At 40.7% G+C, this 57,512-nt stretch overlaps 1 protein-coding gene across 4 annotated transcripts; it reads left to right on the forward strand.

Annotated features, from left to right (window-relative positions):
* The first annotated feature begins 4,944 nt into the window (after positions 1 to 4,944).
* Positions 4,945 to 57,215, forward strand: GRAMD1C (GRAM domain containing 1C). Of its 4 annotated transcripts, none has more exons than XM_053971427.1 (18): positions 4,945 to 5,348; positions 6,680 to 6,808; positions 23,212 to 23,296; positions 26,061 to 26,164; positions 27,910 to 28,005; positions 29,143 to 29,223; positions 35,539 to 35,657; positions 36,891 to 37,011; positions 40,822 to 40,981; positions 47,397 to 47,543; positions 48,319 to 48,437; positions 49,506 to 49,648; positions 51,229 to 51,332; positions 52,023 to 52,202; positions 53,691 to 53,748; positions 54,246 to 54,356; positions 55,183 to 55,288; positions 57,006 to 57,215. In XM_053971427.1, the coding sequence occupies exons 1-18, from the start codon at positions 5,274 to 5,276 to the stop codon at positions 57,081 to 57,083; spliced, it is 2,016 nt and encodes a 671-aa protein (XP_053827402.1). In that variant the 5' UTR covers positions 4,945 to 5,273; the 3' UTR covers positions 57,084 to 57,215. The 4 variants fall into 4 exon arrangements, with proteins under 4 accessions (XP_053827402.1, XP_053827403.1, XP_053827404.1 ...); XM_053971428.1 differs by having other exon boundaries at positions 47,400 to 47,543; XM_053971430.1 differs by lacking the exon at positions 4,945 to 5,348 and adding an exon at positions 6,059 to 6,173.
* Positions 57,216 to 57,512: the final 297 nt, after the last annotated feature.

Genomic DNA, 57,512 nt, shown 5'->3' on the forward strand with positions numbered 1-57,512 from the left:
TAGCTTTGAATCTGGTCCCTTAAAATTAGTAGTTCTTATTAAAGGCACTGGGTGAGATATTATCCTTCTGTTCATATGTAATCTTACCAATGAGCCCACTGGAGCTTCCTGGGGAAATCTGAAGTCCAGATCTTCCCTGTCCAGTTAGATATGTGTATTAAAACAGCAGTCATTAAAGTTGAAGTATCTTGACAAGATACTTTGAGGAAATATAAAGTATAATTGAAACAACTAACAAAGCTTGACATATTAAAGTTTTTGTGCATAAAATACTCTGAAGTGATCTGTTTGGTTATTTATTAGAGTGAATTTGAGCAGTTTCATAATGAGTACTCTTTTAAAATCTCAGTTTATTAATAATTTTCTCCACTGGATAACTGCTGCTTTAGCTAGTGTGTGCTACTGCTACCTTGTTTTCAAGGAATGGCCACAAAATTTCTTCTTTGCTACAAGTATTCCAGTCTTGCCATATGAACCCCTGTAACACAACTGTAATTTTACTTCTTTTAGTGATGCAAAAGGTATACTTTTTACACAGACACTTAGGGGCATAGAGAATGTAACTGAGTAGGAACAATGTGCTTTGATGTTGCCTCTGTTCATCGTGAGTTTTATATGCATCTCCTATAATGAAATAACTGGCCTCGTCATCTGTTTTATTTCCACATCTTTTATTTAATACAAACCATGTAACTTAATTAGGAAAATTAAAACAGGAGAGGAGTAGGCTGTCTTGTTTCGTCCCAGCTCTCTTTGGGGGTTTCACTGAGAAGGTCACAGCATTGCCTCTATTTTTCTCACTTTCTTTTCTTTCTTTTTCAAGGCTGCAAAACTGGAACATATTAGTTCAGTGGTATTCAATTACACAATGCCCTTATCATTTTGGCATCTGGGAGCATACCACGGCAAACGCTTTGCTGACTCTGCTTCAAAGCTCTTTTAAAGTCAACTGCTTCATTAGCAGAGTGACGTGTAGCTCCCTTGTCATGCGGGTTGTGGGGCTCAAGCCCATGGAGAGGAACGCAAGGCTTTGTGCTGAAAGCACTAGAGCTAGATAGAGTACTGAGAAATAAAGCATGGATGATCTTGTCTAGACCCGGACAAATGATTAGATGATCTAATAGGTCATTGTCATATGAAGTCCTTAGTTCACATCCAGTTTTCAGCCACGAGGGGAGAAAGCTCTCAGGGACTCCCTGCAATGTGGCAATGTGCTCTGCATTTGGCAGTACTTATAGGGCACCTACTAAAGCCCTCAGCCTCCCCTTTATGTAATCTGCAGGTTGATACTTCCCCATATAGGGTCATATCAGACCTGTAAGTGAGAAATATGCAAGGCAGGCTAGAGGAGCTGGGGTGACAAAAGGAAAGAATAAAATACGGCTGCACTCTCTTCCTGTCCTGGAGCCTCACTTAAGTCTTTGGTGCCTGCAGTAAATCCGAGCAGCCCTGCAAGCTTCTTCTGCCAGCTGCCAAGAGCATGGGGGAACCAAAACAGTGTGTGGAGGTCAGTGCAGAATTCTACCTTTCCAGTTTAGCTTCCTCTCCTACACTCACACTCACACTCAGTAGCTGGAGGAGGGGTTGAGGGCAAGTAGGGCTCAATTTCCAACCCACAAAAAAATCCTCTGCTGATTAAATTACTGTCTTTCAGATGGTTTTGTTCACTTTAAATCTCAGCTTCACACTCACACCATGCTGGTGCCATGAAGGTGCTTTAGAAGCTGCATCCAGCTCCCAGACATCTATGATTAAGTGATCAATGACTGCACATTGCTGCTTTTAATTTATATGACTTTTGCCCTGGGCTGAGGTTGGCTCTCACAAATGGATATGAATAACTACCTTGTGACAATAACTGGTGGCTAATGCATCAGAGAAACAAAATAGAAATGAAGCTTCTAGGAATGATAAGACACATCTGGGGAAAGACAGGCAAATACACTCTGTCTGAACATTTATATTAGATAAACAGGAATGTATCTAAAGAGAAAAGTATGTTTTAATGCAATGCACAACACTAAACACAATTTCCCTGCACCCTGAGGAAGCCCTCAGGTGAAAGTTGCATATAAAATAAAAATAAAAAAAAAAAAAAAATAAAAAAAAAAAAAAAAAAAAAAGAGCTTCTCCAGCCAAGCTTCCAAGAACAACCTATATTTCTTCTAATAAAGGAAGGTGGTTTAGTACTCACCCACCACCAAGAAGAAGATGAATGAAGACACTGCAGATCTATAGAGCTTCCCAATGTGCTGGCTCATGGTTGATGAAGTACATGGCCTCACCATCTCTCCCTCTGGTAGTATGGGTAAAAAATATGTGTGTATTATAGCAACAGGACCTCACATTCTGCCTAGTGAATGTCACACTTACTAAAGTTACCACAGCTTTGAGCTCACAGTACTCTGCCTGCTCCCTGGATGACAGCCACCATGCTGCAAGTGACAACAATTACTTCCCCAGCGGCTGTTCTGATCTCTCCCTGAGAATATGTCGAAAATGCTCTGAGAGCAGAGGGAAGATAATTCGTTGTTTTTCACTTTTGGCTTTTATAAACCACAACTTTGGGCTGAGTATAGACTATCCAGAGTCTCCAAAGGAGACCTCTCTTCTGCTGAACCCCTCCCAAGTGATGGTGAGAACCCAAAGAGCATTGGTTTAATTTTCTGAACAGCCAGACTCTAATGCACCACATTATCACCCTAATGCATCACAAAAGGAAACTTCGGGAACTCAGTATCTTTGTGGCTATATGCACATGATGTTTACAGGTTAACTGTATTCCCCAAAGTGTTTTTTTTTTTTTTTCAGTGCAGAACAAATAATTTTTCATCAAAAGTTGACTATTTAAACTCTATTTATATTTAAGTAGAGCTTGTCTATGCAACTTGGGCAGAGGGGAAAACTGCTGGAGAGGGTGGCCTATCTGCAAAACCAGCAGGTGTGCTCTGAATTAGTCTGTGTTTATAGAAGGCTCACACAGACCACAATCTTGTGAGAGGAGTGACAGAAGCTCCAAGCCTCACCTGTACCACCCAGCCCTGCCAGCCGTGCTACATCTGTACCAAGCATGGGCTACTGTCACTATTTGGCTGACATCTCTTTCCTCAACTACAGGACTAGAGATTAGGGCACTTTATCTAATGATCTTGCATATCTTCAAAACTCTCCAGGTAATGGAATTGTGCTTGAGTATCCAGTAAAGACTCAATTTCATAACTCTTAGAGGACAATGCAGCTGAGAGATGCGTGAGTATTTCTGATTTTATTTGCATTTGAAAGTAAAAGAACCCATAATTGATTTGCAAAACTTGGCTGACCAAACAATGTCAAGAGGAACACCCCATTCTTGGAGTCACCAGTTGTCACTTTAGCTTTGGTGTGCAGACCCCGAAGCAGTGGAAGCAGTGAAAGCAGGATGGGCTAGAGGGAGAATGCTTAAAAGAACCTAGGAAGCAAATACTTCTCTGAATGGCTTGGGAGAGTGGGAAGGCCTGTGATTACCAGGCGGAAATCATATTAGGAAGAAAATTGGGACCAAGTGCAGAGCAACAGAGCACTTCAGAAGGAAGATGGAAGTTTGTGAGGGTCTTCTGAAGGACATATTGCCAAAGCATTAGTAAGCAAAGCCAAAATATCCATGAAAGGAAAAGTTAAAGGAATCAAAAACAACAAAGAGTTTGATGAGGGAATAACCAGTAGAGTCGAAGGTACTTGGCAGATTAAGAGGATTTTGGAATGAGTTACTGGTTTAGAGTGCTGATTGTGACTGTGTGTCAGAGGAGTCAGCGTGCGAAGATGGATCTGAACTAAAGGCAATCCAACACTGTCTTATTTAGACCCAAGTACTTGGTGTGCTTAAAAAAAAAAAAAACCTTCAAATGTGTTGTGATGGACATACCACCATTGTTCCTGCAAATGCTGTCTGTTTATGTTTATGTCATCCAGAACTAGGAATTGTCCTGTGAATCCTCCATTAAGTAGGTCATGCCTGAGCCCAAGTGCCAGGTCAGCCAGCTTTTAACTGAGGGAATACAAAGGAGGTTGGTTAGTGTTGCTGGCAGCCAGCATGAAGCTTCTCCCACTTGGATAAACCAGTTTGATTCAGTTTTTGGACAAAAAGAAAAATAAACTGGTACCCTGAGTGTTGTTGAAAAAAGCCCCCAAAATTCAAGTTTCAAGTGCAAATCAAGAAAGCAAGGAACAAAAATGAAACAAACCACACATTCTTTTTTACACTCCTGTAAATTTTGGAGACTTACAGTTGCTTGCATTAAGGCTGTCCTGTCTGGGCCAACAGCTGGGAGGGGGTGTCACCCACGGGAACTTCAGGTATTTTTTCTAATGTAAGAGTCAGTGAGCAGGTATCACAGGACCCTGAGATGTCCAAAGGGAACCTCCACACATTTCCCGGGGAAGAGGTAGAGAGAAAGGGGACAACAGGAGGAAGTAGCATTGTCACAACAGGCTGCTTTACTCATCTGTATATCCATCCATCCATCCATCCATCCATCCATCCATCCATCCATCCATCCATCCATCCATCCATCCATCCATCCATCGCTTCTCATCATCTACCAGCCAACTATCCAGCAATGTGATTTCTTTGCACCTCACTGGGCTCTTCTTTTTCCTGTGAGGTGAGCTGAAGGTGCAAATCTGTGAGCCATCTGCCTTGGTTGGGTCCCCTGATTTGAGGAGCCCTCAGGGTGCTCAGAGACTGGGGCAGAAACCACTCCGCGCTGCTCAGCAGCTTCAAAAACGAGACCCAGGTTTTCCTGGGATGAAACCCCCCTCACTGACTCCCTTTATGTCACCTCATCCTCCGCTCGGCCCGCAGCCAGCCTTCCCCCTTTCCCCCTAGGAGTCCCCCCTGGAGCGGCCTCTCGGCAGCGTTTTCCGTCGAATCCCACGAATCCAGGATTTTGGAGCCGTTTCGCTGCCCGGGCGCTGTTTAACCGGCTCCGCTCACGGAGGGCGGCGGGCGCGGAGCTCTCCCTCGGGCAGGAGGCAGCGAACGCCGCCCCCCACCCCGAGCCGGGAGCTTTTTCCCACTACAGCCCTCAAACTTTCCAACGTCGCGGAGGCTTCCCAGTTAACCCTTGCGGAAGCCGCAGAGGGGCTGCCGCGGCCCGACGAGGAGGGCACCGGAGGCGCCGCAGCGCTCTCCGCCCCCCTGACGACTCCCCCTCCTCGGAAGCAGCAGCGCCGCTCGCCCCTGACAACCTCCTCCCGCCACGGGCCGGCAGCGCGGCCGGCGCCGGCCCCTTTAAATGGCGGCCGCGGCCCCGCCGTGCGCCCAGCGCAGGCAGCTGGCGGGCACCGCGCGGCCCTCGCCCCCTTCCATGGTAAGCGCCGCGCTCCCCGGTCGCCGGCCCCCGGGCCAGCGGCGGGCTGCGCAGGTAGGTCCGGGGGGCGGCAGCCCCGCTCCCTTCCCGGGCAGCCGCACGGGCGGGCCCCGGGCGGGCGGCGGCGGCGCGGCCCCGCGGGCAGCGCTGGGAAGCTCCGCCGTCCCCACCCACCTCCCCGAAAGTTTTTGGGGCGAGGCGGGGCCGGGGGCAGGGTGACCCTCGGGGCGCCCCGATGAGGGGGGCGGCGAACGCCCCGCGTGGTCCCCGCAGAGAGGGTCTCTAGGCTCCCGGGAGAGCCAGCGGGGAGGCGGGCCGGGGTTGCCCGGCAGCCGCTGAACCCCGGCGCTTTGGTGGGGAGGGCGCGGGCGAGCAGCAACTGGTGGAGGTTGCAGCGAATGCGGGTGTTTGCGTGGAAAAGCCCCCCGGGACAGCTCTGCTCTCACACCACGTGGCCTGGGTGTCCGTGCCTTTGCCTCGCCCCGCTGTCCCCTTCGCAGCCTGTCCCCAGCCCGCGCCCCGGGGCAGCGCTGGGCGAGGGTGCGCACCCCCGGCCGGCCGGGGACTGCCCGGGACCGCCTCGGTTCTGAGTTGGTTTGGAGTTGAAACCCAGCGTTGCCTCATCCCGGCGGATCCGGTAGTGCAGGCGGCGTTACTGGTTAGGGCCCTGGGCTGGTTTTGTACCGTTTGCTGTCTGGGATGGCACCAGTGACATTCCGTGTCTGTTTTCCTTCATAAAGTAAAACTGACTTCCAAAACGAAGAATACTGATAACAAGGGAGAGTGCTACAGAATTAGAAAACAGTGCTGCTTATTATCATAATAGTAAGTGATATGAGTAAAATTATTTATCTCTGAAGTGTTTGTATTTATGTGCAATTTATAGTGTAACTAAAAGTAAGTATAAACACTTGATCTATCAGTATTATTATAATAATATATGCCAGCCCTCTGGTAAAAATGCTACACCTGTATGACCTTTCTCAAGTTCTGAAAGGTCTCACAGGTTCCTGAGATGTGCTGCATGTTAGGCACTGATGTTTTGTGTTGATATTATTTCAGTTCTAAGTATCTGTGCAGCTTGGGAGGGGCTGCAGTGGAAATGAAATACGTTGATAAAAAATGTTAAATATAATTAAGTATAGTGTATTCTAGGGGGAAAAAATAAAACCAATTAAAAAGCTGTCAGTGGGAAGTGTTTCCATGCCACTCACCTTGGTGAAACTGCCATGTCAGGTTTCATTTAATATACAGCTGTTAAATGGACCAACCATCTTGTTTCACCTTTCTCCATCACTGCTGGATTACATACCTTGCTTCTTTGTTCACAGGAAGTTCATGAAGTGGATCATGGTCTTATTAACCAGCTACTTGCTGATTCAGAGGAGACTCTTAATTCATGCACAGAGAAAATGCAGGGCCCTGCTCAGTATAGCTGGAGTGCTGACTGGAGCTTTTGGGTAATGTGTTTTAGCTCTCTCCTAAATTGGTTTTAATTTATAAATATAATATGTGCCTATTTTAATTTACATATGTGTGTATATGTACAAGCTTTATATCCACAGTTCTCAAGTTACTCTGTAGTCATGAATTAGTAAAGTGTTCTCCCCCCATGTAGTGAGGCAGGTAATTTTATCATTACTGGCTTACTAAAGTGTAAGGTGAGACTGAGAAGGGGTGCAGTTGTTTATCTGATGTCTCAGATCAAGTTAGTGACAGAACTTGTGGCTTCTGTGCCCAGTCCCTGGCATGAACCCTTCCAGTGTTTCTTATGCCTGTAGACATTTTTGATGCTTTTTAAGCATAAGGGCTGAATTTTGATTTTTGGTGGTAGTTGGTGGTTCTGAAGTGCATTCCTAGTGTTCGTTTTTGTCAAGTAAACACATTTGTTTTCCACAAGAGTAAATAAGCTACCTGTGTTTTCTGTAAAAATTGACTTTGTGAATAAGAAAGGCAGAAAAGAAATAATTCACTTTTTTTCCTTTCTGGGGAAATGCCTGACTGAAAGCAGAGTGTGCAATAATAAGTACTTATTTCAGTACTTTTGGTAGATTTTTTTTTTAAATGCCTTGAGAGAAGGTGAATATGTGTGTGTAGACTTGGAGTGTATGTTTTGCTGTTAATTTTGTGCATGGATTGTTGTTTGATAGGGAAGGAAACCATGTGTGCATGGAGCCACAGGCTGGGTAACAGCTGATCTTGTGGGAGACAGAGTGCCAGAGCTGTGAGGAAGGGAATCTGACTCAGGTTCTGTATCAGGTGTCCTCTGTAAATCCATGTGCTTCAGCTCAAAGAACATCATCTGGTCCACTGTGTCCTTCGTCTGAGGTTGTCACAGTGTTCATTGTGCTTAGCAGGTGAAAGATAGAGTAACTAGTGAAGGCCAGAAGGAGTCCATGGCAGAACTGTGAGCAGAAGTGGGGGATCAGATTTTCCAATTCCTTGTTTATAAATCTAGCTTGTATGTTTTCATCACTTCTCTTCACAAGGAGATGTCCTAATGGTCAGGACATCAGCTTTTGCATCTCAGGCCATAGGATAAATCCCCTCCAAATGCATGTGTACTCTTAAAAATGCAGTAGTCATCTGGAGCCAATGGAAATGGTACAGGACTAATAAAATCCCAGCAGGTCATAGGCTTGTGTTGCTAGAGTGAGTTCTTGTGGTGTTCAGTATTTTCTTCACTATCTCTACAGGGACAAGGATGATCCAGGGCTGTCCTGCCTGTGCCCAGCTGTGTGTCTGTACTTGAGTCAATAGGAAGTCATACTGTGCAGACATTGCAACTGCCAGCTATGCTCTTGCTAGGTGGCAAATTAGATTGTGTAAACTAATGCTTGATGGTTTGTGTACAACCACTACTGCCGGTGGTATTTTGTGTGAGAAATAAACCTGTTCAGGTCTCAGTGTCAGGTTGTTGGACCTGCAGTTAACAACTCTGTGTTTCCTTGATAGGCCTGGTGATTGAAAATAAAGTTATTAGAGTATTCTATATGGAGAATATAGCTGTGCTATTGGCTTTGCACTCTTAGGTTTGAGGCACGTGCTGAAGGCTTGAAGTTTCTTTGAACAGAGCTTTGAGCCTTCACAGTGCAGGATATTGTGTGCCCTCACAGTTCCACACTCTGCTTCCTGTAGTAATGTGTGCCCGTAACTTCAGGGGAGTGGGATCCTTCAGTGCAGTGGCAGCTGCTGCGGGAGGTGTTTTTCAGAATGATTAAATGATTATCTTCTGTCTGATTTATACTCCAAGACCTTAGTATGTGTTTGATGTTGGCGTTTATCTGGTTCTGCAAACATGACCTTGCAGTTAAAGCAAAGTAATTGCACAAATACTTCCCTCTTGTAAGATAATACTGTGGCTGGAAATGTTGTAGCCTTACCATCTGTCACTGATTAGTTTTAAAAGCCTGTACCAGTCTGGTTGCAGGAAGCCATGGTGCTTATTTTCTCACCCTCAAGGCAACTGAATTGTAAAGCAGCAAGAACCAGGAAGTCACAAATTCGAGATGAAAATTAATTTATTCTGTTTAAAATGTTATGTCATTGGCATCTCTCCTTGCTCTTGACAGAAAATGTTTCAATAACTTGCATGGTTGATGATCGGTTACTAACTGTTAAAAACAAATGGTTAAAACTCCCTAAATTCTGAGTCATAGTAAATGTGTAGGTGACAGCACGGAAGGCAGCCTGTTGCAGTATGTGAAGCATGTGTCACTAACATTTGACAAAGGTGATCTTAGTGTCCTGTGGCAGGTGGGGACCTGTTATGCTTGTTCCCACTCTTGAGTCAGTAGAATGGAGGAATTGCTACAACAGCAGGACTAGCCTGTGGCAGCATCCAGGGATTAGCTTTGTTGTGACGGTTATTTGTTTGGAGAAGCTGCATGTTTCCAGCAACTTAGGTTTGCTCCAAGGATTCATCTCTTCTGAGGGTGATGTACTCTTGTTTTGTTGATGATAGAAACCAAACGTGGATGTTAGAGCCTGACTGGTTTGACTTCAATTTTTCATGGATTGAGTGGGAGTAGGCAGCTGTGCCATGCCTCTGGAAGTCAGGCCAGGTATCATGAATGCTCAGTAAGTCCTTTGAGCACATGTAATTAGCAGCAGGCTAGGGTTGGCAGCCTCTGGGACACAATCTCTCTCCTGGCTATGGTGAGTGGGGAGAAGGAAGGGTAACTGAAAAATTATCAGGGAGGGAAGAAGAGTATCCTACTATTTGGAATTTTTCTTATATTAAAAAAAATAATACTTTGGGTATCTTTATTGAATAATTTTGGGAAATAGTTAGTTTTCTCTGTTACTGTAAGCAATTCTTAAACTGATAGTATTACTGACTGCTATTTTTAAGGTTGATGGTGTGTCATGGGATATTTTTTGGTTTTTGTTTTTGGGTTTTTCTTTTCCCCCCACCTGGAGGTGGACAAAGCTGAACTTTTGTAAACTCACTAGAAGAAGAAAAATAGATTGCTTACAAACTTAATCTTGGGGCTTTCTCTCTCCCCTGGAAACTGTAATGCTTTTATCTCCAGTTGATTAAATTGTCCTAGTTTTGGCAACTGCAAATAGATAATGAAAGTCAAAGATGACTGGAAATTATGTTATATCTGGAAGCCCTATCTCAGGATTCTGAATTCACCTTTTTATCCTTTTTTATGCCCTTCATACTGAAATATGGTTGTTTAATATCCTTGGAAGAAGAAACCTGTGAAAGTTTTAAGTATTTTCCTACCATAGTGAAGAAGGTAAAGGTGAATGAGGAAGCTAATGAAAAAGATCCTTGTATCAAAAGTGAGGGTGTTGTGTCTGGGAACTCTAGTTTGTATTAATGAACAGTCAAAGAAAGTTCATGTATGTCTACAGTAAGAAGAATGCCCGTGGGAAAAACCCCCAAAAAAGTAAGTCTTTCACTTGGATTGAAAAGGTAGGTGGAATGAGTGGAACTCAAATGAGCATCTCAGACAATTGCTTGTATCTGGGAGGCTTCTTTAAGAATTTGAAAATGTGAGATGTCATGGAGGTGTTGGAAAGAAGATAATAAAAAAGGTTTAAAAAGTCAATTGATTGGAGTGTAATGCCAGTTTAAGAGTTGGTCAGTGTGAAGGAGTTTGAAAATAGAAGCAAATAATTGATACAGTGAAAATAAGCCTTTTACTTTTTGTAATATAAAAGCAACTGAGGTTGCACAAGATCGAGAAAGTATTTTGAATTTTTACATGCATGGATCTGGTTTCTACAAGAAAGAACTAGTCTGGGAGTGTGTGACAATATGTATGGTGAGAATACAGTAAGCATATATGACTCAAACCTGCACAAGGAAGGCTGCAGATATGTATCACAATTTGGAAGATAACTTATTGAAGCACAGATACAAATTGAGGCACTACTCAAGACTGGTAGGGTTAAGTGAGATATTTCTTGTATCTACAGTTATTTGAATCCTCCTTCCACCTTTCTCTGAAGACTCACACCACTCTTGGAATAGCTTACTGGGCTGGTTGAAGTGGAGATTGTTTTGGGGGGCTGATATTTAAGGCCTTGTGACAGTAACGCTTTCTTACATTGTGTACTTGGCATGTTGTTTCTTCTTATCTGTGCCTCCAAATGTTTGGGATGTGGAGGAGATATATCAATTTTCTTGACATTGGAGGAGGATTTCTATCCTCCTTTTTATTTGCTGGTATGAAGCAGTCTGCTAAGGAGGATGAGAATTGGTTAAATTAATTGCTATAGGTCTACAAAGAGAATAAAAGCTTTTAAGCACATTAATTAAGCATTTTGGTGTTTTATTGATTGGGCTCTTGTTTATTTGGTTTGGTTTTTTTAAAATGCCCTAGCTTTTAGTACAAATAGCTTTTGCTGTAGTTGTAGAACTGACATGTTTTTTGTTTACCTGCCTGGAATCTCCAGAAACAGCCACTGTTTTCAGCCCTGTGATAGCCCTGATTATACAGCAGCAGTGTTTTAACCTGGTAGGAAAACAAACTGCAGTTCTAACCAACCCATGAACATGGGTGATTAGGCTAAAGGGGTTTTCCCCCCTTCTTTTCATGCTGGGAATGTCTTTAGTGCTATTGATGCAGCTCCAGACTGAGCACTGAGGTAGATCTGGTTGACATAAAATTTCAACCAGTTCTGAACAAAGACTGACAGTGGTGCCCTGTCAAAACATGGCAGCTGCAGCAGTAGGTAGTTCTATATAACTTTAATTATTATTATACACATAAAAGTTAGTCTAGAACCTGAAGATTAAGTATAAAAGGTCAGAAAGAAAATACTTCAGATTTGTGTGATTTACTTTTTTTTTCTCGTCACTGGGAGCAAAACCATTAGAAATGCAACATGGTTCAGGAAATCTGCATGGAGTTGCAATAGTGATATCCTTTTAATAAAAAGGAAGTCCCTACATTGCAGAATGAGAGCTTTAAAAGTCAACTCTAGGAGATGGGAATAGATTGATTTTTTTTTTTTTTTTTTAAACCTTTGTTGTTTGTTTACAGCTTGTATTTCTGCAAACAGGTAGTGATGTAGCACTGTCTTTTTCAGGCCTGCTATGGGTGAGCCACTTGTATATAAGGAGAGGAAAGAAGACAGGTAGATAAAACTCTGTGAGATAAGATTGTTTTGTGGTATATTAAGTCATTAGCAGCAGCCAGGAGAAGTTTTGGGGCAATTGGTTGGTGAGTGCCACTTTCCATGGAATTTCAAGTGCAGTAGGGCTACTGGCAGGCTTAATGGGATGACCAGAGTCATTTATAGCAAAGCAGTGTATGTAATTGGCCACATTCACTCCTGCACTATTATCTATGTAGTGTTGTGGTTTAATATGCTCCTTCAGGTTTTCACTGTAGTCCTGATTGAAAGTATTTATGTATGCTTGTATGAGTTGCTGAAAACTAAATGGCACCAAGGGGAATTACTACCATGGTGATTGTTTCCTTCACGATGTTGTTTTCTGATCCTTGTTTGGGCACTGTTACTAAACTTAAATATAGATCAGAGAGACAGATTTTACTGGCAGGTTAAGGAGGGAAATGTCCAGCTGAAGGGTGCTGTTCATTTGCTTCTGTATTTGGCTACTTTGGCAGCAAATAATTTTGGTGGGGCTTCGTTGCAGGTAAGGAAGATGAGTTGAGAAGTTATGTCATGTAGTTTCTTTATTGCATAAGGCATTCTTCCTCACCCTGAAAACATCTGGATTTTCCCTGTGTCTGTTAAATGGATCAAATTAAGTCTAAAGACAGGCAATTTGAATTTTTTCATGTTACTTGGGCAGCCTGCAGTGAAAGATCAGGTGAAAAAACAGATGTTCTTAACCAATAACATTGGCTACTTGTTTCATATACGTGCTATAAAAACAAATGTGAGTCAGATGAAACTGCTGTTCAGAAAGGAATGTATTTTGTTATCCAAAAGGAAATAATCTTGATTGAGCTTTTAATTGCCATTGCATCATAATATTTAGTACACTTATGGCTGTTGAAACCTGGACAACATAGTTACAGGACTCAAAATTAGCCTGGGGAGTAGACAGATTGACTGGAGCTAAAGGGTAACTTTGTGCTGGAGGATGACAAACTCGCTTCAAGTACACTTAAGTGTTAAGATAGCACAGAGTTCATCCAAACACACTTGGTTTATTTGTATTGTTTGTTTTAGAAGTTGGTGTATCACAGGACTTTGTTATATTTTGATGTACCCTTTTCCTTAAATCTTCATGGGGTAGACAAAATTACTAAAATGGAACAAAAAGAATGCTTGAATGCTGCATTTATAGTCAAGAAAGTAGATACAGATACACAACTTTCCCGTAAAATGACAAGGAGTTTGGCAATTAAGAGCCTTGTGAACTTGGTTTGTGCTAGTGTTCTGGGGAGGCAACATGAGATGTCGTTTCTGGTTGGGGCATTATAGGACTAGTTTTACTACCAGGTTCAAAGATGTTATTGCCAGCTATGGAGGTATTGATGAGGATGCTGAATAAGTCTGAGATTGGGACATCTTGGCTCTTAAAAGCTAAAAGCGGCTTAATTTCTAATTCAGAACTGAGGAAGATGTTTGTCCATGGAAGTGTCCAAAGCTCTTGAACTTTTAACTTAATTTTCATCTTTAAAATCTGTTTGCTTCATCCTACTCAGAGGTGCTTGGTGGCAGTTATATAAATAATTATATTTGAAACTGAAATAATCAGCCTCATTGCTAATTGCAAATGTCCACACTCAGGTGTTCAATCAGCTGCAGATGGTGTTATCTTATAAACAGGAAATGCACTTAAAACAGTCTATGCTAATGCTGTTTTTGAGACCTGAGTCACACTGGTACCCAGTAAGGGTAAGGCCTTTCTGAGATCACTTTGAATCGTCTCGCTGGCTTTCTGATGGAAATAAATTGCCAGTGAATATTTTTCTGTATGGATATACTTCCCAATATTTTGCTGCTCTTTCAGAACAGGAAGATTCCCCCTGATGTATCCTGTCCTTGCTTTGGGAAAGCAGAAGAGTTGCCTTGTTTTTCTGGTGAAACCAGTTCCTGCTATTTACATATGTAGCTGATCTTGACAGCAGAACTGCAGATCCTCCAAAGCCACCACCCAGCTAGGTGCACAGAGACAGGTACTGACCCTAGCCAGCAGCCAGGGCTGCAAAATGACTGTAAATACAACCTCTTTTTGTTCTATTATCTTCTCCTTTCAGACTCTCAGATTGAAATCCGAGTGATTAAAATGCTTTGACATGCATTTTTCTGTTAGTTTCCTCAGCAGGGCTGTGCTGGGAGAGGCTCTCTCTTTGCTGCTGACTCTATGTAGTTAGTTGTGGAAATGTAGCAGACAAGTAAGGCAGGTGGAAAGGGAGAGCCAGCATAAAGAAAGTAGAATAGGTGCATGGCTCCTGTTTCCCCTCTCAGAGCAGGCAGAGATCTGTTGGGTATGCAGAACCCTGTATCCTTTGCCTCAAAGTGCCTATGAAGAGCTGAGCTCTGGGTGGCTGGTAATGTACATGTTTTGGGGAATTTGGGTGTACATGAAGCATGCCCTGATGTCCTGAGCTCTTGCTGTGGAGCTCAGCCTGAGAAGGTGTCTCAGTAAGGCCTTGACTTAAAACGGGGGACAATGGCTGAGTTTTGTGTGAGAGTAGATTTGTCTCCATGCTGAGCTGCCAGGTGCAGATGTACTCTTCAGGCTGGTTCATGGATTATAGCCTTCAATGATGCAGAGAGGAGGGGTGCTAGGCTCCAAGTGCTTCTTTCCAAGCTGGTGTTTCCCTGGTGATAGCACTTTCCTCTGCCATTGCCTTTGGGACTTCTGTGAACTTGAAGTGATTTATGCTACTGCAGTCTGCTTCCCAAAATCAGTTTTGGTGATGGTGGTTTTAGATTGGAGCTGGGCAGTTCTTAAATGTCACCCCTGCATAAGTTTTGTTTGCCCAGTTGCTGCAGCATTTGTGTGCCTGCTCTGCAAGGCTAGGGTGTTTCAGCCTGTTTTCCAAGCTGGCATGCAAGCAGAGACTGGCAGAATGCTAGCTAGCACTGCTGGAGGGTGGCCAGCACCAGCTCTGAGGAAGTGGGTGAGAGAGGGGGAAGCTGTAGAGGCTTTGGCCAGGGATTTGTATGGTTTGGAACAGGCTGCAGGCAGCTAGAGGAGGTATGTGTAGGGGGTGTGTGTCTTCTGACTTTACATTTGCTTCATGCCTCAAGTCAGTTTTAGTCTGAAATGGAGCATATGCTTTACTCCGCACTGTACGTGGCAAGCTTGAGATTTTTATCTCCAAATCAGAATTGTTATGGAAGTACATTGGCTTCACTGTTAAAATGCTTTAAAACGCTTGCAGAAAAAAAGTACTGAATACTACAAAACCATTGCTTCAGAATAAGCAGAGGATATTCTCAATCCAGGCTCTTGTTTTTCAGGAAGAAAATAGTACTAGTAATGGCAAGAGACCTCCTTATAATTGATAAGAAATTATCAGTTTGTTTCCCAAGCACCTTATTGGAAACAAGCACCTTCAGCTGAACCCTATTTCAGTGAAATGTGAAAATGAGCTAATTCTGGTGTGACCTTGAAGGAGAAATTTGTGATAGCTCCTCACATGTTCTAAACTGATATACTCTGTTACAAAATTCTTCCAGGTCTGTTCTACTGTTCTACTGTTTTGGTTTGTTGGAGGTTTTTTTTTTTTTTTTTTTTTTTTTTTTTAAGAACATTAAAAATGTAATCTCTAACTGGTTATGCAACTCAAAGTTCTCTGAAGAAATATCTTTTATATTTTCAACTCTAATTTTCTTCTTGGGAAGGATGCCAGATTTAAAAATTCTTCACAAAAACGTTACCTTTGTTATAGTTATATAACCTGATGTTAGCAGCATAGTATTTCATAGAATGTTAAATTTTCTTGTCTGTCAAAATCATAATTGTAACAACTTTGGTTGTGGATTTTCTAGGCTGTTTTTCAAGCCATGCTCCACCATGTTTTGATATTCATACTTACATAGGTGAAGCTCAGTGAGACCTGCATTCCCACTCTTGGAAGGACACTGTGACTGGTGAGGTGTAGGAAATGACCAGGCCTTCTGTGAGCAGTATTCAGTCAAGTTCATTTTCTGTCATGTTCATATCTGTCAGCAGAACTCAGCCAAGTTCATTTTCTGTCAGAAGAAAATATCAAGAACTTTCATATCAAGTTCATATTCTGTCATCAGAACTCAGCCAAGTTAATCTTCTACATGGGAAATGTTTGTGATCAGGTCTCCCTGGTCAGTAGTTGATCAGAACTGCTTTTCAGGAAAATAGGCTTTCACCATGTGCTAGGTCAATGCTGGCTTGGTGAGACTGATGTCCATCTCACTTGGTGAGAGCTGGGCTACTCCTGTGGGACACAGTGCTTTGATGTGTTGTACCCAGTCTTCAAAATAAATGGAAATAGTAATCCTTTCAGAAGCACCTCATTCAGTCACTTTCTTGACACTGCGTGTCAAATGTTTTCTAAGTGGGTGTCCAATATTTCAGCAGCTCTCCATAATGAAATAGTTCTGAGGAGTTTCTTTCTACATGGATTTTTGGAAGCTCCTGGTGTTAGTAGTAAATCATAATCTGTCAGACACTTCCAGGTACCTTCTGTGCATAAGTGAGAACTAGTTAATAGTAACACTCATTTTGGGAAAACTAGGGACTCTCTTTAGCCTTGTTTTGGGGTTTTGTAGGCTTAAAAAAACACCCCTCACTCCCCTATTCACCCCAACCTTCCCCACCCCCAACCAAACTAACCCTTGGAAGATACAGTAGTTGGAGTATTTGCCAGTGACCTGTATTTTAATATCCCTTTCTTTAAATTATACATACTATATTTCCAACAGAAGAAAGACATACTTTCACCAAAGTTCTTCTGGATGCCACTGAAGGAGAATGCTGCTGTTTTTCTGCTCAGTCACTAAGAAATGTTAGAGTTCCTTTCTCCTTCAGCCTCCACAAAGAAGAGGTGGGGCCTGGGCCACAAGAGTGGGGATATAATGGCCTTAGAGGACAGCCCTGTGCCAGCCAGTGCTTATGAGCCTCCCCTCTCCACAGGGAAGGGTGAAAGAAAAAAGCATATAATGAATGTAAGAAAAATAGCTGTAGCTCCCTAAATATTTCCCCTTCCCACTGTGACTAGAAGCTCGTTCACATTTCCTTGAGAGCATGGGAACTTCTGGAAAGCGGGCTCCAAGAAATACAATGGCTGAGTAAACCCTGGCAATAGTTGCTTGGTTTCTTTTTTTTTTTTTTAATTGGTTGACATGCCTCTCATGACCTATCAATTAAATACAACTGTGTGGATAAGCAGATGTGATCAAATATCTCCTTATTAAAAAAAAAAAAAAAAACCCAAAACCAAAAATTGCCAAACACACACAACACCCCTCCCAAAACCAACAAAAGTGAACCAAAGTGGACAGTATACTGTGCGCAGTACCCTAAGTAATGTCATGTCTTCAGGTCCTGTGAGAGGTTCTCTCCCTGTATAAGTTAAATGCTTTTGTCCTTCAAGAGAGAAAAGAACATAAGTCACTGCTAGTAAAGCTTTTGAGTAGTCAATGATTGAAAATAGATCACTGTAACAGAGTGGATCTGGACTGTTTATGTTTGTTAAGGTAAACTGAACAAGTCTGACACTTCCAACATACAGCCTAGTGCTTGCTGTCAGGAGAAGTGGGAAACTGTGCCCCGTAACTGCAGAAAGATAAGGCAGACTGGTAGTCATGTGGATGTGAGCTTTCACTGTGATTCTGTTCCTAAAAGCAATCTGTGATTCAGATTTATCTGTTTGTGATAACTCCTGTGATGCTGTATCTAGCTTTCAAGAAGGACACTGAAAATGAGACAATTCAGAAAAGCCACAAGAATAAGTGAAAAAGTGCAATCTTTTTGCTGATAGGCTTGAGAAGCTTAATCCCTACCTCAGAAGGAGATATGGAGTAACTTGCTTACAATCAAAAAATAATTCACAATGATAAAGTTAACCAAATATACTAGCAGAAGAACTATCCATAGGAAGGATGGATTTTTCCATCCAGAGTGACTTTTAATTTAAAAAGGTAAAATAGATATTTTACTCTTTTCCAAAGAGAAATTTGGTCATTGCAGCTCTAGTTTTAAAGCTGGAGAGCTGTTGCTTGTGTATTATAGATTAGGTTGGATGATTAATGAAATTTTGTGGACTGAACAAATGGCTGCAGTGGGATTGAGATTTCTATGATGGAAAGGCTTGTCAGACCTGGCACATTTTACAGGTGAGAGATCATCTCAGTGTGCCATGGGAAGTGTTCCTGTGTTAATAAGGGAGTCTGCCTGAATCTGTCTTGGAGGATGTGAAGTCTCAAGTTTGTCTGCCTTACACTGTTAAATGAGGGTTTTGTCCAGGGTTGTTGACTTGGTTCTCATCTTCCCTAGTGAGGCTTTAATCTCACTGAAAGTGGGATCTTGGTATGTTTTGTTTAGTGGTTTGTTGTTTTTTTTTTTTTGGGTAGGTTTTGGGTTGATATTTTTCCTTACTGTATCAGATAAGTTTAAAGAATATTTGCAGTATAGAGGAGTCTTGTATAAAATCTAGACTTCTCTCTGACTGGGTGTTGTTCTTCTGGAGTTTGTGTTCTTTTTCTTTCTCCTGCTGCTAAGAAGGTTTTATATGAATTTGAATGGGGAAGAAATTGTTATTCAATAGATATGCAACAGCTTTTGCCAGAATACTTAATGTTTGTTTTAATATGCTAATGTAAGGTTAAAATGTACTTTTGTCCTAATCTTACTAATACCTCCAAATTTGTTTTTAACTATATCTAGAAGCTTCATAAGAAGGTACAGGTCTTTGGGGAATATTCAGGTGATCTTTTAAGTTGGGTATGGAGTTAGTGGCCTGGATTTACTTGCTGTTAGACAGAGGAATAAAGCTATAAGTTCTATGGGCCATATTTTGATGCTTAAGTGAGGCTACTGAGCGTAAAAGAAATGGTAGCTTGGGCAGCTTGCTCATTGGCTTATTTGATTCTGGGACCCCGAGCCTGTGGTGATAACTGATACAGAGATTGAAGCTCAGTGGGAGACCTCTCTTGAAATCAGGTGATATTAGAGTTATTACCCTACTGGTGAGGTCAACTTACCTGTCATCTCAGCTGTTGTATTCATAGCTGCATGTCACAACTATAGAATGCAAATTGTCTGGTTATCTGGGTTTTGTGGTGTCTCAAAACAAAGGGAAAACACTGACAAAACAAATGCAGAATTATTGCTGTCATTAGTGATTGTTAAAAAATTTGTACACCATTCTGCTGAAGTTGATTGCTTATTTGCATGCTTAGTGATATCTGCAATCAAATAATTTCCTAATGATTAGGATTTTTGCTGTACTCCTGGGAGAAGTTGTTGCTTAATTTTCCTCTGCAGTTTGCTAAATGGCTCAAATTGTTTGCAGTGGCTACACTTTGAAGATGTAAATGTGAAGGGAAGCTGTTTTTTGAACGGGCTTCTCTCCTGTAAATAACTCAGCTTAGTTCTATTTAAGTTTACATATTTTTTTTCTGGAACAGGACTTTATATATAGTTGAACCGGTCCATTTCCAAACAAGGTATGAGAATCATTTGGTTGTGTCTCCAATATCTGGTTCTTACATAACTGTCTTCTGTAAAACTTTCTGGTTTTCATTGAAAATGGTTTTCTGTTTATGCTATTTTACAGGTTTCTGGTATATTTTGTGGTTTCAGATGAAAAATGCTAAGTTGTTGGCTGCACATAATAATTTCCTTGGTGATTAAATATAGCATAACCATAAATGCCTAAGATTATCCTCAGGCCAAGTGTTTGCCTGATGACTTGTAATTAAACTTAGAAATTTGTATGTATTAAAAGCAAGTTGCTGTTTTCATCTTGTGAGTGCCCTGCTACAACCTGTTTAATGCCTTTCCTTTTTTAATATTTGGTGCTAAATTTTGTAACTCAGAGGTGACAACCTGCTTCGAATGCTGCCATATGTTGTACATTATAGTAGTGATTAGGAGAGATGCTGTATTCATAGAAATGTCTTGTTTTCTTCACTTTAAGGAAGTTGAAATTGCCAATAGTGTTATAATTGCCCCTCTTGTTTCCCAAGTCTGTTGAGGGATCTCTTCTCTATCACCAAGACACCTTGGTGGTAAAAAGTAGGTGAAAGTGCATATTTAAGTGAGCTAATTTTCATGCAGAATAGGGAAAAGTTTCAAAAGTTTCTATGTGCTCACATTTTTCTGCTGATTAGATAAGAATTCAGAGCAGATTCTGCATAAGTGTCCTAAGAGCTCAGTAGAAATCTACAATTAATGAGGATTTCTTATAGTCCAGTGACTCATGACAACACTTCTAAATGCTAGCAAGGGTTTCTAAGACAAGCTGTAGCAGGTTTGATGCTCTAGAAAAATTTCAGTTCTAAGTAAAACTCAGTGTCCTGAGTCTGGTTCTTGGAGCTGTTGAACTGGCTGATTCAAGCCCTGATATAAATGTGTCTGTGACCCTGTGATGCTCCTATTTTCTTTGCTTCCTTTTGTCTTACAACCACAAAAATGCTGAACTTAAGTGCAGCTCTTAAGTCTTGTATACATCATGCTGGAGAAACTACATTTCTCCTTAAAAACATTGCTTCCTAAATTATGATTTCACAAATTGTGACTTTCATTTTCCTTTCATGGCAGACCAATTCTTTTATTCCCTGTATGCTGGCATTGGCAACACGAGCCCAGATTTCAGTCAGCTGAGGTAGGACTGTGTGTAAACCATAGGGACTCTGGAACTACAGGTGGAAACTTGACAGGTGTGAGTTAATTTTTCATTTTTCCCTAGTAATTGCGAAGAACTCAGTTTCTTCAAAGAAGTGCAGATATTGGATGCCTTTTTTGCGTGATCAATTAAAAGTGTGCTTTTCAGGGCTGGATGTTGCAAGCCAAGAAACCATAGCCCACCTACTTCAGCGGATTACATGCTTTCCAAGAATGTTGTTTTTATAATCACAGAAATAACTGAAATATAACTGGAGGCATTAGAGTTTAGAGGGGACATGTCTAACATGTTCTTCTTTAGCTACACCCAAACCTTTCATATCTACTTTTCTCAGAAGGGAAGGGGTGGATTTATTTTCTGTCTCCATCCCTTTCTGCCTTTTTGCATTACAATGCTCAGAATATCAGTGGACAGCAAAAATGTACTCAAACAGAAGTCAAACATACAGGCTTTCTTTTATTCATTGTAGTAGAATGTAAATTGACTTATTTTTTAAAAGCTGATCTGTGTCAGGGCAACTTTGCTCTCTCATGTGCTACATGCACTTAATCACTTGTCTTTGAGGTTGCACTTGTGTTCTTGAGGCCTAAGAGCTCAGTTCTCAAGTATAAGATGCCAGACCATTGTAGGATGTAAGTGTCTAGTGGTGTTCAGGGAACTTTTGAACTGCAAGAAGCAGGAATGTCCTCAGTGAAAAAGAGCCAAATGTGGGAATCTTGAGGAGGTGGGAGCACTGTATTTGCTCTAGTTTTTTAAAAGGTCATCAAGCTGAAGATAAATCTGGTTTTGTCCTGGGATTTTTTGGACAAGCGCAAACATAGTGAAAGGGTAGTGGCCAGCTAACATGCTGCAGGAGTGTGTCAAGAGTAAGCATGCTGCAAGGTCATACAGTCAAAAGTGGTTCTTTGCTTCCTCTCTTCCTTCTTCCCCCACCCTAAATATAAATAGCAACTAAGCTTATGGTGGAGATGGGTTTAATGGTGAATGTCAAGTTTTGGAGTAATACAGATGGTTAAGTAGAGAATAGCATCCATGTGCTTAAGATCTTTAGAAAGGTTAAACAAAAAAGTGTGAAAGAGGCTTTTGTAGTATATTTATACCTGGTTCTATGAACACTTAAAAGTTATTTCTTCCTGTAATAGCTTCAGTCCAGTTGAGTTGTGGCCTAATACAGCATTTAGTTAAGACTGCTTCTAAAATAAGTGTCCAATATCTGTTAAGAAAAACAATATGATCCTCTTACAACTGAAAATGAAAAGTAGGATTTCTATGCAGAATATTTTCTGGAGAATATGCTGAAGCTCTTCATTTGAATGGGAGTAGGCACATTTGTTTATAGGAGTAAGGAGTTAAAGTCCATTGAGATAGTCCTCTTTGCTGTGAGCTTACTGCCCAATTTGAATCTTAAGAAAATCATAGACAGTGATTTCTTTACAATGAGGTGAACTGTAGAACATTATTGATTTCTTGAGGTTGGGATTGAAGGCACTTGAGACAGCATTCCATGTTCGGACTCAGGTTTTTATTATTTCTTATCTATGTTACAGTCTCACAACCATGAGTTCGGCAGCTTTTCATTAGCAAGGCACAAAATGGCCCCAAATGTACAGTTTCAAGGTCTTTTAAGGCTGAACTAAAACTAAATTACCCAATTAAGAAATGACACCTAGATTATTTTCCCTTTTAACCCAATAACTGATCCCTCAAAGCCTGCAATGCGGACCTTTCTGTCCAATCACAAAACATCACCCAAACCCATGAAGAAGGAAGAAGGTAAAGAACAACCTGCCTCTACCCTAAAACCTCCATCTTTCTTCATATTTATTTCTATATTCTAAAATCCCATGTTTTCCACCCTGTGATATTACATACTTCTAACCAACTACACACCTGTAATCCCAGTGCTATTAATCAATTTCAAAAACCTGTTCCACAACCTCAGGTCAAATGCAGTGTTCTCTTGTGGGTCTGTGCCTTTAAGCACAGAAAGCTTAAAATTCTCAGCATCCAGGATTCCAACAGAACATGACAGAAAATCAAGAAGTGATGGTGATGCTGCTATTCATTCTTACTGGAGGGAACTATTACCTTTATTACTACAGGTTAGTTACAGCAACTGTTGAAAAATCCAGTGCATTGTAGTTTTCCTGAAGTGATAATCCAAGCAGACATTGATGTTCTCTGTTGTGTCCTTGTGTTCTATTGGCCTCCATAAGGGCTTGATTTTTTTTCTGTCACCTCTGTGTTGTGGCCTTGCTGCCTTTTCACTTAGTCTGTGCTGGAATATTTAATCCCAGAACGGCTCTCATCCCCTTAGGGCTGGAGCAGGTTGCTATCATAGCACTGTAATGCCTTGTGACTGGCATCTGGCTTGATACAGGGAATAGTTTGGCCCATGCCAAATAAATACTCTTACATAAGTAAGCATAAAGTTACAGTGATGATCACATTTAGATACCACCTATTCTTTATTGCTCTTCTGAAGTTCATTTGTTCTTCAAGATAAAATTACACATTCAGTATGAACACAGTTGATGGCTGAAAATAAATCTGTTTGCATAACCTTTTACTGTTCTTTGTTGCAGCTCTCAAGTTCCACTTACAAATATAGGAGTGAGGAATTCAAGAGACAGTTTTCTCATCTGCCAGACTCTGAGAGACTCATAGTAGGTAAGAAGTAATCACAGCAAAAGTCCTTGTCTTCTGTTTGGTGACTTCAGATTGTAGTCATGTCAAAGCATTTTGTGTTTTTTATGGCAAATTCTGACTACAGGTGATCACTCCCTGTTCTCCTGTCTTTGAACTAGCATGAGATAGCTTCAAGGAAAGCCAGGTCCATACTCCTCTACTACCTACTTTGTGGGAAAAAAAAAAAAAAGGGATATTGTTCCTGAGACCCTGCTAACTAGGTGGATCATCCTGAGCAAAAACTTTCCCCTTGCTCCCTGGAACTAATACCCTTGCCCAAGGCACCTTTATTCATGTGACTCCTGGGACTGAGTGACACATAGGTAGTTGTAATTTAAAAGATTATTTTTCAGATAAATGGGAGAGGAAAGAAGCACATGTCAGAGAATATCAAACTACGATGCATAACTTTTCTCAGCGCTGAAATATTCCTTTTCCAGCTCTGTTTCTCTCCAGTGCAGAATACAAAGAAGGCAAGCGTGTAAACCTACCTCCTTTGCATAGTGATGCACCTTATTCCTTCCTTTATCACATGCCTGTGTTGTATTTATGTAGCAAATACACTATATATTCTCATACAAAACTGGCATTGTGACTGTTTAAAGTTCATCTCTCTTTTTATGCAACTTTATAAGGAAATGAATATCGAGAGCCTTTTTAGTGTATGCTTGCAGTATGCAAGCAACAGCTCTGAAGAAGTTAAATCCCTGTGTCTTTTTCCAGCCTCAGGAGGCAGTTATCCTCTGAAATGCCTTATGCATTTTTAAAATACTTCAGTAGGGATGTAAAACAGAAGGAAATTATATTACTTCAAAGCATTGTTTTGATGTTTCTCCTTATGCTGGATTGATGCAGAAAGCCATGGAGCAAACTCTGAAGCACAGTTTCAAAGAGACTGCATAGGATTTAGAGAAAGATTTAGTAATGGGTTAATCTCAATCTGTTCCATCAGAAGCAAGGCCACTACTTTCATATAATTTTTTTTTTTTACTCCATAAAAAGGAGTGTTTCCTTGAAAGGACTTTTTGCATCCTCCAAGCAAGGAGCTCTTCCTTTGCTTGGTGTAGAGAAACTTGGTACAGGCTTTACAGTGCTCCAAGAAGCAATTGCTTGCTGCTGTTCATTAAAAGAATTGTTACTGCTTCTGTTTTTAAATCAGCTGTTAAAAATAAGCAACTATTCCACTGTAATGAGCACTGCATATAAAGATGATATAAAATACAGTTTTCTTAAAATGAAAGAAATTACTTAGACTGTCTAAATGGGAGCTTAAAGGAGTGCTATCATAATTTGCCTGAAAATGTTGTTTTCAAGCAGCATATTAAGTTATGGGTTCTGAAAATTTAAAAGGAAAAATGCTAATCTTTTCTGTTTGTTTTGATATTCTCTTTTGTGTAGGTAGGTCAGAGTGGGATTGCTCATCAGTTGCCCAATGATGACCTTTATAGGTCTGAATCCCTCTCCTAAAAAACACAGAAGTCAGATGGAAGCTTCTTAGTCATGTTTTCCTTAAGTCCTTAACTTCAAATTCCTGTTGCCTTCCTCTGTCAGCATTTTGGTATCTGACTGTTCTCAAACATGTACTTAGTTCTTTAGATTTAAGCTTCTATAGTTCTACTTGTAGTTACATGTCCAAGGGCTTGTATACATGCCTCATTCTTGTTACAAGAAAATTTATTTCCAGTTGATCATTTGAGGAGGAAAATGCTAGGGAATTCTAAAAATCATAATAAAAGCTTCTGTAAATGCAGATTTAGCTTGAAGTTAGGATGCCGGGGACTCCTGAACTTCTTGATATTTGAACAAGAACTGTATTTATTATGTTCTTGTAGTACACAAGATCAAAATTCTGGCTCAGACAATACTAGATATAAAGCTATTAGATACTTCTAAGGGTAAAATCACTAATATAAATTGAATCAATACGTACATTCTGCATATTTTCTATACATTAGGTAGCCTTCTTTAGGTTGGAGCTCCCAAAAGAGGTCTATCTTAATTATCTAGCAGCAGTACTTCTGAAAATTCTTTTTGTTTGAATCTTCAGGCTCTGAAACTGCAAAAGCTCTGAGACTTTTAAGAAATGCAACTAAATCCTCTGGTCTTGTTCTTAATTAGCAGGTATCTAATAATGGGTAATTACATTGTAGATGAAATCTGTTTCTCAATAGGGGTGTTTCAGTCAGAGACAGAATCATAAAAATTATAGTCAACTTCAGGAAATACTCCCTGTCTCAAGAACTGGATAGCTTCAATCTGCCTGTTAGTGTCTCACTCTGCAGATAGTTTTAGCTAGTGATAGGATCTGTTTAGTAGAAAATTATTATCTTGCTACAACATAAGAACTACTGTTACGTAGGAGTTGACAGTATAATTAATCTGTTGTACTATAAAATGTTTGTGTATTCTGTTGTTTAGATGCTTTGAGGTTTGGCTAATGAATACTTCTCCCATGTACTCCTGGTCTTGCCTGACACCTCTTCTCTGACAACCTAAGATTGTGCATAGAATTTGATAGATAGAATGCTGTTGTTACATGGATGAACCATCCACTCTGGCTTTGGGCTACTCCCAGAACAATGGTCTGGGTGCAAGCCAGTACAAGTCTGCCTTTGTAGACTTTTTAAAAGTGAAAGAAAAGGTTTTTTATTATATTGTAATACACCATCTCATTTTAGTTAACAGGTTTGGGTCAGCTGTGCTGCAGTCAGTGGGTGAGTAACTTGCTGTTGCTCTCTGTACACAGATTACGCCTGTGCGCTCCAGAAGGATATCCTGCTGCAAGGACGCCTGTATCTCTCTGAAAACTGGCTCTGCTTCCACAGCAACATTTTCCGATGGGAGACCACAGTAAGATCTCTTAGCTCACTTGAATCCCACCTTTTCCTTGTCCTATCCTATCAGGATATAGGATTAGAGTCTCTCAGATCTCATCCTATCAATCTCATACTAGTAACTCTGGGCTGTGAAGAAAGAGCCTGCATCCCTAAGTGGAAATTCAAATCCATTATGTAAAATAAGAGTAGCAGTGGAGGCATCTGAATGCTGAAGTAAGCTTGTTCAGTCTGTCATTCAGCATAAGAAGTTTAGGAATTATGCTAAAGCTGTTTTTTTACATTTCCTTACCATGCAAAGTTGTCCTATAAAGGAATGTAGCACATAACCTCCTACTGTAAGTCCTGGGGCATGACATGGTATGTGGTGTTGCCCTGTTAAAGAACTCTGCAGCATTGAACCTTACTTGACTTAGCCTTACATGTAAATATCAGCATCTAAAAATAGCTGAAGGGAATTGATAAGTGACTTCTGCAAGTTCCCATATTGTGGTCTGTGGCTTTTGAACAGTACAAGCAAAGGTAGGTATTTGTGGTATGTTGGCCCTTTATTTCTGTATTTCTGTCAGATTAGGTTAAGGAGTTCAAATTTATTCAAACAGTTGTTGCATATGCTGTAGAACTTGCATGAAGCAGTGAATAAGAAAAGGAAGATAACCTGGCAAACAGAGGATGGACATGTCAGAATGTTCTGTGAACTATGAGACTGCTCATAACTTAAGTCAATATCTCACATTTGAGTGCTCTGAAATACACAGGACAAACAACAAATAGCTTGTGTATTTAAGACCGTGAGGGGTGTAGAAATTTAACTGAAAACCAAGCTTACTTTCATCAGATGGATTTGATGATTGAATATTTCTTATTTTAGATGTGAAATTAATTTAAAAATAAACCCCTTGGAATTATACCCTTGAATTTATAAACTGTTCAAAGACTGATTGGGTTTTTTTTTAATCCAAAACGGCATACGTCTGGTAACCTGTTTCTGCCTGTCTAGCAGGGTGATATCTTCAGCAATACCTTTAGGCAATCTGAGCTCATCAGCTACAGTGGTAGAGCCAAGTTTGGGACCTCATTAGTAGGCTATGTTGTTGCAAAGAGAGAGGGAGTAAGTAGAGAACTTCCTGCTCACACAAGAAAAAACAAGTTAGAGCTGTATGTTCCTCCTTTCTCTAAGCTGAATGGCAACACAGCCTTATATTCAAGAGAAGAGGGGGTAGGCTGGAAGGAAATGGCTTTTTGCAGCCAGTCAGACGACCATGTTCTTTTAAACAGAAACATTTCAACTACTAATATACCAGTCAAACATGCCTAGGCAGGAAGAATTTCTTGCAGTGACTAGACTGCAAATAAAATTTTGAAAATGGACTATATTGTGAACTTCTGTGACACAGTCTGTTATCTGATCTCTCTCATCTATGTCATGCTTTATGTATAGCATTCTGATTGGGATTGACTTTCACCTCTGTGATTTGTGTTTGGTTGGGATTGTGGCTGGAAGAGTGGAAGAAAAGCAGAAAGAACCACTTCCCTAGTACTAATGTGAAAGAAGAGGACATGACTCTTAAGTCACCTCAGCTTCTACTTTGAAATGCTTGCTGTTAAAGCAGCAAGTGGAGACAGTAATTGCCTTTGTGATCTCATCTGGCATTGCATCCCAGGGTCTGGGGTTAGAGTTCTTCTTGCATGTTCTGTAACTTCTAACTTTTTAGTCATAAGTTATTTTTAATATGTCTTATTAAATGTGTTTCTGCTTAGATTTCTATTGCTTTGAAGGATATCACTTTCATGACAAAGGAGAAGACTGCTCGTCTCATTCCAAATGCCATACAAATAGCAACAAAAGGAGAGAAGGTGAAAATCTGTTTTTAAATACATTCTTGATAAATTATAGAGTCCTGAACGCAGCACTTATTGTAGTCTATATTTGCATAAGTAACTTCCCTGTCACATGTTTAAATGTCATTGGGATTAGAAGGCAGACTTAGGCTTGGTCCCTGTGCATGTTTGCTTGATAATTCAATTCCAGTTTGACTGCAGAATCCCTTAGTGGTGTTGATACAGTAACCAGAGAGTAAGAGTTTGTCTCACCTATTCAAAGGAAAGCTAATTCAAAGCATGAATTCAGTATGTGCATTCTTCATACTAGACAATATCAAAGTCACTGGATTTCAAGTACTCCTTGAAAACAAAAGGACTGGGATGTCATGGGTTTCAGGTAATAGAGGAATTTACCCCAGAACATGTGCTGGGAAATGAAGTTTTTTGAGTGTGTATTTGAAAAACTGAATGCAGAGTCTTATGTGCAATATACTTTGTGATTAGTTCTTCTATAAATGCCTTGACAAAAATAATTTTTGTCAAAGAACAGAGCTTTCCACAGTGAACCTGGAGCTGTTCTTTGTGAAGCAACTGTGATTCATCATATTTGGCTGTTCCCTCTCAATTCATCCAGTATTAACTTTCATTGACAAGGAAGATAGACCTCTTTGCTAAAAAAAAAAACGCAGCTTTCCAATGGGAAAGATTTTAATACTTGAAATGATGCACATAATTTGATCTCCTGTTTTAATTATTTTAATTTCACCTAATCTTGTGTGAAAATGTTAGTAAAAGGCTTATGTGGCAGAAGAATGGAAATAGCTGTGGCCTGTAAGAAACACGCATACGTGTTTCTGATTTGTTTAACCTCCTATGGGAAAAATTTAAGTGTGTTTAAATTGAGGAGGAGCTCTTCCTTTATGCCAAGGGTAGTCACAAAGTCAGAGCAACAAGTGTCTTCATATACTGTGTGGAAAATAATTGGGGAAAATAATCACTGAAGGTAATGCAAACTGTGGAACCTGAGGAATACCACCCCAGGTTTGTTGAGTGTGAAATGAGGCAAGCTGTTACTGATGATCTTGGGATATTCAAGATACAAGGAAGCATTCTGGGATTCCTGAGAATAGCTACATGTGAGCTTATGTTTTACCTTCATTTTTTCTGCAGTTTTTCTTCACGTCATTCAGTGCAAGAGACAGAAGCTACCTCAGTATCTTCCGTTTGTGGCAGAATGTGTTGCTGGATAAGGTAAGCTTGTCTGCAACAGCATCTGTGGTTAAGCAGCCAAATAAACGTTTTCTAACATAGACATATGTGCCTCTGGAGAATAAGAGACTAGAAGATAGCTTTTGCTTTCTGACTGAGAATTTTAATCTGATGCTCTGCTTAGGTTCCCTGTACTTTAGATCACAGACGAAATTCTCATCTTTTCCTTCTCAGACTGCCACCTACAACTCTGCTGTTGAAGAAGCATTTTATCTTTGCACATAGGTTGCATGCTTCTCTTCACTATGAGCTCAAGCATATGTTACTAAATTCATATGCATTTGCTTCACATTTTCTATGCCTAATTTGTGATCAAGAAGGCAAGAGCTTTTCTCAGTGAAAGCTCCCAAGGAAAAAGGCTGAAACTCCTCCTCAGATAAATTAGCTGAACCTTTGCCAGCCAACTCATTACAACTCTGCTGACCTTGAATAAATGCAATAAATGCATGCTGTATGATATGGAAGTGTATTTTGGCAACTTCAGCTAGTTAGCTTGATTTATATTGCAATTTGTGGATACTTAAGCTGATCTTTCTAAAAATAGACTGATACATTTGCAGAACATCACTGTAAGAAAGACAATTTTTGTAAACCAATTCTTTCCTGTTTGTGTCTCTCATTGTTTAAATATTTCAATTCAGTTGCAATTGCACACTGAAATATCCATATATAACACTGCAATGATTCCCAAAGGTTTAAAGCTGTTGTACTACTTACACATAGTAGCTACACTTTTTTCTTTTTGTTGGATGAATTTTAGGGCAGAGTAGAGGCACTTCTAATTTAAAAAAAATGCTGAAAATAAAGGGAAGTGCTATTTAACGCAAAACCAATGTTTCTTGCAAATCTCTTGTCCCTCAAATCAAATACTATTTAATTGTAACTTCATAACCATCTTGTCTTGAATCCAGCCACAATGCACTTTGTCTGTCACCTTTTGACTGGAACGTGCAACTGGAAGTAACCTTGCTTTCTTTCATTGTGCCAAGTTTGTCAGAAATGGCACTTGTTATTCAGTTGATTAGTTTGTGGTGCTGGAGGGTCAGTGTATGGACATTAAGGTATACAAACCTATCCTAGTGCTGGAACAGAAGTAACAAGCTTTGTACTGTCCAATATTAGTTTCTTGTGTGTTTCTTCTCTGTGGCACTGAAATGAGTGTCACATTAGGATCAATTTTTCACTTTAGTACAGTGGCTAAAGGGTAGATAAGAAAGCAGGAGGCATGGACTGCATGCAAGATGAGATGAATTAAGCCAGCAGGTTTTAGGAACCAGTGCATTAGAGTAGCTTGGGAACTATCTTTATTATTTCTATCAAATCTTGCTGTTAGCTTGCTTTCATCCTCACTGCAGTATGTTAAAAGATAAATCTGTTTATGAGAATTTCTGCTTGGGGTTCTCAGTTGTAAAATGGAGCACAGTCATGAGGTGTATGTAGGGCTTTTTAATGTAGTATATCTGGAACTATTATTGAAACAGGATTTCTGTTAGGTTGAGCTCCTACTTCTGAAACGTAGTAATGATGTCTGATTCTCTGCTAGAATGTGTTTGAGTCACTTGTCAGCCTTCTTTAGGATATTCTTTACTAGATAAAGCTGTAGAGGGGCACAGTGGAGTTGAAAGTAGAAACTGAAGTTGCTGGAGCTGGATCCACTGAACTACTAGAATGGCAGCTGTCTACTGAACTAATACTAAAAGAGAGCTCTTGGTGTTTTCAATAAGTTTTGCTGTTTTCTGCCCACCACTCCAATGTCAGGAACAGCATACATTTGGAAAATGTCTCATACACCTATATGTACACCCTGCCATGGTATGCAGTCCCTGAGTATGTGCAGTTTGGTGTTCCTGGCTTCAGTGATCAAAGGGATGCCATCAGAATTTGTAAGGCTTTTGACAAAAACCAAATCTCACTCTGGAACCCGTTCCAAAAGGAGCTGGTTTTAATGTTTCCCTGGAAATAGCTAAATGCTTTAAAGCCTGTGAATAGCTTGTTTGTATTCTGGAGCACATCTGCTAGACCTGGAGATGACATCCAACTCTTAAATTATGGAATAAAGTTGTCATCAGAAGTATAACTCTGACTATAGGTGTCACAGTGCTGGTTTGCACCACCTGATGGTGAATAATCCCCAATTTTCAGGATTTGGATCCAGGGGACTGGAATTATATTTGCTTCAAATCATGTCAGTGCAGAGGTAATTTTCAGTCCCTGGCCTCTTCAGCACTTCTGGGCATAGATTTTGTGCTATGAAGTCTCACCTCTGAGGAGTGACCCGTCTGCTTTACCTGATACACCTTAGGCTTTCATCAGCTGCAGAACTTGTCAGTGGGGTCAGCCTCATAACCTTTCCCAGATCTCCATCTGGTGGCCGTTCTGCCTTGTACCTCCCAAGTATTGCATGTCCTAGGTGGTTGAGCAAGTAGTCCTTTGATAAGTCTTCCTTTCTGTTAGAAGTGACTTGCACTGTGCAAGAAGACCAGTTGCATGCTATTCTGTGCCCAAACTTACTTCATCCATCAAGATGCTTTCCCCCAACTTTGCACCACTGCTCTGACAGGACTCCTAGTCCCCTTTAGCTCAGTTACAATTTTGTAGTTCATGACGTCTTCAGACCTGCTCAGAATACACTATAATGTGTTTGGTGCCCTTCAACTTTAATTCCTCTACAAATCAGTGGGTACTTTCCTCTTAACAAGAGTCTTTCTTAGGCTTTTTATTCTTTAAATGTCCATGCAAATATATTTTTCTTTGAAGGAAAATTCCACTTTTTTTTTTTTACATCCCTATTGCAAAATGTGTACAGAGTGAGTCTAGTAGGCTTTTGCCTTGCCATTGTGTTTTAAATGATCCAGCATCATGGAAAATAGGAATCATTAATGCAGGTCTGGAAGAGACATGACACCGGTCTTGATAAAACAGATAGCTGCTTCCACATCCACTGCAGCTTTCAATAATACTTCAGTTTCTAAAATCAGTCAAAAATCCTGTTTTGCAGTGGGCTTTCCAGATTGGCACAAGAAATTTATTCATAGCTGTTATTGACAATAATAGCAGTGCCATTCACAGTTTTGCTTTATTTTCCTAAACCTTATGGGTGTCAAATATCCCTCAAGTTTAAGGGAGAAGGAACAAATTAAAATGTAATTAGGCAGGTCATTCAAATCCCAAACAAACACAGCGCTCCTTATTTCTCATGGAACAAGATCTTAACTTAATCGGTCTCAATTCCCATGAGTCCTCTGCCTTAGAGTTGGATTTATTTTCCTATTGTTCTTCTTATGCTTTGCTGGGTAGAGATTTGCACCTGTCTCTTGAGATATTGTAGCAGGTAAGTCTAGAGGTGTGAGAAGGGACCAGAATTTCTGATCAGCTGGGCTTCTTGTGGCAAATATCTCCCAGGACAGCAGTTCTGCCTTCCCCAGCAGTTTCTCAGGAAAGGTTGTGAAAAGAGAGATGCTTATTTGCACCTTTGTGTACAAGAAGATGAATTTAAGAGATGAAAGAAGATTTGGTTTGATTCTGCATTTCATGTTTAGGCAATTAGAGGGAGAGTTTGCTGTTTCCCTCCCCTGTTCTGCAAACAGTCAGAGTTCTGTATCAGAGTTGCCTGGCAGGAGTGTGGTGTATGGTGAGTGCTGTATTTTTAGTCAACTTGTATGGCAGGTCTTGTTCTTATTTCTGCATTTGTCCATAGAGGCTAAAAATCATCAGCTTGGCTTCTGTTGGTGGTACTCTGTAGTATTGTTTGTGCCATGACACGGCTTTGTCTGGCATGAAGCAAAGTATTGATGATTTGTGCTCTGCTTGAAAAGACAAAAGTGTATCCCAGCTGCTTCTTGTAGCCTTTGTTTTTGACTTAGGAAAAAGCCAGTGTAGACCATCACCTTGAATGGGCAAAGTAATTCATGTTTGGATTTTGCCTTTCAAGCTTCAGAGCTTCTCTCAGCCGTCCTCTCAGAAGCAGAAGTCTGACCCAGAAAATGTATGCCTTTCTTTGTTTTCAGAACTGACTCTTTCTGATACAATAAAGCAAGTCTCGTTTGATCTTGGCTTGTGACCATTAAGAACTTATTATATCTAGCTGAGCTAGGAATAATTGAGCAGAGTGCAAGAATCCTGTTTTAGAAGCAGAAGTTGGTAACATTGCTTTTACAAAACAAAAGGAAACCGCTTTATAGATTCCTTTATAGAAGCTGAAAAGCTTCTCTGCTTTCCTTGAACTATTGAGCTGACTGTAAAAGGGCAAACTGATTTGCCCATAGACAGAACATACCAGTGAATTTAATTAGCAACATTAGATCTGTGCCATTATGACTGGGAATCAAGTGCATTCACAGTATTGGGCAACAGAAATGAAAATGGCTTTATTTGTGTCCTTTGATTCCTTAGCTGGAAGGTGTGCTAGCTAAAGATTCACCTCAGTCATATTTTGAAACCATGTAATGCCCACCCCTATTTTTGGCCATTTAATAAGAACAGCTGTAGGTAGTTGTTTGTGGTTATGAGTTTATTGCTTCAGAAGACAGAATGTGTGGGGAAAATAAGGTCAGCTGTAAGTGGATGCATGTGTTTCAGCACTGCATTGCTGTGTAGAACAAACTCCCATGCAGAGGGCGGCTGGCATTAGCTGCTATGACCCTTGCTTTATAGCTGTGTGTTTTGTGTTTTAATGTTTACTTTGCCCTCGCTAGGATTAAATACCTTGAAACTGATCTCTGCCAATTGGGTGCTTGTTGCCAGCTGTTTTCTGAAAAGCCCGAAACCGTGTTGTGCTGGAAAATACTCGAGGGAAAAACCCTTCCTCGTTTCCCGAGGAGGGTTGTTTGTCCCGGCCCTCGGGGCAGCGGCTCCGATGCGATGCAGCGCGGAGATCCCGCAGCGGGGGCGAGGAGGCAGCGGGACCACCGTGGGCCCTGGCCCGGAGGCGGCGACGGCCGAGATTGGCTCTGTCCCGCCCAGGGCCGGCGGCGGCAGACGAGGAAGGCGCTGCCCCGGCCCCGGCGATGACGGGGGGGCGGCCCCGGCCGGGCCCCGGCGCCGCCGCCCAGCAGGAAGTGGGAGCGCGGCGGCGGCGGCTCCCGGCGGGAGCGGGGCTGTCCCGGGAGCGGCGCTGCCCCACGGGACGCGCCAGGTGGGTCGCGGAGCGGGACGGGGCGCGGGGACCGCCGGCAGCCCGGGGAGCGCCGGGGCGGCTGCGGGCGCGCATTTACATCCTGAGCGCGGGTCAGCTCCTCCGTGCCTGTCTAAAATTGCGGTACTGTAACTAACACTCTTCAGGTGAAGCAAGCGGGTGGAGAGGATCATTTAAAGGCCCTTTAAATAATGCATGGGTAGTTAATGTCATCATTTCATGCAAATAGTAAGCACTACTTGTGTTACTGCCTCATTAGCACAGTCCTGTTCCCTTGATCAATATTGGTGGTGGCCGAGGCACATTTTCCAGTGTGGTGTCTTCTGTTTTAAGATCACTAGTATTTTATTTTATTTTTTTTTTTTTTTTTTTTTTTTTTTTTTTTGCCCCCCTCCCCAGCCCTTTACAGCCGAGGTGGACTTTGAAACTCATTGCTTACTTTGCAGATAGGAGTGTGCCATACTACTTTCACCTCCAAGCTTTCCTGACGGTTTTAAATGAACTTAAATATGTCTTGGTAGGTGTGGGAATTTGTGGAACAGGATAGAGATATTGTAGAGAAGGAGAAGACTTAGCTAGTCATGAGTCAAGGTAATCCTGAAGAAAAGCAACTATTTTTTCCTAAAGAGGATGCTGGTGGTACAAAGAGAGGACCTCCTGTCCCACCTTGGCAAAGTGGACAGTTGGCTGACCTAGACACCAGTGTAGTGACTGAAATGCTAGCGTGCCGCAATTTGTAAAGTACTCTGAGCATCCTCAGGAAACATGTGGGTATCTGTTAAGCAGTTTGTTCAGAATCAAAGAGATAAATACTTACCTTGTGCCATAGCAAGTGAAATTCAAGACGGAGGTACCTTGAAGGTATCTGTGAAAATATTGGTGACATGTGAAGAAGCAAGTAGTGGCTACAAGTGTTGCTTTCTTAAATGGTGACTTTTCTTATGCCTGGTGTTATTGGTTGAACAGCAATGGGAGTGTGGAGTAGGCAGGAGTACAGTTGCCCAAAATGCTGAAACCCAATCTTGGAACGTGATACCTGAATGCTTTCGGTCCTTGTCAGAATTGAGGTTAAAGGCTGTGGTGTAATTCAAACTTGTTGCTGTTTTTCCTCCAGTGCCTTATTGTTCCATACCGTGGTTCTTGACTAGCTTGCTTTGTTTCAGAGGCTGACCAAGCAGGAATTCTGGCAGCTGGTGCACCAGAGCTATGGCTCTGAGCTGGGCCTGAACAGTGAGGAGATGGAGAGCTTCCACTCGTCATCTGAGGACAATGGGCAGTCTCGGTAAGGAGTGGCTGTACAGCCTATTGGAACACCTGGGGAGAAGCAGTGTCCTCTTTCTTAGAAACTCAGTTTCTAAAGAGCTGCTGTAGCCTTACCAGAATGGTTGAGCCTGTAGTGAAAGGATGCAAAGGTCTGAACTGCATAGACTGAGTGTGCATAAAAACTTAGCTGTGTGAATTTTTTAAAATAGTAGCAATGCAGCTGAGGCCCCTTAGGAGAGAGGAAGACCTTGTTCTCCCTGGATCTGCTTGGGGACCAGCATAGGGTAGCTTAAATAGCAGCCTTTTCACATTATGATGCCTAGTCAGCACCTGTATGTCCTTGAACAGTTTGGAAGGTTTGAATAGAATGGAGCTATATTATTGTTCAGACACTTTTTTCTTCCCCTCCTCTGTGGAGACTGAAATATTGTTTTGCCTTTTTCTCCTGATATCTGAGGTCTTAGCTTATTTTTGTATTGTCCTCAGCTTGAATTAAGAAACAGGAATAATAATATGAAAAGCTGGAATAATTGTAATAATAATGATGTGTTTTTTTGAAAGAGTTGCCTTGATTTTTTTGAAAACGATTGTAAACTGATCTATGACCTGCCAGTGTCAATCTAATAACAGCACTTTACATATCTCTATGTAAATAAGCATGACTTTACAAAACTGAACAATGTTATTTGTCTCTTCAGTCCTGTGTTATCAGAGTATGTTTGTGAGAAAAATATCGAGTTCATTACAGGCTTCAAAAGATGTTCTATTAAATATTTTCTGGTTTTTTTTTTTTTTTGTTGTTTGATTGGTTTGGGTTTTGTTTTGGGTTTGCTTGTTTTTTGTTTTGTTTTGTTTTTTTGTGGTTTTTTTTTGTTGTTGTTGTTATACTTTGGGTTTTTTCTGTTAGAAAGTCACAACTTTGCAACTTTGGAATAAACGATGCAGGCAAAAATTTTCTAACACTTTCTTTATGCTTTTTCTTTCCAAATTAGTTATAAGCTGTATGTTTCCTCATTTCCCACAGCACTCTCTTGGTTTTATTAACCTTATGATCAGAAGCTGAATGTTCTGAGAGGTGCCTGAAATGAGGAAGGTGGCTTGATATTAATGAGCTGTATGTGGGAAGAATGACTCGGTAGTTTTTAATGTTATCTGAACAGCCATGTTTTCAATGCAAAAATCACGCAAGATGCTTTCTTGGGTTTCTCAGTGCTTATACCTTCAAAGATCTCTTCCTTTTTGGTTTGCACAGATCCAGCATTTGTGATGATTCTGGAGAAAGGGATGAAAAACTACCCAAAATGATTGGTTTAGTTCATGAGCCCACGCTTCAAACAGAAGGAGAGTCACTCAACAGACACGTGTTGCCAGGAGTAAGTGCTGACACAGCCTTTCTTGCTGTTTGTAGTTGATAAGCACATGGGCTTAACGTGTATTCTGTAAGCATAGGATGAATGGAGATTGTAACTTCCAAAGTCTTTGAGAAGTCAAGAATATTTCTTAATTTTGAAAGTGAGCGAAATTCTGTGTAAGAGAATATTGTTGGTATGAGCTTCAGAAGTGCTCAGTCACTAATTAGCTGCACAGCCTGGCTGAAATGCTGAGGCTTATGCCCTGGTCTGTTTTTTGTTTTTCCTTTAAAAACAAAATTTCTTGTTTTTTCTTATCCAGTTCCCATTGTGACCATATTTGTGTTTTATCCAAATGCTTTTTGAAAGTAATGCGTTTTTCACTTCCAGTGCTTTGTTGCTTATGCTATTTGTCATTTAAAAATATATCTCCTCTTATATTACTATCTCTCCTATACATAAGGCTTTTTAGGGGTAGTTACATTTTGTCATCCTTGCCTTCAATGGTCAGTTAGTCTGCTGTTGTGAATATATTAAACCTTTTTTTAATTCTTCAGAAGGAAGGGGAATGCCCCCACACTTGCTATAAAAAGGATTAATTTTACCTTGATGCCTTGGGTTAGTACAGCTGAACAACCATGAATGCCTCACTCGTGTTCACTCATGTTCTATGAATTTGTGAATGTGTTTGCCTGGTGTGAACAGCAAGTGCAATAGTGGTGATATCTGAAATTGGACACAGTTACTGGGGCTCCTGTGTGCAGCTGTAGTCCTAAGAAGTTGCAGATATTTTCTCTTGGTTATTAGATATCCCAAAGGTCTTGGAAAAGAAAATAAACCGCTAATGCATTTTTTATAAGCTTCACTAGGGCTGGGTACTTACTCCAAATTTTGCTTTGGAGAATATGGGGAATGAAGAAAGGAGACTATTTTAATAGTTTTTACTACCCTACTACCCTGTGAATCTTCTGACTTTTGTCACTTGCTAAAGCTGATCTGGAGGTTAAGTAGGATTTAAATAGTTTTGCCAAAATCCAAGTTAATGGCTAGAGACTCATATCCAGCAAAGAATATTGGTGTTTCTCAGATGTTAAAAACATAGTTGCTTGTGTGATAGGTATTCCTCATGGAAACCCTAGCAGTATAAAACAAGATTTTTGGAGAGTTGTAAGGGAGGCCTGAGAGGACTGGGGATGCTGCTGGAATTTGGTCTGTTTGGGATAACTAAAAATCTACACAGGTAGCCTTAGTTTGCACTTGTAAGTCGTATTTGCGCAAGAACAAGCCATTTAAAAATAATTGCTGTGCCTGGAAAAGAAGCCACACCCCGAGATGTCTCTTGAAGGTGCTAAATCTAATTTGGCATTTTGGTAAGGAGGAATGCCTGGGGATTTGTTCTGTAAAAATGCCAGGATTCTGCCTTGAATAAACTGCCTCTGAAAAGTCTTTTAATTATAGTGTAAAAGTGCGGTCTTGATAAATGTGTAACTAAACTGTTTACTGTTTCAGGATAACTAAAATGCACAGTGATTTTGTTTAGCTGTATGTGTCACTTGGCATTACTCAAGAATATCCACAGGCTCAGGATTGCAGCATATTTTGTAGAACCACAAAGGCAGTAGGAGGAGGCAGTAGTGCTTAGAATGTCTTTATCAGAAGTCATCACAGTGATGGCACAAAGCACACGTAACCACCTTCCCAAGACTGGAGGGCAACAGGCTTAAACTCCCCTTTACTGCTCTGATAGACAAAGTAAGGCCCAAAGCTCTCATAAGAGGAAGATCGAAATAGTGAAGGGGTTGGGTCTAGTATTTGACTTGAAAAAAATATTGTCAATGGCTGTCTGTAGTTGATTGAGGCAACTCTGTGTAGCTCATCTGCCCTCTCAGTACATGTGAATGTGGGAGCCACCTTGTTGCCTGTTTTTGCAGCCAACATCTTCCCTCCTCCCCTTGTAGGGAGGCACTACAGCCCCAGATCTTGCTGTTCACAGGCTGAAAACCAAAAAACCCTTGGCACAGAGCTTAGCACTACTGGACTAGCTCAGGAGATAAATGCACAATAGGGAATAAATTATACATCTTTAATTCCAGCTGACAGATCTTACAAATCTTTACTCTTTAGTTTGAAAAAAACGCAGACTAATCCAAATCCCCATTAAATCTGTGTTAAACTTGATCAGTTATTACAAAAGCCCCAGCTTGAATCTCTTCTTCCATGACAACATGAAAAGCTTTTTTTTTCTAGGAACTGTTGCTTTTGCCTTCTGACTTGAGCCTGGCTTTCCTGCTCTGCTCATGGCATAGTGAGCTGCTCTTATGCTGCTGGTGGAAACCCTGCTTCACTAGATCCTGATTGCTGTCAAAATGCTATGAGAGTTCCTTGGGTTTGTGCTAGATCAGTGTGTCAATTTTTGGGCTGTTCTGTCACAACTAACTCCTTTTGGACTTCCATTTGTATTGGTATTTTGATATTTAATGTTAGTTCTGTCCTAGATCCTGTTATGTGACTGAGTATAACTTATATGACAGCTTCTCTCAATAGGAGCATTTGTTAACTGATCTGTTTTTCTGATTCAGTCTTCCTTTATAATTTTTTGACCCTGAAGGAGTACTTTTGTCTGTTTATACTGCAGTCAGATTTATGCCTGTCTCTGTTTTCCAGCCACCCACCACCTAATAGCCCTTAGTCGCACAAGAAAAGTAACAGGTTTTTATTTTTTAAAAAACCCAAGAAGTACAGGAAGTACATGATGACTGTTCAAGGAGTGGATGCTTTTGCTTTCTTGAGTCAATGCTGAATACTCTTTAGGGATGATGGTTTTGCAGATGAATCAGAACAACTTCGTTGAGGAGGCCTGATCATATTTACTATGGTCCTCGCACTGCTCTTCTAGGGCCGTGCTGCTCTTGATCCCAGATGTTCCGCTGGAGGCAGTGGGGCCTTGAGGAGAGGTTTAGAATGAAAACTGATTCAAAGCTGGTAGCCAAACTTTTTGGGTGACATTTTTAGATACACTAACTTTGTCCATGCAGTTTCCCTGGAGTTTTACTTCTTTAGGCGTGCAAAGGCATACATGCTTAGCTGACAGTTCTTGTTTAAGGTTAAGAGCTGCATCATTGATTCAGTGACTGATGTTCAGAGGGACTTTCTTCCTGCTTATATATTGGAGATGGCAAATGATACTCCATTGCTTTATTTGTGGGAAAAATAATATTTTATAAGTAGGATGGCTCTAGACAGTATTTTAAAACTTCTTTTTTCAAAGGGTGCTGGCACAGTACAAAATAAGAACTTTCCAAATATGTAATTGGGGTAATCTAATCTTGCTGAAAGAGAGAGGCACCCTGCCTGTTTCATTGCACTTCCCCTCTGGGTTGTTGGACCCTTGCTAAACTGTTAGGAAAAAACTAACCTGATGAATGTAAAGTAAATCTGTGTAAGGCTAATGAATTTATAAATGCTAATGTCGAATCAGGGAAGGGACCCAAACTGTGCAGAGGGATGCAAGGGGACTGTCCCATTTAAGGGAGCTCTTGGTACCAACAGTACATACAAGTAAGTCTGTTTCCTGTTACCAGAGTTTAGTAAAATATTTAAATAAAGGGAAGAGAGGTTTGCTAGGGTAGAGGAACAAGGGGGAAGTGCTTGACTGTGCTTGACTAGGGTGCTTGTGCTAGGGTAGAGGAACAAGGGGGAAGTGCTTGACTGTGTGGTAATTGAGCAGATAGAACTTGTGGCTAACTTTGTATGGCTGTCTTCTTTTAGAGTAACTTTCTTTTTTTTTTTTTTAATGGTCTCTGCTGATATTTTTTCTGCTCTTGGTTGTTTCAGGTGGAGGAGTCCTCAAGTGAGAAGCAAATAAAGAGTCCTCTTCCATCTTCAGAAAGAAAACCTGCTAAGCTAGTTAGGAGCAGGTCTCTAGAAAAGTCCTTGGACCTTAATGAGAATGAAAATCTTCCAGAGAAGAGCAGTGCTTCAGATAGTGAAGAAGGTAAATCTCATAACAGTTGGGATCTGTAAGACAACATGACTTTGGTGTTCCATCTCACTTGTGGAGAAAGTTAGAGAACTTTCTGATCTTACAAAACTTGTTTGCTTATTTGCTTCACAGAATTGCAGCAAAAGCATTTTTTAAATCTTCGTTTCTGTGGCGGAAAAAGAAAGTTGTTGGGTGTTTAGAATGAAAACAAAGAAATTGTGGTTTTCTTTCTCCCTTTTGGTGGGTAGAGAGTTGCCAACACGTTAAACTAAAAGTTTATTGACAATGGGGTGGTGCTAATTTCAAAGATATTTCTTTCCTTTGTTTGTATTTCTTGGAAACTGAGGGGAAACATTTCAGGCTGTACTTAAGTTTCTGAAAGATTCCCCCAACCCCCCTTCTTTACACTTACACTTTCTTAAGGCTTATGGGCTTCATTGTTATTGGTGGAGTAAGCTGAGGAACTTACTGAAAGCCCAGGGTTTCAGGAGAGTATTGTGCATATTCTGAATCTGCTCTGAAGATGAAAAACCTGAATGGATATCTTGCAGCAACTTTCATTCTCTGTGTTAATGGTATCTTAAATGGATCCTAATATACCAGCCTCATATCTCACATCTCATTACCCAATACCCGATAGAAGAAACTCAGGTACGTGGATGAGAGACTTGTGCCAAGGTCTGTCAGTGCGTGTCCTATGGTCCCACAGTAGTCCCTGACAAATTCTCACTTGTCTATGGTGAGATTTTACTTAGCCTGGGGAAGTTTTCTGTGCCAAAGGGCTGTAGTTGTTCAGACTGATCACTGAACTTTGGTGGATATTCTGTAATATCTGAATCTTGGGCTCTGTAAATGCCTTTAAAGTGAAGTGTGCACAACCTGTATTGGTTCCAAGGTTGTATGGTGGGGAGAAAATAAAAGACAGAAAACCCCAACAGTAGTGCTCAGTAGCAGCTGTATATTTCTTTCATGTGCAAATCATCACTTGTTGGCAGGAATAGAACAGTTTAGTTAATTGAAGGCAGTTCTTAATCTCGCTGAGAAATTTTGTGTCTTGTAGTTTCAGAGTTGACAACTGAAGTTGTTTGCAGGTGTCATTGGGGGGGGATTGTTGAGATGTGCAGGGAAGCTTTCAGAGTTATGGATTGAATTGGCTGCCTTCAAGTTGTGATTTTTGCCTGGGGATATGCTTATATTAAATTAACTTGGCTGTTGCTCCCCCATACTGTTTCTGTGTTGGCTTGAGTTCAGATTCAACTCAATGCATGTCAGGCATTATCATTTTTGTGAATATACCTACTTAAACAGGCCGTACTCCTACACACTTAACAAGCTTCACAAATTAATTTACTCTTTCGCAGGTGTATCTGTTAGACCAGCAGAAAGTTCTTGCCTTTGGATGTTTCTGATATTTTGCAGCTTTCCTATCTTCCTATTACTATATCTTTTCTGTCTCTGGATTTTGTTTTTTATGGAGAAGGTCTTTGGTGAAACTGATTAAAAAGTAGTCCTGTTGTCTTTCCTGCTGCTAGTTGCCTAAACAATAGCAGTAAATATTCCCTGTCATGCCTGCATTAGTGCTGTTGAATAAATAGAGCATATTAAACTGGAGATATCTCTAATAAAAAGACAACTGACTTTATGCTGCCTTTCTTATTTCTCTTCCCTCCCCAAGACTAGTCTTTTTTTATTCAGAGCAGGATTTTCTAGACTCACAACATTAATCTTTTCTCTCAGAATCTTTATGCTTAGATTTTTTTCTTCTGTTTCTCTGTCTGTTTTCTGTTGCAGTTGCCCCACACTCTTACAAGGTGAATTCCTTCATGCAAATGAAACTAGCTTTCCTACATGGCAAAGGTTTACCCATGCGAATAATTTCTCTTGTGTCCTCTGGCTCACACTCAGGCTGCCCATGGAGGTGTCCTGGCAAATAAGGTGAGGGGCAAGCTCAAGACTGTTGTTCTTCACAACATTAATTCCCTTGTCCTAAGCACCTTGGGGATGGGGGGGTCTGCATCCCAGTGTGCACCACTGGCCTATTGACCTGCATCTTGGTGTTTTTGTCCAGTTTCATAAATCAGAGTATAAATCCTGAGCCATGACAAACTTTTAGCTAAGCTAATCATTAATATCTGTGGCCTTAATTCTGAATTTTGGAAAACAGATTTTAGTTCAAGCATAGAATACATGTTTCCAACACAGGGCCAAGAGATCTTTATAATTTCCTCAAGGCTCTTTAGTATATAGTTTGTTTGTTTGTTTTCAATGACCATGTTCAGCAACATGAAATACTTCAAAGAAAGAAGGGGGAAGCAGGATATAGGGAAAACAATATCTTCTGCTAGAAGGCTCTACTGTATACTGGGAGATCACACATTTCTGTTCTCCTTGTGTAACATGACAGACTTACTGTGTTGATGCTGTATGTACTAATAAACACCTTAAATGTATGCTCTGCAGGAGAGCATAGCTGCCTGCACCATGATGCTGCAAGATGGGCACAGCAGAGGCTTGACTGCTTGCAGATAGTGGTATATAGGACATACAGTGTTTAAAATACAGGACAGTTGAAATTAGGTTCAGCCCTGTGTTAGTTGTCCCCCTCTTACCCCCCAGTACAACATTTTGGATATATATTCTATGTAAGGAAAAGTAGCCCTCTTATCTTATTGGCATGTTAATCAAAATACTAAAGGATATATTTTGTTGAAAAAAAATTATTTACTTGGGTGTTTGGAGGATATATGTTTAAGTCACCTGAAGGCAAAAAGTGGTGGGGATTTCTTATCTTGTGAACTGGAAAAAGCTAGCATTGTGACAATACTTAGTAGCTCTCCAAGATAATTCTGTACTTAAAGTATAGGAGAGTTCTCTGAAAATGGTTAATACTGCTGATACAGTCTTTAAATAGATGATGTCTAGAATATGTTCACTTCTAGGAATTGGTTTTATTCACTTGATTTCAGGTGTATTTGGTTAAAAGCTTCTACCTACATATCTTCCATGCAGCCTGTAATTTTTCCCCATCTTGAGCGATATAGAAATGTTCAACAGGGCCAAGATTTGCATACATACTTTTTAAAACTCCTGATCCACACCCATCTCTGTGGAGTGGAAAAATCAGCCTTCTTACTAATTTGTTTGATAGCCTCTGCTCTTATCAGTTCAGCTTTTTTAATTTGCTTATGGTATGTGTTTGGCTTTTTGCTGTTGGTTGTTGAGGGGAATTTTAATAACAATTTTCTTACTGCCCCTTCCACCCCCCCACCTTTTTTGTCTTTTTTTTTGCACTGCAGATGTCTTTAAGCCTCTACCATCTTTGCTGCATAATGGTATTATATTCAAACATTATTTCACAGCTTGCCTTGCAGTGATGAAAATGACCTTAGGAAGTGCAAGGCAGTAGTGGGGGAGGGAATAGACCTGCTGTCACTAGGCTGAGCCAGAACACGCTGGGTAATGTGTTTACTTCTGTGTTTTTGGGTCCCTCGGGATCCTTACCTAAAGTCAGAATAATCTCATGTTCTTTTAGCAGACAGCTCCAATTCAGCTATAAATGTAGTCGGGTTGAGAAAGTTAGTGTTGATAATTGTATGCTGCTGAGGGGTTAGAACAGCACTGAAAGTGAAGGAGTTAAACTGATATCTCTGTATTTGCACAAAACATTTTGTTAATAAAGAGCATTTGAAGCCAGTCTTGGGTAAAATGCTTCATGTTGCCCTGCTGTTGTGAAAAACAAAGGCAGATACAGGTTTACCTGTGTAAAATGAAACACTAGACAAACATGCATCTTCACTTGTAGCAGAGATAAAGTGGTTAAAGCTGCTTGTTGTGTCTGAATTGCAAGTGTATAAAGTGTGTGCTTATTGCTATGCTACTGTTTGTGGTCACTGCTTCATCTAGGATTTCTACAGATAAATTTTGAGAAGCCCCGATGGAAGTGACTTGAAGCTTGTCAAGCTCTTGGTGTATCCTGCTACTTGCAGGTTTATACCTACATGCACCTTCCAGACCCATTGTCCAAAGAGTTTACAGTTTTTCTGGAGAGCAGCTGTTTGAATCCTAGCATCTAAAGTAGCTGATGGGCCCAATATGTAAACCCAGGTTTAGCCTGGATTTTCTGATTACTGCTGTATGTGCTAACAACAAAAAAACCCTTTGTTTCTTCCAAGAGCTGAGAAGGACTGTAAGCAGAAAACGTATGTCTCAATAGATACTCGTGCACTGGCACTTCATTGACTATTCCTTATTAGAGACATGACCATATAGAGCTAGTGTAGGTAAATAAATTAATGGGACGTTTTGTATAGACCTGTGGGTGCTATTTCTTCAGACTCACTAGAAAGAGGACAGACTCAGAGTAACAGAGCTTAGTAGCAAGATCTGCACCTTAAAGTAATAAAGCATGGGCTTTGTCCATATCAGAAATTGCCCGGCTTACCAAATTACCTTGTATCAGCAGAGAAATAGTAGCTATCCTCAGGCATTTCAGGTGAACGTGAAGTTGAGTTGTTTAGCTCAGACTCACTGGGGCAGAGGTAACTTGTGTTATCTTGTGTTTGCCAAGACATATACAAATAGCTGACAAAGCTGATCTGATGCTTATCTGGTGGCTTGATCATGTGTCTGGATGTCTTTTTTTTTTTTTTTTTTAAAGTAGTAGCAGATTCCTTGGGCATGTCAATGTCCAGCTGAGTAACACTCAACCACAGTAACTAGGTTTGAATTGCCTGGTAGCTGATGCTGTGCTAGCTGATGCACACTAGGCAGGGGAGATGTCAGCATCAGTATCTGAAATTTCCTGTCTCTTAGCAAAAGAGAGGATGTGGGGAGTGCACTCTGAGAGGAGAGATCTGTAATGTTGCGGTCGTGTTAAATTAGGTCAAACTTACAGTTCACTTGGCCTGCCTTTTGTTAGAGTTAGATTCAGTTAGGAGAGAAAATACAGTGAGCATAAGCTGAAAACTCAGGCTGAATTTCTGGCTTCCTTCAGAATGTTTCAGCACAGCAGAATTCATATTCTATGTGTAATGACTGTGTATTGACTGGTTAAATAGGCCTCTTGAAATGTGTGTTTGCTTTCTGTCCCATCTCATAATTGTGTGGGATTACAGTTGCATAAGCAGAACACGGCATGGAGAGGAAGTCAATCTCTTGTGCAAGCACAAAAATACTCACACTTCACTTTTGGGGTCCTACTCTGAAGCCTGATGAGATCAAGGAGAGCTTTTTTGGAGGCAGATGTTCTAACAGGCTTCTAGCAGGCTAGGAGCTGTACTAGAGAGGGAGTCTGCTTAGTCAGGACTGGGTTTCCTTGGGGACTGCTGTGGTTGTTCAGTTGGTGCATTTGCCTTATCAATACTGACTGCTACCAAGCCAGTAATGTTTTAAGTGCTGTAACCTTAGCCTGCAGGCAGCTAGTGAACTACAGTGTGATATTCAGGCTCCCTTTGCATTCGTGGTTGGCACTGACCTTTCCTAGCCCTGAGCATTCATTTGTATCAGTTGAAAGGTTGGCTATCCTGACTTGTGTCTGTCTACTGCAAGATTTGCTTTTGGGCTGCTTGTTTCATTTTAGTGGTGCTGGGGGTGGGGGGGGATTGTTTGTCTTGCTGGTAATTATAGTTTAGGATTTACTTGTTTCTAAAGCATAAGCAGATTGAGTCGAGATTGGCACAGGAAACTGCTTGCCCTCCAGGATTATAGTTATATCCCTTATCTCTTGCAAGTGTGGCTGAGAAAACCACAAAGCTGAGTCATGCCAGCAGCCACCAAGAAGCAGAAATAGCAAAGATCAGTGCTGCAGCCACAGAATGCCACTGAGGTGCTCGGTGGCTTTGAAATAGATAATGGCATTTGAGCGTCTTCGTGCATTTTTGGGGACTGCAAAATCTAGCAGGGTATCCCTTGTGTTACTGTTCAATAGGTATGGACTGAAGAACTGTTTGGGAGTCTACCTGGTCTCTTAGACTGTGGACATTACAAGTATTACAAATGTTAAAAGCAGAATTCTGAAACCAGCCACAAGAAGAAAACTGTTATGGTTTTACTGTCCTTCTTTCTTGTCCTTTGTACAGTAGACACACATATTAATGAAAATTATGCTAACTTTCTTTCCCCAATGTTTCTTGCAGGATTAGTAAAATACTGAAGGCATAATTAAATGGATGGTACCTTTTGTTGTTAATTTATCAATTGGCACAGGAAAGTGGTGGTAGTGGTGTGTATTTGAGAATCAGCCCTGGAATTTGTTCTTGAAAGCAACCTACCTACCTACCAAACCATTTGCTGCTATCCTTACTGTGTTTCTGAGAGTGAGAAACAAATGCTGATGCAAGCTTGGAAAAGATTTAAGCTGTAATAAAGCCTAGAATGCTATCAAGGTTATGCATAATACTGTTCTTAATCTGATCTCTGTCTTTCTTAGCAGTGAAGGAGACTGTCTCTGACAATGATCTCTATGGGAGACTTTTTATAAACAGAGTTTTCCACATCACTGCAGACAAGATGTTTGAAATCCTTTTCACCAATTCTCACTTCATGCAGAGGTTTCTTAATTCCAGGAGTATAGTAGGTAATAAACTCTTCACCCTTCTGCCTGTTACAAGCTACCCTGAAAATTTTTACCTCTGAGAATTGTTAAATAGGTCTAAGTTGAATTTTAAGTTTTTCCTTGCTTTAAAATAATCTTAAAGCTTTAAAGTTTCACTATGAAAGAGGATATTTAAGCCTAGACTATTGTTTCCCTAGGTATGCACATTTTGGAGTAAGAACTTCATTGCAGTGCAACACAAAACTGCACCTTAATTGCCTGAATTTTGAGTAGGTTATTAACTTGATGCATTCTGGGGTATTTCTGATTACATTGTGTCCCAGAAATAGTGAAATTTATATGGCTGGTACACAGGCAAAAATCATTGCATCCTCCTAAACGATACTGACAGGCTTTAATTTTCTGGATGAGTAAATTTTATTCACTGAGACCGTAAGAACAGAAAATCAAGTCAAAAAGGGTAATATTTATTCAGTGTCAGCTGGGAAGGCAATGTGGCAAAAGCTTTTGATAATGCTAAATGAATCTATTCAACTTTAAGCAAATGGGAAATGACATATTTTCATTTAATTGTTTACTCTTTTCTCCACCCTATTTCAGTAGAGTCAGGCTCAGTAGAGGCTATCCAGAGCCTCACTTTTTTTTATTAGCAGACTACATGAGTATGGTTTTTCCTGGAAAAACCCCACAATTAATTGGAACCAGTTTTGCGTCTTTCCCCCTACTCCTCTTCTCAAACTGTTAAGACATAAGACAGGTAATTTTTATGTGAGATTTTGCATAACTTCTCATCTAGATGCTGTATCAACCCCTTGGAATAGAGACTCCAATGGCAATCAGTTGAGGACTTTGACGTACACTGTAACGATTAACAATCCGCTCTGTGGGAAGTTCACAACTGCAACTGAAAAGCAGGTACTGTGTGCATGTGTGTGTTTGTCTGCTGCCCTTTAAAGCAAGGGACAGGTCAGTTCTATGGTCTGTCAGAGTTCTGTGAACTGAATGAGCATCTGCAGCTTAAACAAAGCATCTCTCAGGTGGCTTGCTGTGTCTCTCACCCTTAGAGAGACAATGCTTATTAAATGAGAGGGGCTTTCTACCTTTACAGATGGCTGTAAACTCCCATGAAACTTGTGGGGAAAAGTATTAACGTCTCTTAGGAACTGGGGGGTGAAAAGGTACAACTAAAGGATTTCAGTGTCCACTTCTGGCCTCCCCAGTATGAGAGGTGAAGAGCCTAACAAAGGGCCACTAAGATGATGAAGGGACTGGAGCACCCCATGTGAGAAATGGCAGAGAGCTGGAAATGTTCAGCCCAGAGAAGAGAAGACTCAGAGGCATCTTAAAATTTATAGAAGCATCTGAAGGAGGGTGCAAAAAATTCTGAGTAAGGCCACAGATTTCAGTGGTGCTTAGTGACAGGACCAGAGGTGATGGACACAAACTGAAACACAGATGATTCCTTCTGAACATCAGGAAACACTTTTTCACTGTGAGGGTGACTGAGCAGTGGGACAGGTTGTCCACAGAGGTTGTGGTACCTCCTTCCTTGGAGGTATTGGAAAGCCACTTGGACATGGTCCTGGGCAACCAGTTCTAGATAGTCCTGCTTGAGTTCTTGGATAACACAAGCACCAGAGGTGCCTTCCAGTCTCAACCCTTTTGTAGTTCTGCTTTGGGAAAGGTCTCAAAGAAAAGCTGTGGTCATGAGGCAGTGGCCAGCCTTGTATCTGGTATTTGAGGTGGCAGTGGGGAAGTCCTGATGCTGCCAATGTTGTCTCTAGCAGGAGGCATCTTCTCTTTTCCCACCCCACCTATACTTGATATTCTTAACTTGTTTTTATAGTGGTTCTTCAAGCTTTCTCTCTCCTTAAGTTCACTTGGAGTTGGTTGATCCAGCCTAAGAACTTGGGCTGAAAAGCAGGGGGGGGAAATTTGTGTACCATGAATATACCTTCTTAATTTTATTTTCTTTTTTGATAGATCCTCCATAAGCAGAGCCAGAAAGGTCAGTCTTACCAGGTGGATGCTGAGGTGCTGACCCATGATGTGCCCTACCATGATTATTTCTACACTGTGAACAGATACTGCATCAGCCGCACATCCAGTCACAAGTGCCGGTTACGGTGAGCTTGTGTGCTGCACGGGGGGAGGGCAGGAGCCAGGGCAGGGATGTTCTGAGCTGATGATCACTTAAAGATCTGCCAGCAGCACAGAGAATGTTGGCTTCTCTTCTGAAAAATAAGCTTAGTTTATTTCTTGTCACGTGTATGCTGTGCTTGGATCTCATTAATGCAGTGAGAAATTAACTGAGATGTGACTCTGAGGTATGGAACTCATCTCCAAGACTGATCTGGGTCCTGACCAGTCTTGTGTTTTTGAGTGCAGCTATGTGAGTGGGAGAAATTGGAAAAAATTGAGATGCTTTATTAGAAGGTTTCCCAGACATCCTTGCTAAGGGCCTATAGAGGAGAATGGTTTCACAGGAATGTGCAGGGAAATAGAATGTACTTCATTTTGCAATTAGGGTACTCAAGTGAACTTTATCTAGATATGGAATTTCCTCTCCCATTTGTTGAAAACATTGTAAGTGGTGCTGTCTTTAGTAAGAGCTTTTTTCTGAAACTTAATAAGTACTCAGGAAAAGTTAGCAAGCCTGGATTCTATTTTGGCTAATCTCAGGCAGTAAAACTACTGAAAACTCCCTCTCTTCTGGGAGAAGGGAGGTCCTTGAAAGACTGCTTTGGATTTTTTTTGAGTGAATCACTGTTCTTCTTTGAGACCTAGACTTGTTTTTTCTGAGACATGTGACAGTGCTAGGATACAAGCAAAAACCTAGGTGCACACGGTGCACAGAGCATACGTGTATAGAACAGATGGCACATGGTGATGTTACAGCTGGCCTTACTAAACTGTGTTTAAAATGGCTCAGAAACTCTATTTGAAAGGAGTTATTTTGTTGTACCATACACAGTGGGCTTACATTGATTTGGAAGATTGCTTAAAAAGTTGAAAAAGGTGTATTCTAGGATGGTCAGTCGTCTTGACTGAAATCAAGGACTTCATCCTTTATGAGTAGCTTTGCGATTCACTCAGTTACAACCATGCCTCTGAAGGATTCTTGTCTAATTCATTTTTATTCTGGAAGCAGTATTGATTAGCTTTACCTGAGGAATGCAAGTAATGCACAGTAGGAATGTAATTTTCCCCTCTGTCATGCTCACAGAAAGACAGATTTAAATTTCTGTCTACTCAGGATAGGATTTGAGCACTTGATGTATGAGTTGTGATGAAGAATTTCACCTTCTGCTATTGTAGTGCCCATGTAATATACCATGTGTACACATACAAAGTAAAAATCATTACTTTATTATCTGGAAGCCTGAATCCAATTTTAAATGTGTGTTAAAATGAGAATGCTTCAGAGGGTGGAAATCATCTGGTAGTCTGAGTCTGAAGGAAAACATTCCAAAATGTTTCCCATAGTTTGCCATTTAGATTTTGATGCTTTAGCAAGAGATGTCTTTGCTAGTGTCTGTCTCTTGCATTTTTTCAATGAAAGTGCTGCCCAGCTGGAGAACTATGGCAGTTCCAGTTGGTATTGCAGAATTTAGGCATAAGCTGGAGGCTGCTTCTGATAAGAGATTTCTGCTATCACTGTGCTGCCTTGAAGAGCACTTTTCCATTATTGCATTCTGTTTTCTAGGGTTTCTGCAGAAGTGAAGTACAAAAAACAACCATGGGGCCTTGTCAAGTCTGTAATTGAGAAGAATACCTGGGGAGGAATACAGGAAAACTTCAAACAACTTGGTGAGGCATTTTTTTTCTGTGTGCTGGACTAAGCAGGCTACCTTTGCTATGTATGTTCTTGTGCCTCTCAAACCTGGCTCCTAGGAGAATGGCTTGAAAAAAAGGCAACACCTCAGCAGTCTTAAAGACAGATCTTCCTGTCATCAATGTTTCTGCCAGTTCCAGGGTATGAAAGAAGCCTTGTGGCTAACAAGGGGCTCTTGTATACCTGGCCATAATGGCTTTCAGAAGGAAATACAAGGAGCAGCAGGAAAGCTGTTATTCTCAACTGCATGTGCTTATCTCTAAGAATTTCCTTGACTGTGCATATGAGAAGAGAAGCAGTGGCACTTGGCAGGCTCCATGAATGTCTGTTCACAGCCTGGCCAGCCACTGCTGCAGGCTCACAGTCTAACACAATTTCTAGCCTCAGTCTAACAGTGTCTTGCAGTGCTCTTCCAACTGCTGTCTGGCATAGCATTGAACAATCCTGCCTGGGCTGAGTGTGCACCACCTCTGCAGAGTGTTCCAAGTGCCCTCTAGAAAATAGAACAGAGGTGGAGGTCAGGGTGTAGTTTGCCAATTACCTGCTTTAAGTTCATGTGCTGGAAGGTGTGCTTGTTCCTCTCATTGTCACCTTGCATATCTCACAATTTGTCTTCAGCTTTGTTTTTGACAGTTTGGTAACCTTATTTTTTTTTCCCACTGTAGAATCAGATCTCCTAATGGAGGAATATGCAATTAATCAATCCATAGAAGACTCTGGGAAATTGCTTGCTCTGAGACGAAGGCGACGCACTTTACACCGGGGTTTGGCAGAATCACTTCCCAAACGCTCTTCCCAACATTCCTCTGGTGATATTGGAGTAGAGTCCCAGGGCAGCTTAATAGGTAGGAATTTTTTATATCAAGTGTTTTCCAAAAAGTATGTTAAAGAAAGCATAACTCTTAAAATAATGCAAGAGTAGCACTTGTGTATATATTGCTCTTGTCTGTGATAGCAAATACTTTAACAAGTTCAAGCTTCTTCAAGCCTGCATAAAGTATATTTGGAGTATGCATGATCACTTTTATCATGAATATTTAATGAAATTAAGGCCAATATCACCTTCAGTTTTAAAACAAACAAAAATCAACCAAAATCTTAAATACTGTTCTGTATCTGCAAAGGTTTAAAAATGAGATTGGATCAGGGGAAAAAAACCTGATTCTTGTAAAGTTTCTGAAAAATTTCTTTTTTTTCTTCAAATAACTGCACACACAGGTCATGAGTTGATTGAACTTTGCCACTTGCCTCTTGGCCCTGTCATCTCAGTTTTGTTATTGATTTTTAATGTTAAGAAGTCTGTTTCCCGTATGCTTCTGTAATTTCTGGGTCACTGAAGCATTTCTTGCAGTTCTACTGCCCTTAGGCACGACAGACTTGGCCACCAGCATATACAATGTTAGTTTCACCTAGAGAGATGAGGAACATCTGTGCACTAGTTTGCACCAGGGAATGGTGGACTCCATGACAGAATTTGAATTATAAACAGTTGAAGTAGGAGCAAGTACACTTCCCTAAAGAGGGAGGCAACACTGAGTATGGATAGCACTGAGAGAATATTTGGATCAGCAGCGTGTGTAAAGGACTCTACCTGTGTGACATTACTTCCTAATTACTTCATTTTGCTACTGTTGCTCCATTTGTCAGTTGAGCATGTCTCTGTGTACACTACAGCTTTTATGTATGTCTTTTGTGCAGGGCAGGATGTGCAAAATTAATTATATTTCAAGATCAGTGTGCCCACAGTGATAGGTGCTCAGTTTGCAGAGAATATGCACACTCTGTCCCTCAGTGTCTGATCCCTGATGCCTGCTGAATAGCAGATGGCCTCTTGCAGGGCTGTTTTCAAAACAATAGATAAACCAGGTAGGGGTGTGGGACAAGTTACAAATGTAACTGACATTGGTTGTCAGAAAGATAAATGTGAGGAGGAGCACAGGCAGGAGAGAGGAGGGAGCCACGTTGCAGCCTGTCTGTGCTGTGTGTGACTAGCAGCACATAGGCATGGTAGTAATAGATGGACTGCAACCTTCTCAGGCTATTCAGGTTTAATGTGACCATGCCCCAGCATTGTGTTCTCCCCAACACAGTGGGTAGGGGGAATTCTGATGGAAGAGCCTGACTGTTCAGCCAGCTTCAGAGATGACTACAAAAATGCCTTGGTGAATGTTGGAGGTGATCCTGTGCACCTACATGACCTGATTTTGTTTTCTATCAGAAGTTATTGAGCTATTCTGTGTGAAGTGCTGTGCATTGACATGCATCTATCTGCAGACATCCTTTAGGAATGTTCTTTAGTACTTTTTAACCTCCTTCTCTTCCATGCCCTATAGGAAGGAAAAGAGATGCAGTAAGTAGGACCACCACCATCATTGTAGTAATGAGTGTCTTGTAAGTACTCACTTGCATTAAAGTGTTGCTTGGTCAAGCTCATCTTGGTTTTTATCTGTATTTGTTCCTCATTTACATGTTAAGATTGCATGTAGCATGGTAAACTAATTTGAGTGGAACATGTGGGTATGAAAGGAGAATGGATTGACTTGGAAAATGTCATCCTTGACAGGATGAAAATGCTGACTTGTCAAACTAGTCTGCCTTACAGGTTTTCTTAGGTCTGATCCTACTAAAAAATAAAGTCTAGCATCTGCTAATTCCTAATTTTAAAAGTTCCAAGAAGAGTTACTGTTGTTTGCCATTACCCAGCTTAATGGTAACTGCTAAGAATTGTTCAGATAGATACTCATTTTCAGTATAGTGCTGCCTTACACCTTTTTTTCTCCCAGGATGCTGGGAGGATTCTGTTTCCTTAGCTATCTTTAGCTATGATCTTGTGTTTGTAGCATTGCAACTGAAATTCTTACAAAACTTGATTTTTGTTCTATCTACAGTTTGCTGCTCTTGGTCTTGCTGAATATAACACTGTTCCTCAAACTCTCAAAGATAGAGCATGCAGCCCAGTCCCTTTATCATGTCCAGCTTCAGGAGGAAAGCTCTTTGAAGTAAGTTGAGTTCACAATCTTTGCTTGCTTTCTTCTTCAGCTTATGTAAGAATCGGATCTAAAAAAATAACTTGCCACTCAATTTCATTTTTTATAATTTTTCAGAAGTGGCTGGGGCTTGCTGTACTCCTGTGTTCTATGCTGAAATCCAGTGACATATCTGACTTCATCTTGCAGTAATAAATTTCTTCTTTGACAAGCTGTTTTGGGAGAAATGTTAACCTTAGTTTGCATTTATCAGTCTGCTGTGACTCATCTTCTGTGAATATCATAGTGCTGATCACAGAACTGAAATGTTCATCCTGTGTGAACCAGCATGTTCTCAAATGGAATGTTAAAGATTCATTTAGCTTTTTAGCTTCTCTCTGTGAGTCTCCTACATCTCCTCTCCTTCACAAACTTCCATGTTAGGTGCCTTTTCTACTCAGACACAGAAAGATGTTGCTTCCTCTTGAATACAGTATCAACAAAAACATTAAAAAAACATATCCTGATTTTGAGTGTGGAAGGGGTGTGGGGACCTCCCGTAGTGACCATCTCAGAACTGGTTAGAGCAACTTTCTTCCTAAGAAGGATCTGGCTCCCAGAAGTGTGGACCTTACATTGAAAACATAATGTGAGGACAGTTTTTTCTTGGTGGCTGTTGCCTGCAAAGGTCTGAGGTACTAGCTTCAAGAAAACAGGGATTGGAATTCAACTGCAGGCAGCTTTGTATGTAGCTTTTATAAGAGGATGCTTTGAGCAATGGTGGCAGAGAACAGTTGCTTTTAAAAAGACATTGAGATGCTTGTTTCATGTTTCTGATGTAATCTCAAATCTTTTTCAGCATATCCCCAGAAATTGTATCAAAAGAGGAGATGCCTCAATATGATAAGGAACAGGTTAAACATGTGAAGGGAGTTTTAAGAGACTCAATTGAAATGCTTGAGCAGGTAGGTCTGAAAATCTTTCCTGGCGATGTTCTTGTTTCTCAACAACTCAAGTTTTCTCCCTTGTATTATCAGCTTTTGTTTGATGTGGTCTGCTGCTAGATAAAGTTTTCTTGATCTGTTTTGCCCTAGGCTTGAGTTTAGTTAATAGGCAGTGCTTATGTTTCTGATGTTTTGGGTTGCTTTGGTTTTGAATCTGTTTCTTGGAGGGTTAGGGTTTTTTTGGTTGGTTGCTTTTTGTTTGGGTTGATAGGTTTGTTTGTTTGTGGGTGGGTTTGTTTTGTTTTGTTTTTTGTTGGTTTAGGTTTTTTTTTTTTAATTTGACTAAGATGCAAGTACTCATGTCAATTTTCTTAAGCTTGTCAAGTGCTTAAGAGATGTGTTAATGCAATTCTGAATCATGACAAAGCAAAGACCTGGAGTATTTCAAAACAGATTCCCTTTTATAAGAACACTCTTATTAAGATTTGTGAAGTGTTTTCCCATTTTATTATGGGCTTTCTTCATTCAGGTTTATCATAGCATTTGCTCCTCACTACTCTTCTAGATACTGGCAAGAGCTTCACTTAGTGTTGGTATTAAGGGGTCACCTGATCTCCAGTGAAAAATAAATAAATTCTGCAGACCATATGTTTCTGAGAGGCTCCAGAGAAGATAATCCTCCTTCACAGTAACTTAAAATTTTAGGCTCTTGTATACTACAGACACACACACAAAAAGAAATATGTTAAATACTGTTGTGTCTCTTTGATCCTGAAGTCCATGACTGTTAAATCCTTACAATTCCTAGGCTGAAATTTCAACTCGGTACCTGAAGGACAGTAAGATCATGCTTTAGTTTTTACTTACTACTCAGGAATACTCTGATTTTAACTTTTTTTATTATATCTTGCAATGTGATGGAATAAATTATTAGTTTAGGAAAGCTGAAGAGGGAGTTCATGTGTACCTTTCTGCATCGTTTGCTTTGTTCTTCCATGCACTAAAGGAGGTTAGAAAAAGAAGCCATTTTTTATACTCCTCGTTTAGAGGTGTCTCTGCATGCACAACTGCCATTAATCTATTAATTAACTACTTTGATCATAACTTGAAAAAGCCTAAGTGCTGGAAGTTTCACTTCAGAGACAAAATTTTCTGGTTTTCATGCCCTTTTTATTTTCTCTGCTTACTATCCAAACAATTCCTAATTCTGAAGCGTTAAGTGCTTTTTGAACACGCAGTGAGAAAAAGAGAAAAGTGAGAATTTAGCCACCTTTTTCATCCAGAATAACACTTTTTGTCTGGAAGTCCTGACACATCATAATGCTTGCTACCTTACGTTTTTTGAGGGGTGTCAATAATCTAAACATGTTTTATGCATCAAAATGCACTAGGAGGGCCAGGTAGTAAAAGAAAATTAATATTGTGCTGCCATGTTCCTTGGAGTATTTGCACTGAACATTATCTGTGACTAAAAATGAGTGGGGTTGTTTATCTGCTGTGCTGTTGTCTGGTGAGGTGTTAAGACTTTGTCATCCTGGACTGTTAGTATTTATAAACTCCACAGAGTGTAGCTGTTAGGAGAGCACAGTAAGCCAACTGTTTATGGAAACAGGGAGGAGGAAATCACATGAAATGTTTAAATGAAAAGGAGGAGGGAGACTTTATTTTCCTGATATCACTCACCCATGCAGGAGACTGACTTAAGTAATTGGTGGGGGGGCGGATTATTTCTTCACAGCTGAAGATTTCCCTTTCCATGCTCCAAAGAAGCTTTGACCACTTGAACAGGACACAGAGCAGCAAGACTGAGAGTTAATAGCCACATCAGCTTTTAATTCAAGACATCGGAAGAACAGATGTGTGTGTGAGGACTTGTGGGGTAGGGACTGTAACTGTCTCCTCTGGACTCTTTACTGTGGCACAGAATAAAGGTTTGTGGAAGAAGTAAGTTGGGTTCTGCATTGCCATAGCTTGGCAGCGTTGTCTCTCCTGCCAGTCTTCTACCCTGGGGAGTCTCCATTCAAAACAGTGCAGAGCTCTTGGATCCATCCCAGGGTAAGTGAGTGAGGGCAGTTGTACTGCTGGTGAGTGGATCTGAACATTTCAGAGGGCGAAAAACACTCTCGGCAGGGAACTGGGCTCGTCTCTTAACGAAATTGCAGCTTTTTATGTCAAGGTAGAAAATGACCATCAGTGAAGAGCGTTTTGGAGAAAAAAGAACGTTAGTGGATTCATAGCCACATAG

Source organism: Vidua macroura, chromosome 2 (assembly GCF_024509145.1).
Source record: "Vidua macroura isolate BioBank_ID:100142 chromosome 2, ASM2450914v1, whole genome shotgun sequence".
Taxonomy (NCBI): domain Eukaryota; kingdom Metazoa; phylum Chordata; class Aves; order Passeriformes; family Viduidae; genus Vidua; species Vidua macroura.

What these genes read in the sequence shown, in the direction of transcription:
- GRAMD1C (XM_053971427.1), top strand. Translation starts at nt 5,274, where the DNA reads ATGGCGGCCGCGGCCCCGCCGTGCGCCCAGCGCAGGCAGCTGGCGGGC. An exon ending in GGCCCTCGCCCCCTTCCATG is followed by an intron (nt 5,349 to 6,679) that starts GTAAGCGCCGCG and finishes CTTTGTTCACAG; the next exon opens with GAAGTTCATGAAGTGGATCA. An exon ending in GTCCCAGGGCAGCTTAATAG is followed by an intron (nt 52,203 to 53,690) that starts GTAGGAATTTTT and finishes CATGCCCTATAG; the next exon opens with GAAGGAAAAGAGATGCAGTA.